The sequence below is a fragment of the Adiantum capillus-veneris genome, chromosome 28, assembly GCF_014529385.1.
Source record: "Adiantum capillus-veneris isolate H3 chromosome 28, ASM1452938v2, whole genome shotgun sequence".
NCBI classification, from domain to species: Eukaryota; Viridiplantae; Streptophyta; class Polypodiopsida; order Polypodiales; family Pteridaceae; genus Adiantum; species Adiantum capillus-veneris.
The window spans coordinates 24,256,941-24,329,029 of record NC_140958.1 but is presented as its reverse complement, the minus strand read 5'-3'; the positions used below and the strand labels follow the sequence as shown (position 1 = coordinate 24,329,029).

General features: G+C 42.5%; 1 pseudogene; it reads right to left on the bottom strand.

Moving 5' to 3' along the window:
- Window positions 1-70,072: 70,072 nt before the first annotated feature.
- The window catches only part of LOC147420183 (uncharacterized), a 12,511-nt pseudogene continuing 10,494 nt past the window's right edge, over window positions 70,073-72,089 (bottom strand).

The following is a 72,089-nucleotide window of genomic DNA, read 5'->3' as shown; positions in this document are numbered from 1 at the left end:
AGTTCTCAACCAACCCATTGCATTGTGGGTAGTAAGGAGAAGAATGCCTATGCTGAATTTTCAATTTCTCCATGAGAGCAGCAACAAGTTTTCCCCTAAACCCTGGTCCACGATCAGAAATGATAACCATAGGAGATCCAAACCTGCAACACACCTTCATACAAAAAAGAAGCCACTCTTCCTACTGTTACATCTTTTACTGCTCTTGCCTCCACCTATTTTGTCAAATAGTCCACAGCCACAAGGATATACCTTTTTCCATTGTTGGTTCTTGGCATTGGACCTACAACATCTACTGCCCATTTTGCAAATGCATCAAAAGACATAATAGCTTTTTGAGGCTTAGCCAAAAGCTTCCGATTTGCAGACACTTAGCATTCATGGCATGACTTGCACAAAAAATAAGCATCTCTCATCATAGAGGGCCAACAATAACTTGCTCTCAAATACGAAAGACAACCTAATCCTTGCCTTGATGGCATGTTTCTTCATGGTAGTGCTCCAAAATTAAGCCTATTTATTCTTTGTACGACACTTTTCTCAAAATGCTATCCTTGCCATAAAGCATGAGATCCTCACCTAGCAATGTATAGTTTCTTGCTTTTGCAACTATTCTCTTATGCCAAACCTTTGACATGCCCTCTGGACATTTCCCTTTACCAAGAAATACTTCTACATCTTGCAATGATTCCCTTCCTTCATACAAGGCTTCCTTGACCTTTAAAGGAGCTACCAAGGCATCCAGCTTGTCCCTAGCCAACTCATCAGCTTCTTTATTCTGCTCACGAGGAACATGCTTAAATTGTATCTTCTCAAACTCATGCAAAAGCTTCTTGATGCCATAGAACCACTTCTTCAAATTGTCTTTCTTAACATGCCACAAACCAAGCAACTGATTCATGACTAGCAATGCATCCCCTTTTGCAATGACCCTCTTCAATCGAAACTCAACACACTGCTTCAACCCAAGGCAAAGTGTGAGATACTTGGCCTCATTGTTACTTTCAGCTTCATCAAGATCGTAAGCTCTAGAAAAGATTACATCACCTTTTGGGTTCTTAATGACTACCCCACCACTTGCCTTTTGAAGCACTTTCATGTATGCACCATCAAACATCATTGTATATGCATCCGTAATATCTACTTCCTCTTCATGATCATCCTTGTCAACCCTTGGGTAAGGTGGAAGCTCCCCCCCCCCCCCTTATGTACCACTATGTCTGCCAAGTGAGCTTTAACAGAATGATCCACTTTAGATTCAAACTCATACTCTTAAAGCTCCAAAGTGCACTTTAAGATGCACTTGCTAGGCTTCAAATGTTGTACTACATCTGGCAAAAGATTCGATGTGGTAAGCACATAGAAATTTTGGGGCAACAGATAGGTTTTGAACCTTCGATAAGCAAGAACCAAGGCGAAGACCCACTGCTCCATTTCCGTGTAGGAAAAATCGCTTACATTCTTCATCTTGCTCTCAAAATAAACTGGCTTGAAGTTCCTTCCTTGCTTTTGTAAGAGAACTGACCCAAAAGCTACTGACCCCACACTAATAGATACATAGAAAATCGACTGCAAGTCGGGAGGACTCACTATTGGTAAAGCACACAATACCTCCTTGATACCATCAAAAGCCTGCTGCATGTCTTCACTCCACTCAAACCCTTGAACTCTTTGACTCAATTTTTGGAGAGGATACACATACTGACATAGCATCCAAAAAAAACGTGACAAGTACCTGAGCTTATGCACAAATGATGCCAAATCCTTTGTGTTGCTGGGCAGATCCATAAGCAATAAAGCCTTAACTTTCTCTGGGTAAGCTTCTATTCCATTTTGGGAAACCACATGTCCTAGCAAATGGACTCTGGCATGAGCAAACTTACAAGTTGCCCACCCTCTTGTTGAAGCCTTTCAAAACTCAACCTTCAGCTTCTCCAAATGTGTGACCCTTGAGCTATAACACCCAAAGTCATCCATGAAAACGCGAATGAACTTACCCAAGTAGGGACCAAACACTATTCATCCATCCTTGGAAGGTAGCATATGCATTAACCAACCCAAAAGGCATTCTTTTGTAGGAAAAACAACCCCAAGGAGTAATGAAGGTCGTCTTCAATCGATCTTCATTCGCTATCAAGATCTGAAAGTAGCCATAAAATCCATCCATGATTGAGTAACGTTCATGACCTGCAACTTGATTGAGAATTTCATCTAGGAAGTGTAGTGGATAATGATTCCTTTTTGTGGCAGCATTCAAAAGTTTGAAACCAACACATATCCTAATTCTTCCGTTCTTCTTGGGCACAATAACTACTAGAGAGACCCATTCAGATTCCTCCACTCGAAAGATGAAATCTGCTTCCAAAAGCTTCGTCACCTCTTCACAAAGTGCCTTCTCATGAATGACCCCCAACCTCATAAGCTTTTGAACCTTTGGCTTGACACCTTTTTTCAAATTGATTCTATGCTCGACTCCTTTAGCTCCTTGCAACTCTGTATATTCAGTGGGGGCGAATAGGTTTGGAAACTCTGTAAACATGTCTTCATACTCCTTCTTTTCTTTTTCTGTCAAGTCCTCTCCTAGCATGCTACTTGCATTCACTTTGGTAGGCTCTACAACTGCTTTTGGACTATCCTTCTCCTCCTTGACCTTCACATCATGAACCAATGATTCCTTTTCAACACTTATCTCAAAAAGATCAGGACATAATTGCATCAAGCCTTACTCTACACTTTCTTCTGATGCCGTAGACGGAGCATCACTATCGTATGAAGTAGTTTCTGTCAAATCTATATCTTGCATGTCCAATAGGGGATGCGTACGACTCTCGTGTGTCTTCATGTTGTAGACAATGGTCCTTCCTTTCTTTTTGTTGGGGATGGTGATCAAGCCCGTGCCCCAATCCCGCTTAGCACCAAGGGTTATAAGCCAAGGCCTCCCTAAAATGATCGGATAAGCATTCTCACCCGCTTGCATCACGTAGCAATGAACCAAGCACTCAATCCCCAAGACTTTTATCTTCATATCTTCAGCTATCCCAAGACACCTTGCCTTTTTGTGGTTGGCCATCCTCATATGGATTGAAGCATTCACTGACATCTTAACGCATGCTTCCTTCATGATAGCGTCGGTCATGACACACACCTGGGCACCACCATCCACATATGCTTGCACTTCCGTCTTCTTTCCCAGCATAGCTTCAACTATTGGCACCATATCCACTGGGTGACCAACCCTCAAAGATGACACCATGCTTTGATGCTTTTCCTTCTTGGAAGGAAGCCGCGTACTCACACACTTCGTCCATTGCCTCCTCAATTTAGCGTTCAAAGCCACCAACTGACCAAAAGGTATATTTGACTTTTGATTTCGTATGTCGTCGACAATATCATAGTCTTCAACACCTTGGCCAAGGAGGTAGTCCTTTGGAGCAATTTTCCTTCTTCGCCGCCTCTTGCTACTCTCTAGTTTGTCTTCTACCTTAGCCTTTCCTTTCTTTGCTCTTGTTTCCCTCTCTTCTTCTGTCTCTTTCTCCCTATCATGCCTAGCTCTCTTATTGGCCAAAACATCCACATCTTGATGCTCAAGGGTAATGATGTTAATAGCCCCACCTTCTCCATTTGTAGGCAACGGTTGTGGTTGTTGTTGTGGCGGTGGTGCTTCTAGTGCCCGCTCTTGATGATTTTCTTCTATTCTCCCTCAACCATGTCCATATAAGGGGTATATCCCTCCTCTCTCTCTCTCTCTCTCTCTCTCTCTCTCTCTCTCTCTCGCTCGATGGTTCTGGATAATCACGGGCGTAGTGACCCTCTTCATCACAATTGTAGCATCTACCTTGTAGCCTTCGTCCCCTACCTCTCCCAACTGGCCGTTCCTCTCTTTGGTTCCTATTCATTATGTTTATTCTTAATTCTTGCAATTGACCGGCAAGATCATGCAAAACCAGGGCCATAACGGGATCTGGACGTTGAACCACTCGCTCCACTCTATCATCCATTGCCACACGGACCATTGGTTGCACCACAACTGGCACAGTGTGTGTCATGCCTTGCTCCCACCTTCTCTTGATCTTCTTGCTCTTGGCCTCGGAAATTTCCACAACTCTCTCAAATGTAGCAGGCTCATCTTGATCGACCTTCTCCCTTACACTTGGATGGAGACAATCCATAAAGTGACGCACTTTAGAGAAATCCCCTGGAGGTACTTGGGATGCCGCCTCTAATTGAACCCAAAGTTCTTTGAAGTGTTGCAAAAACTCTTTAAAGTTAGCATGAACATCTTGCCGCAAACCTCTCAATTTTGTTGTCGCTTCTATTGCGGTTAGTTTCTTTCCAAACTTGTAAAAAATTGCCAGCTTCGCCTGCTCCCATGTTTGCTTTTTGTCTTCCTCTAAACCTTCAAACCACTCCCGAGCTTCTCCTTTGAGCGCAAGAGGAAATACATGAGGCTTTGCTTTGTCATTCACAATGTGCATACCAAGCGTATGCCACTCGAAGTCCGCAATCCAGTCCTTCACATCCTCCTTCCCTGCGAACACTGGCCGACTATAAGACATCTCTTCAGAGTTGCTTCTCCCTTGCGTGAGTAGCTCCACAAAACTTGAAGTCTTGCACCTCAACCCAACCACCACTTTTCTTCAATGAAGCTTGAACTTCACAGCAAAACCGCTTCACCTGAGTGCAAAGCCGACAAATTTCCGCTCCCCAGCGGGATCGCCAAAGGATGATGGAGCAAAAGACGCTGTGCGCACACTCACACACCCAGACAACTCAACAACACACAAGAAATTTACTTGAATTCCAACCCACACCCACCACCACTCAAGAGCTCAATAAAAATACTACCCACAAGCTCAGTTCAAACTCCAAACGCCTTGACCTACAAGCCCTTGCCCGCCCGCAGACACTACAAGGTGAGTCGAGTTGATCAACACTTGAAATCACACTTAATGGTGACCAAAATATACAAGAAAACCATCAAAAACTCAAAAACTCCAGTCACAAAAGGCCTCTCTCAAACCATTGCAAAAGCTTCACCAAACTCCACTCTGTTGGACTCTTTAGAGTAGCTCCAACCCTAATGGCACAGATACAAGGTCACATAGTCTTGCAAAAAGCCGCACCTTCTTCCCTCAATTCCTCCCACACACACATCCATGGAAACCTCATAACTTCCATAGACTCTCCCAAGTGCAAAATTGAAGAGAGAAAGCACTCATTCACTCCTCCACACACTCGAAAACAGGACGCGAACGTGACGGAACTACACTAGACCACCTGTAGGAACCTTGCTTCCTTCCCCACACAGAGAGGTGAAAGTGCCAAGACTTGGATTAAAAAGTACTCCCTCAGCTGGAACACTCATGGCACCGTGGCTGATGTGGAAAATTGAAGCCTTTTCACACCAGTTTTGGCCAGTTTTGACCCTCGACGGGTAATTTTCGTGGGAAAAACCCCAAACGGACTCCAAAACTCACCAAATTTTGTACGCTTGATCCTCGATACCCAAAGCACTTTTCCACATCCCCACATTCTATTTTTGACCACTTCTAAGGAGGTGCACACATCATCGCAGATTGGGTACCGTAAATAGGCAGTTACTGCATGTCCCAAACTTCTCGAGCGGGATGAGAGTACCCATACTTGTCGCTTGCATTATTTACATACTAAAGCTCAAACATGTTCTGTAGAGACAAAATAAGCCACCTAGAACCATATCCAAGGCCATGATACCCTATCCGGGCATGTACATGTGTACGACTGCTAGCACGCGAACCTGTCTATTCACAATGTGTACACGTTGCATCTTTTTTTGAACTTGAAACCACTTTGCAAAGCTCCAAAATGCATGTATTTACATCTTTTTGTACATATGACCATGCATATAAACGCTACTTTGTACATGCCAAAAGCAGTCTATCAGTGGTAATACTATCCGACGATGTCTTATTAAGTTTAAGAATTATCCTTTTGAAGATGCTAGATGGATGGAAGGCATACAATTAAAGGATAACCTAATCCTGGTCAATGCTTACAATGCTCCCCTAGAGTAAGCAAATGTACAAATGTTAAAAATGAACAAAGTTTTTGTCTTATAAAACTCTCCTTTTATTTATTGTGCACAAAAATGAAGTAGTATGCATGCTTAGATCAAGTTTGCGGAGACGACGTCTCCCAAGCACCAAGTAGAGCTTGCCACTCTACTATGCAAGATTGATAGGACTAATGTGCAGACATGCTTGCTGCAGCTTAGGCTCTCAAGCGCCAAATGGACTAGTCATCCATTCTGGAACGATGTCGTAGGGTAACATACGGATCCTCTACTCGCTAGGGAAAGGACTAATGAATATGCTTTTGTTGGGATTAAAGCCCAAGTGGCCTCTTATGCGGATATGGCTGGCCGTCCGCCTAACTCACTTTCCTCTAACTCTTTGTATATACTAACTTATACTTTGTGAATACTAAGGATTTGGGAGATAACCCTTCTAACAGTTCTCTGCGTACTGTACTGTGTAAGCTCACTGTGTGTGTGTGTGTGAGAGAGTTGACCCACGCTCCGCTCCGCGACTTCAATTGGTATCGGAGCCTTGGTTCAGTGCGGTTTTGCGCAATCGCGCGCGCGCGCACTTTTCTGGCAGATTCTGGATCCGGAGTTCGAAAATTCACACTCGGCGTTCCGGGAGCGTTTCCAATAGGCGACCTGGGGTTTTACCCCCCTTTCGAAGCCGTTTATGCCCTCAAAATTTCGTTCTGAGCACTACAGCAGAAGATAGATTTCAGCCGCAAAGAAATCCGTCTTGTGTAGATTGGCAAGCAGGAGGTGGTCGACATCAATATCGGCATCGACATACATCACTCATTAGTTTTCAGAGCATCATCTATAGACCAGGTACACATATATATCATCAGATATATATATTGCAGTCTGCATTGTTACTTCTTGTGCTTGCCAGGTTCCAGGGGAGGTGTGGCCATACGACGGCTTGACACCACTGGCATGTATTGCAGATTGATGTACTGTGATTGTGGGTCTGCTAGTTGTGAGTCACGCTAGCAGACAGACCGCCGCAGCGGTCATAGGACAGTGATTGGTCTATTATAGGATGTATGCTAGTTCTGGGCAGCTTGCTGAGCCATCTGAGAGGGTCGTGTGTGAGGTTTTTTGAAGTCAAGCACTGGGGGCTGGGTTACCCAGTGTGAGGTGGATTAGGTTGCTGGAGTTCCCCTCTACACGCATCCTCTTTGGCGACTTTTATCCCTTACGATGTATGACTTTGTGTAGACACTGGATTGCATCTTATGCGTCAGGCCGTTGAGGCATTGTTCAGGGTTCAGTCTTGAGACAGATACAGGTTCTGTCATCGCCCAGAGAGGAGACAGTGTATGCTTACAGGACAGCATATTACAGAGATTTTTTAGATTTGTCACTGGTCAGCTATTTTTTATTGTTTTTGAGCTATCTTTTGGTTTCCAAAGCTCAGTTTACAGGGGAGACTCTGTCAAAATTTTCAAAATACTGACAGTTCCTGAGGAGAGGTGTTCAGCTTGTTGATTACAGCTTGTTTACTGTGTACAAAGGCCAGTTTACAGGGGAAACTCTGCCGGATTTTTCTCAGGAGTAAGTAGTTTGGCAGATATGGCATCTTCTCAAAGTGAGACTCTTTACAACATAAAGAAGCTGGATGGCACAAACTTTCCATTCTGGAAGAAGCAGATTTGGCAGGTTTTGGTGCAGAAAAAACAAGTGAAGCCACTGAAGCTCAAGGGGGAGAGACCAGAAGGTATGGTTGAAGATGAGTGGGAAGAGCTTGACGAGTTAGCTTGTTCCACAATCATGCTGACACTGGCAGAAAATGTTTACTTCAACGTAGCAGAAGAGACTACAGCGTATGGCGTATGGCAAAAGCTATGTGGTATGTATGAGAAACAAAGTGCTGCTTCTCAGATTTACTGGCTCAAGAAATTGGTGGATTTGAAGATGAAGGAAGGGACAGCCATGTCAAATCATCTGAATGAATTTCACACAATTTTCAGCCAGTTAACAGCACAGGAGATAGTCTTTCCAGATTCAGTGAAGGCTATGTTTCTCTTAATCACTTTGCCAGACAGTTGGGATACTTTTCGTACAGCGTTAAGTAATTCTGTCGCGCCAGAAGGTCTTACAAGTGCCAATGTAGAAGGCAGCTTGCTCACAGAGGAAGTGAACAGGAAGAACATTGACAAAGGCAAAGGCAATAGTGCTTTGGTCGTTCGAGGGAGACAACAGTTTAAAGAGAAGAAGGGTAAGAAGGCACAAAACCGAAGTAAGTCTCGTGATTCAAAGTCAAAGGATGACATAGAATGCTACCATTGTGGCAAGAAGGGTCACATGAAGCGAGACTGTACGAAGTGGAAACAAGAAAAAGGAAAAACAAAGAGTTCTGAGCAAGATGAAAAGAAGAGTTCAGTGAAGATTGAAGAGGTGAATGTCACAGGATCTGGTTCAGACAGTGAGTCTGGTATAGCAGCTGGTGACATCTTCCTTACAAGCAATCTTGATTCTGTTTTCTTGACTGCAGAGGATGGACATGCTATGAGTGATTGGATTATCGACTCAGGGGCATCTTTACATGTTTCTCCGCACAAAGAGTGGTTTACATCATATGTGGCTACTAAAGATTATGTCAGACTTGGCAATGAGCAGGTTTGTGACATACTTGGAGTGGGAGATGTGTAGTTGAAGTTTCAGAATGGCTCTTCTTTATGGCTCAAGAATGTCAGACATGTTCCAGCAATCCGAAAGAGCTTGATTAGTACAGGGAAGTTGGATGATGCGGGTTATGTGACAGTTTTTGGGAACAGCGCTTGGAAGATCTCCAAAGGTTCGATGACTGTAGCACATGGCAGCAAGTCAGGAACTCTGTACACTTTACATGTTTCAGAGGTTAAAAACCATGTAATTAATGTGATTGAGCAGCCAAGTGTGTCACTGTGGCATCGTAGGTTGGGACATATGTCAAAAAGAGGAATGGAAATACTTTCTCATTATGGTTATTTGCCTGGCTTTTCATTTCAAGATTTCGAGTTTTGTGAGCATTGTGTTTATGGTAAGCAAACACAAGAACCGCACAGATCAAAGAGGAATCGTAGGGACGAACGGTTAGCTCTTGTACACAGTGACCTATGCGGACCAATGCCTAGTTTGTCACTAGGGGGAGCAGCGTACTTTTGTACATTCATAGATGACTATTCTCGCAAGGTATGGGTTTACTTCTTGAAGCACAAGGATGAGGTGCTCAAGGTCTTTAAGACATTCTTGCAACTGGTGGAGAATCAGAGTGGTCAGAAGCTGAAGTGCTTGAGAACTGACAATGGTGGAGAGTACGTTCCCAAAGCTTTTCAAGACTTTTGTGAAGCAAAAGGGATTAAGCGGGAACTTACTGCACCATATAATCCTTCACAGAATGGGGTTGCAGAACGTATGAATAGGACCATACAAGAGAAGGTCAGAAGCATGTTGTCAAATGCTGAGTTGCCTGATGGATTTTGGGCGGAAGCAGTGGCTACAGCAGTCCATTTGATCAACAGGTCTCCTAGTAGGGTTCTGGATAAGAGTGCAGTGGCCGAGATGCTATGGACAGGCAAGGCACCTTCGTATACGCATCTCAGAGTCTTTGGTTGTGAAGCTTATAGCCATATTCCTAAGGAGTTCAGAAATAAGTTAGAACCAAAGAGCAAGAAGTGTATATTTCTTGGCTACGGAGAATCAGCGAGATGGGTTACCGGCTTTGGGATCCTGAGTCCAGAAAGCTTATTCGTAGCAATGATGTGCATTTCAATGAAGCCAAGTTTCACGCTAAGCCAGAGAAGACAGAGGAGATCAGAAGAGTTGTCTTCAGGGAAGATGGACCTAGTGCTAGCACATCAAGACAGCATAGTCAGGCTCAGGAACAGCCTATAGTGGCTAGAGAGGCAGAATCAGTTGTGGTGAGACGTTCTGAGCGTGTCTCCAAACCACCTGATCGTTATGTGCCATCTCTAAATTATGTCATGCTCACAGATTGCGGAGAACCATCTTGTTACAAGGAAGCATTACAAGTGGTTGACTCGAAAAAATGGCAGTTGGCCATGCAGTCAGAGATGACAGCTCTGCATAAAAACCAGACATGGAAGTTGGTTAAATTACCACATGGCAAAAAGGCTCTACCCTGTAAATGGGTTTACAGGTATAAGATCACCGCTCATGATAGTCAGCCAAAGTACAAAGCAAGGCTTGTTGCCAAGGGCTTTAAGCAAGAACAAGGCATTGACTTTGATGAAGTCTTCTCTCCAGTGGTCAAGTTGACTACATTGAGATGCTTTCTTGCATTGGTTGCTATATTGGATTTGGTGTTGCACCAAATGGATGTCAAGACAACGTTCTTGCATGGTGATTTAGATGTGGAAATTTACATGCAGCAGCCAGAAGGGTTTGTTGAGAAAGGCATGGAACATTTGGTATGCCAGTTGTTAAAGAGTCTTTATGGCTTAAAACAATCACCGAGGGCATGGTACCATAAGTTCCACCAGTTTATGCTTTCTCAAGGCTACAAACGTAGTGAGTTCGATCACTGTCTATATACAAAGAAGGCTAAGGATGGCAGTTGGCTGATCCTTATTTTGTATGTGGATGACATGTTGATTGCTGGCAAACACTTGGAAGAAATTTCAGCTTTGAAGTCAAAGATGGCAAAATCATTTGACATGAAAGACATGGGTGAGGCAAGTCATATACTTGGTATGCGCATTGAGAGAGACAGATCAAAGAAGTTGATTTGGTTATCTCAAACAGAGTATATTGACAAGGTTTTGCAACGTTTCAATATGGAGAAGGGAAAGGCATTGAGTGTTCCATTGCCACCATATGTGAAACTTAGCAAACAAGATTGTCCTGTGTCTAAGGAAGAAAAGGCTGAAATGGATAAGATTCCATATGCGTCTGCAGTGGGTAGTTTGGTGTATGCAATGATTGCTACACGTCCGGATATTGCATTTGCAGTGGGAGTGGTTAGCAGATATATGTCAAATCCCGGCAAGAAACATTGGGAGGCAGTGAAAGGTATCATGAGATACTTAAAACATACAAAGAGTATGCGCATATGCTATGGTAGTCAGGATTTGAGTGTCAGAGGATACACTGACTCAGATTATGCAGGAGACTTGGATAAGAGGAGATCTACATCAGGCTATGTCTTTACATTGGCTGGAGGTGCCATATCATGGCGATCTCGATTACAAGATTGTGTTACGCAGTCTACTACAGAAGCTGAGTATGTTGCAGCAAATGAGGCATGCAAAGAAGCTATTTGGCTTGGTAGATTGGTTGCAGACTTGGGAATCAAAGTAGATATGCCAGAGTTATATTGTGATAGTCAAAGTGCTATACAATTGGCAAAGAATCCACTGTTCCATTCGAAGACTAAGCATATTGATGTCAAATATCACTTCATTAGGGAAGTACTTGAACACAAGCAGATACAACTGTTGAAGATCCACACCAAGGACAATCCTACTGATCTACTCACAAAGGGACTTCCAGGAGAGGGCTTTGTGCATTGTCGTGAGTTATTGGGCATTGGATAGATGGCAGCCATGTAAATCTTTGTACATTTATGTTCATAGATTTACAGTTACTTAAAGTGCCACATTGGACTTTAAGTGGGAGGTTGTTGGGATTAAAGCCCAAGTGGCCTCTTATGCGGATATGGCTGGCCGTCCGCCTAACTCACTTTCCTCTAACTCTTTGTATATACTAACTTATACTTTGTGAATACTAAGGATTTGGGAGATAACCCTTCTAACAGTTCTCTGCGTACTGTACTGTGTAAGCTCACTGTGTGTGTGTGTGTGTGTGTGTGTGAGAGTCGACCCACGCTCCGCTCCGCGACTTCAGCTTTATCTTGTCTACCCCATAGTCAAGGACAACTATGATTTCAAGAGAGAGATAATGTCATAATAATCAATATCTAATTCTCCTAAATGATTTTCTCATGTTAAACTGATCATTTAATATGTGGAAGTGCCAGGAGAGAAAAAGCTAGAATATTGGTTAAGCTAGCAGACCGGCCACAGTAGGGATCCAAAGGGGGGGCCATCTGCAAAAGAGCAATGTGCAACAATGGGCTTAAAAGACCTAAGGTTCAGCCCATCAAGACTTCCAAAATGCTAAGGTTCCAAAATTCAAAGGTTGTGTCCAAAGGTCAAAGCTTAGGAAATTTGGATGCTTTGTGTGTGTGTACAAATGTCTTCACAAGTCCCTACATAGGAGGGGGCGAGCCCAAGAAGTAGGGGATAATAGAGAAACACCCACACACACTCACAATCTTCATTTGTACACAAGGGGAAAGAGGGACACATGTCAGCTCCCTAGGCCAGATGTCCACAAGGTGTACTCAAATCCTATTGGATGGCCATGGAGGTGGACAAATGAGAATTGGGCTAGAGTAAATCTAGTTTAATTAATTTAAAAACACTTAATAAAAGAACCAATAGGAATTAAGCTCTCTAGAAGACTATTGGACAGTCTCCCAAGGGGACCAATGAGCATTCAGCAGCCCAATGGCTTGCCTGATTTTTATTGGCCAGGAGGCAAAGGGATCCAATGAGAGTTTACTTGCATTTATTAATTACCTAAAGCTCTCATAAAAGGGGAAAGGGAGACACATGTCAGAAGGCTATCACTTATGCTGCTTAATTTCGATTAACTAGGCCTGGGGGCCTGGGGAGGTCCAATAGGGTTGTAGCATGAGCAATTAGCAAGGGGGTCGACCAAGAGAGAGAGAGGGGGCTGAATTTTGCAAGGCATTATCACACACCCTCACACAATCTCATGTGTGAAGCAAAGAAGACTCTCTCTCCTTCTCAAGCTTTAATGGAAAGCTTACCACCTACTCCAAGCTTGTGAGAAGGGAGGCCTACACCAACAACTCTTGGCTCTGTGATGCAAATCCAACCAAGAGCCAAGCTTCAATGCATGCTCATCTCCTCTACCATGCTAATAACTAAGCTAAGCTATGCTAATATGAGTGATTATGTGAGGAGATGTACATCTTTCTTGTAAGAATACTCTCAATCTACTTTCATACCCCGTTGGCTCTCACCATCTTCAAAGGTGTGTGAGGTCTTGGGTCTGAGATCGTGAGGGAATTGATGTTGTGTTTGATAAGTGTTTTGCTTAGTGCATGAAGTTTCCATCTTCATTGCACTAGCTAGTATTGAAGGAACACAAAGAATCCTATTGTAAAATGTCTTTCTCCTTCTTCCTCTCAATCTACTTTCATACCCCATTGGCTCTCACCATCTTCGAAGGTGTGTGAGGTCTTGGGTTTGAGATCGTGAGGGAATTGATGTTGTGTTTGATAAGTGTTTTGCTTAGTGCATGAAGTTTCCATCTTCATTGCACTAGCTAGTATTGAAGGAACACAAAGAATCGTATTGTAAAATGTCTCTCTTGATGGGAGAAACCATAATACAAAGCCTTTTGGAGGGGGACCAGCTCCATGCAAATCCGGTCCTCAACTGTTGTCAATTGCTTAATTTCTCTCTCTTTTGAAGTATTGTTATGCTATCTAAGTAGGTGTTATGCTTTTGTTGCTCTCTCCACCCAAGCACTCTTGTTATTCTCATTAGGAATCTATTTTAATGAAATGCTCACTATGTTCATGCTATTTTCCGCTACACACAAGTTAATAGGCCATTAAATGTTACAAGGAAAACACAAGAATTTTCTAGCAATAGAGAATAAGCATGAATTAACCCATAAACCATCATGAACCCCAACTGGATCATATGGTATATAAGTCAACCACCTCAAACCATGCACATGTCCATCTCCACCCGGATTGAACGACATCTCAATCAATTGCGCCGGACCATGCATATAAGTGTTTCCTTCTGGATGAAAATCTACCTTAACATCCCCTACATCATAGGGCATCAAAAAATCCCATACAACAACATGTATCACTAGATACTGCCATATCCCTTGTGCAGCTAGCTCATCCAATTGTTGATCATCAATCACGGGTAGGAGGATTGGTAATTCACCTTCACCCCCTCTAGCATTGAAACTCCAAAGCATGCATATTTGGATACATTAAGCCTCTAGAAAAATCCTCTTCGAGATGCATCTGAAAACATTTCCCTAGTTTGTATAGGCCCAAAACCCAATAGAGCATCATCCAAAAACTGCATAAGGTCAACATCAACCACATCTGGATAAACGTGCGTATGAATGAAATCAAATGGCTCGGTACCCTTTGTATCTGTAAGTGAGAAGCCTTCCAAGCTTCATCCAATAAGCACATAAGCTCAAGGTCCACTGCTTCAGAAGATTCCTCTATCCCGCACATCTCAGACTGCAAACTAGGCTTTCCACATATGGTATGCATTCTAGCCACATATGCTGTAGACTGCTCATCAAGTTTCTCCCCCTCATCCAAATATCTTTGAACTTCTGTAGCACAAAGCTCAGCATGCACATTGAAAATTGCATCGACTATCTTGTCCATATCATCGGCACAATGCAACCAATCATATGCAACACCAAGAGATTACACTTTGTGTGCACCCCCTCTGAATAGGCATCATCAACTTCACGATCATTCTACCATAAAGTGAGCCCTGTGTCACAAACTCTTGATAAAGAAGGAGTCTGCACCCCCTCTAAATCATCACTTTGCATATCTGCAAAGTGAAGCACATACTCTTGCACATCCAAGCCCGTAAAATATGGTAAATCCAAACCCTATAAATTTTATATACACAAATCCTTTAGATGCTCATGTACATCCACACCCTGTGAACCCACATGTGTGTACAGACCCTCTGAATCCTCATGCTTTTCTCTACCTTGTGAGTCTTCAACTTCAGCCATTAACATGGAATCTGCAATTCCAAGCTTTGCATAGATAGCTTAGACAACCTCTTCATCACCCTTATGAGGTAATAGCCTATCATCCTCAAGCAAGCATTCATCAATAGCAGTTTCCAGCATAGCCCCAATCTGCTTACAAACCTCCGCATAGGTAGGCATATTAACACATTCCTCATCATATTCATACATGCTTGGATCCCAACGTTCTCGGATAACAGCAGCTTGAAACTCGCTCCAAATATGCATATGTTGTTGTTGAAGCCCCTGAACTCGTTCAATGAAATTTGGGATAACAAACCTGTCGAAGTTTAGAATCTTATTCTCTTTTGGCACCCCATGCAGCTCCAGCTGCTCGTCATAGCACTCTAGGTATCTTACTCAATCATAACCATCAAAAATCCCCTGCTAATAAAAAACTAAGCGTTTGGCATTTTCAAGTGCTAATTGTAGCAGCATCTCTTGTTTCCAGTTATCTGATGGTTCAAATTTCCTATTTTCCATTACTGGCTCCGATACTTTAAAAAATTATGTGTTATCCTGTCCTTGAAATCCACCCAATTCATTTTTTGCACACTAATACAATTCTCGATTCTCATTTTTGACATTGGTACCCAAACTTTGATTCACATTCTGCACTTGACTTGCATACTGTTGTTGCAAAATAGCAACGATTAACCCCATAATCTGCTGCATCTCTTTCTCTTGGCTTGTCGACATGGCTAGCTCCGTCTACCCCGATCAAGTTCACGTCGGGTTTCCCAAATTTGTCGGAGTGCGTGTTTCTCCAAGGTCGATCGAGAAAGCGCTGGGCTTCTGACTGTAGATGGAGAAAGAGTTGAAATATAAACCGAGGGAAACCAGTGCAGTTAAGGCCGATTTAGTGGTAATAAGAAAATATAAAGATGCTTAGAGAGAATTGCATGAGAATATCGCTTTGATCGAAACAAAGTTAATGGCTAAAATCCAACTTAGAAAAGATATTAACATTTAATTGAGGCTGACAATCAAAAGATGTTTCCATTAATCTGACATCTGGAACCCTTGATACATTTGGATTGCATACACCAACAAAGGTATGCCTATTGATTTGAAATCCCCTATTTAGATATCCCAAACCCCCATGGGAACAACCCACAATCTGCCAGATAAACTTCAACCTCCTAAGACCTGCTTGTACACTTCTTCTTTTTTGACTTTCCTTCGTTGTCCTCCCCAAAATCTTCACTCCCCAAAATTGTAAAAAAAAACTACCCTTTGGTCAATGGAACTTGACACTGGCACTCGACACTGGCTCTGGAGATACTGGCTCTTGAGACACTGGCACTAGTCACTTGAGCTTTACACTGGCACTCGACATTGGCTCTCAAGATATTGGCACTGGTCACTGGAACTTGACACTGTCACTCGACACTGGCTCACTTGACACTGGCACTAGTCACTAGAACTTGACACTAGCACTGGTCACTGGAACTTGACACTAGCTCTCAAGATACTGGCACTGGTCAGTGGAGCTTGACACTGGATCTCAAGATACTAGTGCTGGTCACTGGAACTTGACATTGGCACTCAAGACACTGATACTTGAGATACCGGCAGTGGACACTAACTCTCGAGATATTGGTACTCGACACTAGCTCTCAAGACACTGGTACTCAACACAAGCCTCGTTGAAACTGGTGAAACTGGTACTGGTACCACTGGTATTGGTACCACTAGTACTGGTATCACTAGTACTAGAACCACTGGTATTATTGTCCATAAGTTTGGGAAAACTTCAAATATGTATGCTGATTTGCATCTTTCACCCCATGCTCGCAAAGCGACAGAACACTGTAGTAGATAAAGACGAGGATTGATGATCCAATATTGAGTTTTAGACTACCAAAATTTATTTAGCATATTTACCTCTAGTTGTACAAGCTTAACATGCAAAGAGAGCAACCTTTTAAAGTCAAGAGTTTTGCTCTCTTGAAAGTATGTTATTCATGAGCATGCCACGTGGCACAACAAATGTGGTGAGTGTACACATGCAAGAGAGCAACCTTTTAAAGGCAAGAATTTTGCTCTTTTGAAAGTATGTTATTCATGAGCATGGCAAGTGGCACAACTTGTACTGGTTTTACTGGCTCTGTACACTGGCTCTTGAGACACTGGCACTGGTCACTGGCACTCGACACTGGCTCTCGAGATATTGGCTCTCCAGACATTGGCACTAGTCACTGGAACTTGACACTGGCACTCGACATTGGCTCTCAAGATATTGGCACTAGTCACTAGAACTTGACACTGGCACTCGACACTGGCTCACTTGACACTGGCACTAGTCACTGGAACTTGACACTAGCATTGGTCACTGGAACTTGACACTAGCTCTCAAGATACTGGCATTGGTCACTAGAACTTGAAACTGGCTCTCGAGATACTGGCGCTGGTCTTTGGAACTTGACATTGGCACTCAAGACACTGGTACTTGAGATACTGGCACTGGACACTGACTCTCAAGATACTGGTACTCAACACTGGCTCTTGAGACACTGGTACTCAACACAGGCCTCGCTAGAACTGGTACCACTCATACTGGAACCACTAGTAACATTGTCCATAAGTTTGACAAAACTTTGAATATGTATGCTGATTTGCATCTTTCACCCCGCCCGCAAAGCGGCACAACACCGTGGTATATAAAGATGAGGATTGATGATCCACTATTGAGTTTATAGACTACCAAAATTTATTTAGCATATTTACCTCTAGTTGTACAAGCTCAACATGCAAGAGAGCAACCTTTTAAAGGCAAGAGTTTTGCTCTTTTGAGAGTATGCTATTCATGAGCATGGCAAGTGGCACAAAAAATGTGGTGAGTGTACACAATGTGCAGGAAACATGTCACAAATTAGGAGGGCTTCTAGGTGGCTTGTAGTGGGTCTTGCCACCATGTACGGACCCAATCTCACCACCAGGAGGTGGCGATCAAAGGGAGTACTAATTGAAGGCATGGAACTATTGGAGGAGCCCAATCTATCACTACAACCAAGAAGATATTGAACTAAGGAGGCAAAGATCAAGAAGAAGAGAGCGTTGAATAACGAATGCTTCAAGAAGCAACACTTTAATTATTGATGGGTGTAGGTGAGGATGGATCTCAAGTATATTTGGGGGCCTTGACCTACTGCTTAGGTAAATCACGTGATTGAATCAAGTTCAAAGATCTAGAAACCTTGAGAGGGCGGCAAGTGCATTTGCAGTGTTGCACAATGGTGCAAATAAAGAGGCACAATAGTGGGAACTGCAACCCTAGAAACTACTAAATATGGATGAATATCACAATTGTTGAGGATTGATGAAGAGAACTCTGGAGAGTAGGGGGTTATATGAAAGATTTGCTACTCGCTAGCCATTAGGGAAAATTTGGACTCACAAAGGGGCCCTTTAAGGAGTTTGACTTTACCTCTCTCTACCAAAACGGGCGCATGGATAAATTTTTGTAAATAAACTCCAAAGTTGGCGGAGGTTTGACAGTTAGAATGTCCTCTTCAAGCTCTATCTACTGATATATAGCACGCCATGAGATTCCTCATATTTTAGAAGATTCTTTTTTTGATTCACCTATGATGTGACAACTCTGTCGGAATCTAAGTGAATCAAAAAAAGAATCTTCTAAAATATGAGGAATCTCATGGCGTGCTATATATCAGTAGATAGAGCTTGAAGAGGACATTCTAACTATCAAACCTCCGCCAACTTTAGAGTTTATTTGCTAAAATTTATCCATGCGCCCGTTTTGGTGTAGAGAGGTAAAGTCAAACTCCTTAAAGGGCCCCTTTGTGAGTCCAAATTTTGCCTAATGAACCTTGGAAGTTTTTGTACAACGTATGACTACTCATAATGTACGATCATCATATGATAGACATTTGTACAACCATACTTATACAAATATGGTCAAGCCTTTTTAAAAAGGTTTGTAGCATGTACCTTGAGTATTTAGTCTTTGTGCCCAATCCCTAGGTCATTTTACATAAGTTTGTTAGGCCCTTTAACCTTAGACCTAGGTATAGTTCTAAGACTTGCGGGACTAACACATGCACATAGCCACCCAACCATGCCCTATATAGCCCCTTGGCCATGCTATTTATAGGTCATTATTCATTAGTAAACAACCCCACCATAATTGGTGATTGAGGTTAAAAACCTGACCTAAACATGAAGGTACTAAACTTAGTCGCAACATGATTTGCCTCATTGCCTCATGCCAAGTGTAAACAACCATCCATTAAGGTTGCCTAACCTTGTCTAACCTTGTCACCCCTCTGCGAGCAGTTTCTTTTGCTTGAATCTAGATCGTAGCCATCTATGCTGAGAAATTTGGAGATGTCAATGGATGTTCCCTGCATGCCCTTGTGGCTTGGTTCATACCGACCTCCAATAGAAAATCAGGTAGACATGTTGCCAAGTTTCCCCAAGTTCATATGCAATAGCATATTCCCAACTTTGGAAACTTCTATGCAAGATTCCTGAAAGTGAAGCCTTGCTTTGCATAAGTTCATCGGAAAGATGATAGAGAATGAATCATGAGGGCTCTTAGCTAACATGGGCTCCTGTTGACATACAAATTTCAAGGTAAAAGAAAATTCACGTTGTTGATCTTTCATAGAGAATCGGCTTGATGAATCATACAGCTTATTGAGAATCATGAGATTTCCCAAGATTAAAAGAGATAGCTCCTAAATCTTAGTTATCAAATGTCATCTAACTGCCAAACTCTCCTTGACTAAAGCAATATTTGCTTGTCAAGTTGGCAATGTAGAAAATTTTGTAAGATGGAATAAGTTCAAAATTTTTTGGCTGCTCCCTATTCCTGGGGTTAAACCAACACCTAGAGGTGGGATGTCCTTGTTTTTCACATATTTCACAATACAACTTAGATTTGGGTGCCAACACTGAATAACCAATTCTCTTTAATTTACTCACCAATTCCCCTTCTTGTGTTGCTTTATCCTTTTTGGACTTCTTCTTTGTGCGTTTCTTCTTCTTCTTTGACTTTTCTTCAAAATCACTTGACTCAGTGTCATCATCTGAATCAACATCTTCATCAGTTTCATGGGCATCAGTGGAGTCTGAATGATCATCAGAATCCTCATTCTCTTTGGACCTGCTCTTCATTTTGGGTCTGCCAAGTCTTTTCTCGACTCTGACTGCTTCATCAACTAGTGCAGCAAAACCTGTACCTATATCCACACTTGCCACAACATTCTTTAAATATTTCCTCAAACCTGTCAAAAAATATCCTGCCAACATCTCATCAGTGGGTCTCTCATTGCCATGAAGTCTCTCAACCAAAACTCTGAACTTCTGAGCAAAATCTTCAACCACCATATCCCTTTGTCTGATCACCCTGAGTTTCTTCAAAATGTCTAGGAGTCTTCTCCTTTCTGAATCTCTGTAAAAAAGCTGCTTTCAAAGCATTATAGGTAGCAAAATGAGCTATACCATATTGGCTAAACCAACTCATGGCTTTGCCTTCTAATGTAGCTGCAAATTGCTCCATCTTTGTTTGGTCATTATGCAAGGCCTGATAACCACTAGCCTGCCACTTTGTTTCAAACTGGGCAGCATGACAGTCTGCATCTTCTTTCAACTTTCCTCTAAATTTGGCTGCTTTCACTGTAGGGTTTGGATGGGCCATGGGAGGATTTCTGGGTGGTCTCCTAGGTCTTTGCCTGGTAGCCCCCTGTAGTGGGTCAAATTGAAGCCTTCTTCTTGTCCCTGCAGGTCTTCCTGTCAAGGCAAGTGCTCCAATAAATTGCCTCACGTGCCTCCCATATGCTCTCACAGAACCCTCAGCCCCTTGGTTCAATAACTCCTGTTCACTGTCACCGAACTCCTCCTCTCCATCAGAGGCATCATCATAATGAAAAGGATCAATATCAAGGTTTCCTGCTCGCGCCCGTGTCCTCGTATAATAAACTCTACCTACTCTCCTCTCTTGTTGTGACATACATGATTCTCCACAGATTCACAACAACAGGATCGCCAAAGTGTTGGGGTTCTTCAACACAAACAAAACTAAAGTGTTGACAACATGTCACACACACTAAAGACAGAGTAAAACAAAGGCAAATACATTCAACTCATCAGCATTTCATTATTTACCAACTTCCGACATAGCAGATTGCAGAACAAACATGAAGCATAGAGCAAGAGACTACACAATTGATTCATCTTGGTCCATAGATAACTTCCATTTCAACCCAAAAATTACATTCTCGCGTGAACCAGCATGACCTTTAAATAGGAACTTCTGACAGTTATAACTGTTACATCCGATTGACCAAAATCCGACTTATCAAATTTCGACTAACTAAGATCCGACTGACTTAGAGTTGATTGATTAAACATAAGTACAAGTACTGATCTGGTGTAGGTTCAACAGTCTCAAATACCAGCTTCACACGTGGGCTTCCATAACACAAGTCACACTTGGGTGGAATAAACTAGAGATAACTATATCCTCATAGCCTAAAACATTACTAAAGTTACTACAATTATTAGACTATTCAGGAATTAAAGTAAGCAATTAAGTGGTCTAGTTTAGCCTAAGGTCATGATACCTACTTAAAGCCAACTAATAGACCAAACTCAAAGAGAAGAACAAGGTACTAGAAGTTTGAAAAATTATAGCATCTAAATTGGCAATGTCACAACTTCATAAATTTTATGCATTGTTTGAATTCAAATGACAAGATGCAAACATGTAAATGTGGAAGCATAGATAAAAGGAAGTAGTACACCAGATATAATGGAGAACATCCGTTGTAACATGTAAACATGCATTTCCGTTGTCCTTCAAAGGCATCCTTATGTAGTCACAACTGCACAATAGTTACCACCAAACATCCACCTTCCAGAGGCACATCAGTGGGAAAAGGTACCAACACTTATTGAACACAAATAAAAAACATAAGGAACCCTAGCCTAATTATTTGCACTCCCCCTAGAGAGTCAAGGGAATAGGATATCGTAGAGATTGAGGCAAAACCCTAAGGCTAAACCCCTATCCTCATTGTTGACAAAAACAAAGTCATCATCCATGAGACCATATGTGCCATCCGTGTCATCATGTAAATCTTCTTCTTCATCAGAGGCACCAATGTTTACTAAGAAGGTCACTAGATGCCTATAGTCATCTTGGTCAAAGGGGTAGGCTTGTGCAATGGGATAAACGCTCTCTACCAAGTATGGATTAGTCGTGGTCAAGAGACGTATCAGCCATTCTAACTTCTTGAAATTCCTCTCACATGCTAGCATACCTACCAAATCCCATTCACAGGCAAGCACCGAAAAGACCATGTGAAACACTTGTGAAAAGTAACGAGGGTACCTCTCACCCAAGGCAGGAGTAGATGACTCTAGCCTACTAGCCATATCTATACACACAGATAGATAATGGTTAGAGTGCAAATATTACAAGGGTTGTGTTCTTGTGCATAATGTGTTTTTATGATTTTGTGTTATGTATAGAACTTGTAAGTCTCCACATTATTGTTTGGTGGCTCTTGCTCTTTTACTTTTTTATCTTGTTTTTGTGAGTATAAGGCTTTATATATACATTTCCTAGGATTGGAGATTGAGAGGTCAGGGAGGAAGGTTGAGAGGGAAGCAAGTGAATGATGGATGTCAGCAAACACTCCCACCTTCCTTGGGTAGATCATACCTTTTGAAATGATGTCGTCACCTTTTGAAACCAATTGTTCCAAGTTGTTATGGGTGAAGGCTTTAACCAATAGTTTTCAATCGCGCTATGCATTTCATCTGGTTGCAAGGGTGGTAAGGTACTCTCCCATGATTTTATTTGCAACATTGTTGTAGGCGGTGAACTTACAACAGGAGGTGCAGACTCTTCCTTGTTTGTATGGATATGTACAAAGGTGGGTGGACTTTTATATGGGCTTGATCGTTCACATTTGGGCGTCCACACTTAGCCAATCTTACCCAAACATTATAGGTTTCAGTTTTAGAGTGCGCCTCTCATTGGTGGATCACTCTTAACCATTTCTATTGGACCGACAAGTCCGGTACATGACTCTACCAAATAATAATACGGCTTCTATTTTAGATAATAGGAATGTGTGTGAGGGTTAACATGCCCCCCTTCCTGATGTAGATTTCGTCCTCGGAAGCTATTGAGTTGAAGCTCGTTTGTCAAGGTGGAAGAGACTTTGAGATGAGTGTCCTTGGCCTTCTTCAGTCACTACAAAATCAAAAAAATTTGGCACTGTAATTGCATTCTTATATACAATTAAAAAGCATATGTAGTTGTAGCATACATTTTGATTGGTAACAAAATTTTAAACCATTTGTAAGCAATAAGCATTAAATTGCAATATAATCAAACACATAAATAGTTGTAAAGATAAAAAATTAAACAAGTATGGGGTCATTCTTTGCAATTTTTGATGCTAGTGTAACGAACCTATTGATGGCATGGGAGCATGACCTTGAATAATTTTGACTTTTAAAATGAAAGCCACACGATGCCAAAATATTTCACTGGAAAGGGATGCCTCGAATGAGATTGATTTCAAAGTAAAAAACCTCCAAGATTTGGGATTTAGCAAAAGGGAAGTTGGCTTTCAAAGAGCATTAAAAAAGAAAAAGTTTAATTTCCTTTTAAGCCACACACACACACACACTTTCAAAACAAAAAGACTGGAACAAATAGACACACACACACACACACACACACACACACACACACACACACACACACACACACACACACACACACACACACACACACACACACAGACACACATACAAAGCAAAGATTTATAAGTAGAGTTTAGAAAAAAATCAAATACAAAACTTATGAAAAATGATTAAGATGTTCTTGTTTAATGCTTGGTCCAAATGCGTCGTAAAATTTTTGCATTTGAAAAGTTTGCAAAAATGCTATGTACACAAAGGCATTTCAATAGTTCAATCAAGCAGGGTAACTCTGCTTGGAGAAAGCAAGAAGCCCAACATAATCAAGCAAGTCTTAATAAAGAAGAAAAATTTCACACATTCTAATGCTTGATTCAAAATTAGCTCTAATCACTTGGTTAAGGAAGTGTCTACGCAGACGTACCCAAATCCAAGGAGAGAGCTAATTAGACTTGAGATCATTTAGCCTATTTTTGAAGATTTATGAATCAATTTAGTGTGTGCACACACACACACATACACACTGAGAGAGAGAGAGAGAGAGAGAGAGAGAGAGAGAGAGAGAGAGAGAGAGAGAGAGAGAGAGAGAGAGAATTATTGTACATGGAGGTTAGATATGACCATGGGACCATGAAAAACATTATAGTGTCTCCTTCTAAGTGAAGGGGTTTCAGCTGGATACATAAAAGTTAAGGAATGAGGGTCCACTAGGCTGGGTAAACAAAAAGAAAAGAAAAGCTTACGGGGAGTCAGGTGAGTGGGGAGCCTCTTTAGGAGTTCAAAACTTCTTGATGATTGATTTATGACCTCTATAAATGATCCATTTATCCTACTTGTAAGCTTCGTGTACTTTCATGAGTTTGTGTTTTTTAAACTTGAGTTTAAACAGTTCCTCAATGATCCATACATTTGTTCCTTTGAGGAGGTGTGATTGGCATAACAGCTTAATCCATTCCTCCTTATCCTTGAACCTGAGAACATAGGGCTCGGGTGGCACATGCCTATGTGTATCATTGATCCAAGACATGGTTTTTGGCTTGACACTAACTGGTTCAATAATTTTGTTGAGCTTTATAAGTGCTTCTTTGAGGGTATCCTTGGTGGTACACCATGGCAAGGGTAGCCCATTGATTCAAACCTTGAGGGCGTTCTCTTCTTGTAGTCATTGGTCACAAAGCTCCATTGTCACACAAGTCTGCACCTTGGCAATGGTTCCTGAGTGAGCTTGAGACACTTTTTATTTGACTTGCTTGATCACAAGATCAAAAATGGAATCAAAGCATGCCTCTAGCTTGCTAAGGTGAGTTTTGAGGTCACAGTTTTCTTCCATGACTCGATCAAGAGCCAATTGAAGTTGAGTAATGCGATCGAGTTTACTGGGGGACTGCTAGCTTTGTGGTGAAAGTCGGTCGAGGTCTTAGAGGGGTCCTCAGGGAATTTGTTGTCCTTAAACTCTAATAGATATGTGAGTGTAAACTCTGCTTTGGGTATGCCTTGTAAATTGAATTTGCTCTGATATGCCTTGTTCACTTTAAGCGGAAGTCTCATTTATTTATATTGAGTCATAGGTTGGGCTTGTCGATTCCACATGTTTATTCATGGGCGATTGCCAATGATAGGCGCACAATAGGTTTCGTAGAGAGAGGGAGAGATAACATGTTGAACTATTGACCAAGTATGGGCGCACATATGTGGAAGGGACAACTCACATAAGTGGTATTGAGGCGGTCCGGGGCGGGCAACAAGAGAGGCGACCTCTAAACACCCCTCAAGGCTCCCGTGCTGCTCAATTGGGGCTGGGGCAACCACAAGCACAACACAACAACAAACCCACAGCCAAACCCAAACAAGATAGGGGCACCACCTAGTTATGGTATGCGAACTAAGACGCAAGAGAGATTTTGGCACAACCAAGAAGATGCACCACACAACACACACAAGCAACCTCACACCAAGACACACATGAAATGGACCAGAGAGAGCTAGAGCAAAGGGAAGAGAGAGAGGAAAGGATCTTGCGTAATACCTTATTTGTGACTTGCAAATGGAGATGGTTCGTTATGATGCTATCGTAGAACTTGTACAAAACTCACTCAATGCTTAGTGATTGATAATCATTGCCAAAACACACACACACTGTCTTAGGGTGCGGGAGACCTCTCACCACAATACCCTCTTACAATGGACACAAAACTGACAATGAAAAACACACTAAAACACTTTCTAAAATCAAGATCAACCGATAAAAACTCAAAATACACAAGTCACCTTGAATTCACCAAACCGTATTGCACAAATGGAAGGACGAAGATTTGAACGTCGAATCACGCCTTTGATGCACCAAACCTCAATTTATTGATGATGAAGGAGCATGTACAATAGTGGTTTTGAGATTTGTGGAACTCACGCTCTCTCACTTGCAATGTGTAGCTTGAAGGCTTCTCTCACACCAAGAGTGAAGCTCACAAGTGGTTGCTACACCTAAGTCTCTCCTCACGCATAGAGTGTTGGGGTGCTATGTGAGATGTTGGAGATTGTTTTACAAGAAGGAGAGGGGCCTATTTATAGGTTGGAGACCCCTCATTAAGATTATTGGAAATCCTAATTTACAAGCTAACAAATCAGGATTATGATTTTTTTGAATATCAAAACATTGTGGGCCTTCTTTGTCTGCTTGAGTCATGGGTGTGGGCTCAAAAGAGAGCATTATTGATGGTAGATAAGGTGAAAGTAAGTAAGGGGAGAGAGAGAGAGAGAGAGAGAGTGAGAGAGTTACTCTGTACATGTCTTGAGGTGAGGTGTCTTTTATGGTTAGGTCAATGCTATTTTGTGTTAGTATGTTAGTGGTTAGTGTTAGTAATCACTAGAAAGTTAATGATATATTTACAATGGGTAGAATGGGGTGGATGGTTGGAGTAAGATGGTTGAATGAAGTGAGCAAATCCTTGTGATGGTGAAGCTTGAAGAAGTTTTGGACTTACTTGTGTAGGTTCTCAAAATGACTATCGATCTTCTTCTTCGTCTTCTCTTCTTTACGCCACCGCCGCCAAGGTTGATCATCGTGATGAAAATGGTAATTCCGTTGATGAGATCTTTTGATTTGCAGAGGTTAAGCATGGTACACATGCCGAATTTATGTATATATATAAGGAGTAAGATGGAATTGTACTTTGGAGATAATAGAGAGAGGCATAGAGATGGTGTATGTACATGGAGAGATCATATGAGAGCTATGGGAGTAAGTGGGGAGGTTAATGGTGAAGAAGGTGAGAGAAACCATTGAAGGTGCAGGTTTGAGTGAGGGATTGAGAGAAATGTGTGTGTGTGTGTGTAGAAGTGTGGAAAGAGGTGAGAGAAGACTATGGGCTACTTGTAAGAAAAGTGGGCAGACTGGGGTCCACTCAAAAAATCATATCTCACCGCTGGTAGCTCCAAAAATCATGAAAAAAATTGAGGTGATTATTCAAAGCGTGGGCTACATTTTCTCTTTTGACCACCACTCCAAATTCGGAGTGGAGATGGATATTAAAAATCCCACCAAAAGACCTGTTTTTTCTTCACAAAAAGTCTTCAGTGGCCCCCTCCTTTGTTGAATTTGTACAATGCATCCAAGAGTGAGCCCCTCGTTTGTCATATCATAATACAAAGCATCCAAGTTGCCCTTGACACATACATGGAGGAGGATTATTGGTGAATAAAGAAATATATACATGGTGGGACTAGTGTATGGACTATTCATGGACTTTAGGTCAATGAGCACATGGTGTTAGAATAATGAGTAAAAATAATAATAAAAATATGGAGGAGTTATGGATATGGAAAGATATTAGAATCATATGATATGGTCCCTCTTTGAATTATTTTGGGTGAAAGAGGAAAAGGTATGCAAGTAAATAATATAATAAACGTGACCAATGAGTAGAAATCAATTTTTGTTTTCACGAGGGTGAGGGTGAAAATGTGGGAGTGATTTGTATAAAGGAAAAATATAAGGTTAGAGTATGTACATATTGACAAAAAATATACTTATGGTGTAAGAGGATGAAAGAAGGCATACACAGGTTTAATAAAACACACACCTAAGTATAAATATTTAAATAAAATACCAGAATAATTATAAAAATCTCTATATTTAGGCCATATATATAATGCAATATTTACACACAAATGGGCCATAATATATTTTATTTTTTTTATTTTTTTTATTTTTTTTATTTTTTTGACTCAACTAGCCCAGTGACTAGCTAGCTGAGGATTTTAAGAAGATATGGGAAAAGCCCCCTAACTCACACACGCCTATTTACAGTGAAATGGTAGGGATAGCCATAATGTTTGGGTGAATTTAGTAGGGTGAGGTAGCTTACTATGGCAATTATGGAAAGCCGAAAAACGGCTATCAGTATGTAACCCTAACTTTTCTTCATTCTTGATTGTATGGTTTTCTCTTGCTCTCCTCCTCTCATGTGCTCTTGCTCTATGTGTGTGTGTGTGTGTGTGTGTGAGAGTGAGAGAGAGAGAGAGAGAGAGAGAGAGAGAGAGAGAGAGAGAGAGAGAGAGAGAGAGAGCACCAATACAACAATGGTGAGATGGTTGAGCAGCGGTGATGAGCTCCCTCTTTATGGTGGCACGAGTTTTTTGCATCGATAGCTATACGAAGGTGAGTGACACACATGTCTGCATCTGTGAGCTTACATGCACACATGGTGTATTTTTGTAGCCTCAAGGGCTCATGCACAACACACAGCAAGTCCCCTGCAATATAAAATTTTTGGCGTTGTTGTTAAGGAGACACTGCGGGTCAAGCTTGAAACGTAGCTGTGCTACTATTTCTTTGTAATATTTTTGTGTTTTTGCACAAATTTGTGTGCGGTAGGCCAGATTTGTTAGTTTGAATGTTGTATTTTTGTACATCTGTTGTTGTAGTAGTACAAATTTTTTGTTGGAACTAAGAAAAAACTATTTTGTTAGTGCATCTTTTGCATTCTCTGCGATTTCTATAATTTTTGTAATTTTTGCAAGACCTAAAATGAAAAGAAAAGACATCCTCATGTAAGTTGAGTGTGCAAAAGGAAAGGATGAAAAAAAAACATACTCATGTAAGTTTAGTGTGCAAAAGGAAAGGATGAGAAATTGAGTTTGCAAAAGGGTAGGAGTGGGGCCTGCCTCGGTCCCGGTCTTGATTTATATATATAGGAAGTAGGATTCTCCATAGATTTCTTTCAAGTGAAGGAATAGTTTGAGTCAAGACATGCATTCTTTAGGCCCACGGTCCGGGCAAAGCGTGTTTTGCCGCTTAAAAGAGACCTTTAGTAGAGCCACTCGCTTGAACATGCGGCTGTAAATGAAGGGGGTGGGGAAGTAGGTTCACCTTTCATGTCTAATGTAAACCCCATACTCCTTGAGAGTGTCCATGTGACTATTCCATCCACTGCACTTCCTAGCCCTTCAGAGCTATTCCCCTCTGAAGTTATATTACTTGATGGTAGGATTCCTACCTAAGTGCAAGAGGTTGAGTGCTATATCCTTGTAGCTAGGAAAATGAAATTGAAAGCTTACACAAGGCAAAACAACACAGAGAACTAATGGAAAATGCCTCTATGAAATAATCATGCTAGGCAAGCAATCGAGTACTCCCGAAGACTCGAACCAAAGGGAGCAAAAATATATGGACAAGTCTTAGGATTTACATCTCAAGGCTGTTGTCTTTCAAAAGATAGACTTCGTCAAGCAAAAGCAACAAATTTGTGTAGGATTACTTGAAGAAATGACCGTGTATGTCAACTCTCAACAGCCTAGTTCTATCACCAAAGTAATCCACAACACTATGGCTGCTTTGCGCATCAATTTCCAACAAGAGGCTGAAAGGAATGCCAAGCCCATGGAAAACAAAGATCAAAATGAAGCAAAGGGGAAGAACAATGCCCAAAACTCTTCCCAAAGCAATTCCAACAACAACAAAAACAACAATCGGTCCAAGGAGAAGGGAGTTTACAAAGGTAAAAATGAACTCTCTCATGAAGAGCTAGAAGCTTTTCGTAAGGACCACAAATGGTTTAAGTGTGGGGACCAAGGACATGGCTATCGTTCTTGCCCGAAAAGAAATGCCTGCAATGAGACTCCTAGAGCTTCCACAATCGAAGCTCCAAAAGAGGATGCTCATTGCAAAGGATCACCTCTCTCCTATTCTTGGGGAAAGGTAAGGGAGCATGATGCCTTTATCTTGTTTGACTGTGGCTCTACTCACAATCTCATATCAATAGAGTTGGCCACCAAGTTAGGCATTTAAGCTCATGAGATGGGAGATGTGGTTGTAGCCGATGGAGCCTTCAAGGGGCAAGAAGCCGTACTTACTCCCTTGATTGGAAAATTGAGGCTTCATGTCCAAGGCTATGTTGACAAAGAAGATTTCTTCATCTCTCCTCTCAAACATGAAGATGTCATCCTAGGGGCACCACGATTTGACCATATGGCTGTTAATGTGAAGTTCCCTAAAAGAAGGTTGTATTTCAAGTACAGGGAAAAGAATATGTACATAGATGCTAATGAGCCTGGTCGTACCATATCCCTTGTAAATTCTTCTGCTTTTGATAAATCCATGAAAAGCTTAGTTTCTGCGTACATGATTTTTGTCAAATAATCTATGAAAGGTCCTAATGTTTTATCAAATGAAGATGGTAGGAATCAAGAAGAGTTAAACTTGTCTAATTTTCTAAATGGATTTCAAGATGTTTTTATCGATGATATCCCTATGGACTTACCTCCAAAATGAGGGGATGATGACCATCAAATTGAGCTCCTACCAGGAGCTCACTGCCTAATAAGCCTCCTTATTGAGTTCCCCAAGCTCAACAAGAGGAGATCATGAGGCACAAGAATTGATAGACAAAGCCTAGTCTAAAGAAGCAACAAGGAAACTTGTCAAGTTCCTCTCCATGTTGTGCTCATAAGGTGCCTAAAGCCTATTGGTTCGCCTCTAAAGGGGTCAAATGAGCTTTTAGCTTATTAATTAATTGTTTATGCGTTTATTCAAGAACTCTCTCTCAAAGGGGTAACAAGGGCACTTGTCCTACTACTAACATGGTTGCTTGATATGACTAAATCATATGAGTGGCTAAGCTTGTAGGGGTCCAATCAAATTGAAGCTTGAGCTACAAGGAGGTGTCGACCAAGGAAGCTAGGGGTGTTCTTGAGGGGTATACTCTCTCTCTCTCTCTCTCTCTCTCTCTCTCTCTCTCACACACACACACACACACACACACACACACGCACACGCACACGCACACGCACACGCACACGCACACGCACACGCACACGCACACGCACACGCACACGCACACGCACACGCACACGCACACGCACACGCACACGCACACGCACACGCACACGCGCACACGCGCACACACACACACACGCACACACACACACACACACTCTCACAAGCTCATTCTCACGTGGTGAAATTGCAAGAACTCCATCTCCTTCTCTAAGCTTGTTGAGAAGTTGAGAGCCTACACCAACACTCTTGGCTATGGAATGCAAATCCAATCAAGATCCATGCTTCAATGCTTAAGGACCAAAGCAAACTAAGCACCATTGTTGCTCCCTTCTCGGATATAGATGATTGTTTTGTGGAGCACGATTATCCTTAAGAGTTTCTTGACTAGCCCTGGTGAGGTCAACTAAAGTAATCTCAAATAGCTTTTTCTCTTTGAGGACGCATTATTTGGTCATCGGCTCATGCCCAATCGCTTGCGATTTTGGCTCAACAAACACTCTTTTTCCTACAATCATTAAATTGTCTTCCAATTGGATTGCATTGGTGGTGAGTGCTTCTTCCCAAGTAGTGATACCTCTAGTGAATGAATCTATCAAGAAATTCATTATTGTTGAAACGCTTGTTTGGATTACAACAAGAATTCAAATTCTTTAAGCGACAAATAATGTCTCTCACTGACTCACCTTCCTCCCGTTGGGCTTTCTGGAGCTGAGAGGCTACACCCCAAAGCACTCCCTCTAGTATGTACTTTTTTTTCAAGAACAATCTCCTAAGAGTGGGATAGTGCGTGCACTCTTCATTCCTTAAGGTTCTATACCAGTCTCGTGCCTTCCCACTTAGAGTCAGGCTTAAAGCCTTTCAATTATGTAGTTCATTGTGCTCTTCTAGAGAATCACATACGTGTTCAAATACCTCAATATGCTTTCTAACATCTCCATCTCCATTAAATTTTGGTGTGAGCTTAGCTACTTGTACTGCTTTGCTTATAGGCTCTCTGTCAGGTATGCTAAACATTTTTTCAATAATAGATCGATTTATAGCTTGAGAAAATGTTGCCAAGTCACCCAAGTGAGCAGGTATAGCGAGTAGAGGAAATCCCAAGACTGCATGTGGATTAGGGATTGGCATACAGGTGACCCTTGTGTCCCAGGCTTGGTACATCACTGCACCATGCAATGGCTCAAGGTTCATATGTGTGGCCCTAGGCATAACGGATGCAAGATGTGACATGTTAATGCTAGCTACTAGAATAAGGGCTTGGACAGGGTGATTGTGGAACATAAGCTATCAAAACAATTGGGGGTGTAGGAGCTACATGAGCATGAGAGGCAACACATACATATGATTGATACACACTTGTAGGTAATGTTGTAGGCACTGTGCTACTAGGTAATAGGGCTTTACTAACAAATGAGGTCCAGGGTGTATTTTTTGCCATGCTCATATGTGGGGTAGGCATGGTGACTGTAGTGTCATCGAGAGAAAAATGATCTATATTTGGAAAGGTAAAACTATCGCTTATGGGCTCAGACTGTACTAAAACTCCCAATGAAACAACATGTGAAGGATCCACCGGATTCAGTGAGGGAGTCTCCATTTGTGATAATGTTGGTTTTTTGGCCTTTCTTGTATCCAATAATCTCATGAGACCCACTAAAGGCATGTTAATCCCTTTGTTTTTCCTCTCCAACTTGATAATCCTATGGATCACATCACAAACTCTCTGTTGTTGCTCCTCTATGCTAGTAGCACCTGATGTAGATTGTAGAGCATCTAACCAATCCACGTGGTATGTGACCCATGTATAGGTTGGTTAAAGTCATTGTTTGTAGTTCATCCTCCCAATTTTCATTTAGAATGCCCCATTCAGGATTAAGGTGCTAGGGGTGTCCTTCGAAGTAGATGTAATGTGATAAACTCATTGGAGACCATCTTCAAACTCCGCCATTTGGTAAGCACTTTGTCCTTTGTATCGCTTTCAAGGAATTGCTTCATGATGGAAACTCGTAGAGGTTTCCATGTCTTTGGGGCTTTGCAGTTTCCACAAAGGCTAGCCCACCATTGACGAGAAGTTTTCTAGAAGACTGGTGCATTGCTACATGGCATAGCTTGGAGGACTCTGTAAAGCTCTTGTCTCCCCAAAGACCGCATCAAATTGCTGGTGGATGAAGGCCAATACTTTGTCTGTAGAACCAAAGGTTCCATCATAGGTAAGAAAAGAGGTACTCTTTCCTCCCTCTTTGAATTTTGGGACCTTCTTCAAGAAGGGTAGGATTTGTGATGTCCTCTCCTCTTGTATTCTCTAGGAGAATAGTTGTTTCTTTTGCTGAAAGAGGAGGAAGGTGAAGAACAAGGAGAAGAGGGTGACCTCTTTCTTGCCTTTTTCTTACTTTGTTTCCTCTCTTCCCTTTTGGAGTGACAAGGAGAAGTACTATGGGTTGGCCGTTTCATCTTGGGAGGAGTTGGCGATTTTCTAGACCGCTGTCTTTGTGGAGCCACATCTTTAGAGGAACTTAATGTCTCACTTCTTTCTCGTTCTTTGGATTCCTCTTCTCTTATGGGAGAGGGTCTTCTTTTGGGAGTCTCATCAAGAGGCCTCCTAATCTCTCTCTCCTCTTGGAGAGGAAAAGAAATCCCATAAGCACGAAGTTGTTGAGTAACTTTGGCTTGCAAAGCAGGGTTGCACATAGCTTGTGCAACCTAGAGACAAGATAATTAACAAGCATGGGGGCATCATCATTAGCACCTTAATGTGAAAAATCAAAGTTGTGAATATTCATTTTACTCTCTTTACTATTTTCAGCCATGCTAATTAAACTTAAGTGTAAAATACTTTGTGCTTTGGTACCCTCAAAAACTTTAGTCTCTACTCTTCTTTACCTTTGAAAATTAGTTCTCAAGCATCCACACCCATGGTTTAGAGACTTTTGATTGCAAAGACTAGTGGAGAGGGTCTAACATTGCTCATTTGATTATAGCTCTTGTTGAGCTTGCTAGTAGCTCAATAATGGTTAAGCCAAAGGAAATCCCCGACAGACTCTAGTATTAAGACTACAGTTTCCAATGGTGTACTTGGAACTAAGTCCTTTTCAACCAAGATAATAGATCCCCGTTCCACTTACCCTATTGGAATGAATAGGTTCAACCTTTCATGGACAACTTTAGGACCTCTCTTCTTAAGCAAGAAAAGAGAAATTAATAGCTCTGATTAACTCTGATACCAATGTAATGGAAATGGCCTATGAACTTTGAAAATAGCGGAATTAAGAGAACTAGAGTGGGCATTTTTATGAGACTACTTTGAGAACATAGAGGGTGAACTTAATTAGCAATAGCAACATAACATATATAATTAATTAACTTGGCATGGACAATACTTTTGCAACAGAGACAATTAGAGAACTTGACAGCAGTTGAGGACCGGATTTATGTGGAGCCCGTCCCCCCTCCAATAGGATTTTGTATTATAGATTCTCCCATAAAGAGAGACTTGATACAATACAATCTTTGGTTTCCTTGAGACCTAGGTGATGCAATGAAGATGGAAAACTTCATGCATCACAAGCATAAAATAACCTTTGTAAAAGCATTAACCATCCCCGACCTCATTCCCAAGGCCTCAAATACCTTCGAAGCTGGAGAGATCTAGCGGGGGATGAGGATAGGGAAGAAGAAGAAGAAACATCCATATAAGAAAGAAAATGTTCGTCACTTATCATCACTCTTCTTGCTTAGCATAGCATAATACCATAGTAATGAAGATGGAAAGCTTAAGCATTGAAGCATGGCTCTTGGTTGGATTTGCATTCCATAGCCAAGAGTGTTGGTGTAGGCTCTCAACTTCTCAACAAGCTTAGAGAAGGAGATGGAGTTCTTGAAATTTTACCAAGTGAGAATGAGCTTGTGACTGTGTGTGTGTGTGTGTGTGTGTGTGTGTGTGTGTGTGAGAGAGAGAGAGAGAGAGAGAGAGAGAGAGAGAGAGAGAGAGAGAGAGAGAGAGAGAGAGAGAGAGAGAGTACCCCCCAAGCACACCCCCCGAGCTTCCTTGGTCGACCCCTCCTTGTAGCTCAAGCTTCAATTTGATCGACCCCTACAAGCTTAGCCAATCACATGCTTTAGCCATATCAAGCAACCATGCTAGTATTAGGACAAGTGTCCTTCTTACCCCTTTGAGAGAGAGGACTTGAATATATGCAAAAATAATTAATTAATAAACTAAAATCTCATTGGACCCCTTTAGAGGCCAACCAATAGGCTTTAGGCACCTTATGAGGGCAACATGGAGAGGAACCTGACAAGTGTCCTTGTTGCTTTTTTAGACTAGGCTTGCCTTGTGTAAGGGTGTGGTGTTCTCTCTCATGCTCCTACAATTATGGCTCACACCCCCCATGAGTAGGGATCTTGGTTGACTTTTGGAACACCTTAAGGTGCTTGAACCTTAAGCTCCTCAAGCACCTTAGTCATGGAGCACCTTAAGCACCATAGTCATAAAGCACCTCAAGCTTGGGCCGGTGGGCTCCCACCTCGAGCATAGCCCTAGCTTGCCTAAGGTCTAAGGACTTTTAAGACTAACCTTTGGAGGTCTTTAATAAAAATAGCCCTAAGGTCTTTAAGCTCCATTCTAGCATCGCTCTTTGACATACCATCTCTCATTTTGGACCGTTTGACTTTGGCCCCGTGTTGAGATAGATCCATAAGAACATGTCTATATTCTAACCCTTGTTCCCGTTTATTCTCTCACATTTAATGATTAGTTTAATATGAGAAAATCATTTGGGTTGGTTAGATTAGATTTTAATGACATGCAATGTTCTTTGCGAGCAATGTGTCCAGAGGTGAGGGGTAGGCCTGGGGTCTGGGGGCAGGGTTTGCTCTTGGGATGGGGCATCCAACTACCCCTTCCCTCTCTTTTGGTGCTTGGAAATGGACGTGCGGCTTAATTTTGTCAATGGCAAAGAACTTCCATCCCACCCTCCTTCTTGGGAAGAAACAAAGGTCAAGGAGTGTGGTTGTTGGTTGACAAAGAGCATGTTTGTGGTAGGAGACTAGTCTCTGGTGGTTCCGTATGATTGGTTGCTTGGCTGTTGTTGATGGGTTGCTTCTTTGTCAGCTTCTCAGGGGGCCCTCTTAGGGTTCTTAACTCATCTTTGGTGACTATGGTTTTGATGGTCGTGGATCTACCCATGATGGTGTTGTTGGTTGGGGGACTAGCCCCAAGGGAGATTTGGCTCGTCGGTGGCAGAGTCGGTTCATTTTGTGGCAGTCCTTGGCTCAAGTTCCCTATTGTATCTTGTTGCATGGCTCACCATAATAGCTTGGGGCTTTGGTTCTAAGTCTCTATGGTGGATGGTGATTGTGTATCCTTTTGAGGTGATGGAGGTGCTTGACTTCACGTTGTTTCAACTTTTTTATTTTGTATGGGTATGGGCTCCCTGTAAAGCCATGCTGCCAGATGTAAGTGATGGGGTTTGTTATGGTTGGATGATGGTGTCCGGTTGGCCTAGTCTCTTTGATGCCATGGCTAATGTTTTGTTTGTGTATCCTAGTGATAAAGAAAAACCTAGGCTTAGCTCCCAATCCGAGAGATAAACCTAAAATGTTTTGGGGATTACACTAAATTGATTTCTTTGTTAACCATCCTCCTAAATATGAGAAATTTTAGAAATAAATTGAAAAATTTTCACTAAATTTCTCTAGGCTCTGTAGATTTTTTTGCCTTCAATTTTAGAATTTAGAGGTAAACCTAAAAATTTATAGTTGGGATTTCACTAAACTTGGGTTATTTTTAAGGATACACAATCCTCTTTACCACAACGTGGGAACCGTTTTATGAGATTACACTAAATCGCTCTCTTTATTAATCATGCTCCTAGATATGAGAACTTTAGAGGTAATTTAAAGGGTTTTATGCTAAATTTATTTCTGGAATTTTAGGTTTTCTTACCTTCAAATATGGAATTTAGAGGTAAACCTAAAAAATTGTAGTTGGGAATGCACTAAAATTGGGTTTTTTTGAGCACTGACCGATACACAATCCTCTACACAACAAACTTTGAAAACCTACAAATGAGAAGTTTTGGAGGTGAACTACCTCTATTCAAAGGTTTTTGCACTAAATTTATCTAGGCTTTGTAGGCTTTTGTGACTTAAAATTTAGAATCTAGAGATAGGTGGGTTTAGACTAAGAGTAGATCACACCTGACATGGTGGCATCCCCCTTGCAAGTTTGTCTCCTTTGTTTTTCAGCATTTTGTAGCTTTGATGTAAATGTGTGGTTCAATCAAGCAAAGTGCTGATATGGACGCTCAAGTGCAATTAAAACTTGGATGATTGGGCTAGGACTGCCCATGTCGTGATATCAACAAGCGATAAGTAAAGCCTATAACTTTTATTCACATACTGTGGTGATAGGCCTTGATAAGAGGCGGTAAGCATCCAGCTTGTAATCTTTTTTTTTTCAAAACTCACAATTGTGAGTGAATTATATTGATCAACCCAAAAAATTACAAGGTCTTGTCATGCTCGTGGTGAGCCATGACATCATCCAAGGACCATAATTACATCGGCTATCAAGGCAGCCACCCCTACCAACCCGCCCCCTTATCCTTGATACACAAGGTCCATTATCACGTTCTTCTAAGATATTTTAATTACCGATGGCCAAGATTTTCCCCTGTCCTAGGCATTCCATCTGCTAACAACAAGGCACAAGTAGTCCTAGACCAATCCTCCGAGTGTTGCTTGTGCCCGAGCATCCATATTAGCACTTTGCTTTCTTGTATAATTTTTGCGAAGCTTGCCACCTCAAAACCTCCTTCAAACACACGGCGGTTCCTTGTCTGCCATCCATTATGTAACAAGAAGAACATGACAATTTCAGTGCTGATGAGGAGGGCATGACTACCTGAATTCTTACCTCCAAGGAATAGATTAGTCTTGAAAAAACCAACTTTCCATGTTCTTTGGACCCACTTGCATATTTTCCTTGTGAGGCCTTTGATAGTTGGGCATTCCATGAATAGGTGGGCCAGATTTTCACTAGCCAACCTGCACCCCAAGCATCGATCTGACCCAATCCCTCTCTCCTGAATCTTCACACCCTTCGGTAGAGCACCCCAAATTACCTTCCATAAAAATACCTTCATGTGCTGTGGAACCTTCGGCTTCCAAATGTTCTCCATTACTTGCTCCCACCTTTCCTCCGGCCATTGTTTTTTCTAGGTCTTGTTAAGGGGGCTAGACCGATTCTTCGTATGCATCATTGTATGATAAATTCCTTTAGGACGGGGTTTCCATAAGAGAGTGCTTCTGGGCCATTTCCAGGCATTCCAGTCAAATTCCAAATCACAGATTGGCATCACTATATTGTCAAGCTCTTTCATCACTTTGTGGACAAGCAAGACCTCCAAGCTATTAAGTTGGTATTGGGTAACTAGAAGGTCAATGGTTTTCCAACTCTTGTTGCAACTGTCCCATAAGTGCCCAAGTCGATTCAAACCCTTATTATCAGCTTCCTGGCAGTAGGGAATCTGTGGTGGATCTACTAGTTTGGAAAGCCAAGGGGACCAATGCAAAATGGATTTTTTGAAGTATCTGGTTTCTTCCCCTCACTTTAAGACTTCTGCTGCTCTATTGTATTTTCTTACCAATTCTCTTGAGTTGCCCCCCATTCTTAGGGTAGACCATGTTAGGGCTAACAGTTTGTCATGAACCTCCACCCCTCTCCACTTTCCACCTTTCAAGCCAGCTTTAGCTGCTTCTATCATATCTCTAATCATGACAGGCCAAACTTTATCCTGTTTAGCCAAGGAAACAACAAATTTGGTGCAACAAGCTTTTGCATGGGACACAGGGTTGAGAATTCCGAGGCCCCCTTGATTCATTGGCTGAGCAACTGATTCCCAACAGGCCCATTGCCATGGCCTGGAGGATTTCGTGTTGTTTTTCCATAAAAACCTTTTTACTATTTTAAGAACTCTTTCCAATGACACTTAGCCATCTTGAGAAGCGGGCTAGTGAAGGCAATATAAGAAATCATAAAGGCATTTATCACTTTTATCTGACTTGGGAATGGGAGAAGAGCATACTCCCACCAACTCATTTTTGTTTTGATTTTTTCAAGCACCCACTCAAATATTTGCTTGTGAGTTACCTCCAGGAATTTACATTCAAATATTCACCACTGAAAAGAGGCAACAAAGTGTCATAAATGTCTTGTGAGCTTACATTATTAATAGCAAGGGTTGAATAGAATCTTCCACAAACACAACATCCCGTGAGACCAAGATACACTTTAGTTGCAGGTGATACAACCTGAAACCTTTGCTTTAAGCACTATAACCAATAAAAATGCATTTGACTACCTTATCATCCAATTTTTTGCGATGCGTTTGTGGCATTTGTGGCACCAAAGCATAAGCCAAACAACCAAAAATGCGCATGTGCTCAAAAGAAGGCTTTTTATCATGCCATGCTTCATAAGGAGTCATAGATTGTAAAGCTTTTGTATGACACTTTTAAGTACATAAGTGGCACACATAATAGCCTCAAGCCAAAACAAATGTTGTAAAGCTTGCCTTTTGACCATACATCATGCCATTTTTGTAAGCGACCTCTTTTTTCTCTCAGTAATACAATTTTTTTGAGGTGTATACAACATTGTACATTGTTGTTTTATCCTAGGGCTAGCCAGAAATGCACTAAACTCATGAGACATATACTCCCCCCCCCCCCCCTGTTTGGAACAGAGGGTACCCATAGTACATTTTGAGACATTTTTAGCCATAGCCAGAAATTTCTTGAAGCACAAAAATACTCCGCACTTATCCTTAAGCGGATACACCCATGCATGCCTAGAGTAATCATTAATGAAAGTCATGAAGTAAAGGTTATTGCCCAAGGAAGGAGTTTGCATGGGCCCGCAAACATCACTATGCATAAGTTGCAACCTGCAGCTAGCCCTAACTAAACCATTATTTGGAAACTTCAAACGCTGCATCTTACCCAAAATACAACCTTCACAAACATGCTTCACAGGTGCTTCAAGAGGTGGCAAAGAAGCAATCATATCATATTTTTGCAAAATCAGCAAACCGACAAAATTCAGATGCCCAAAACGTGCATGCCAAAGTTTTGCATCTGAAATAGCCTTAGAATCCACAACTACATTTGCAAAATTTGACCCACACTTATTATACAAAGGGAGCTTATACAACCCATGACATAAAATTCTTGATGCAAAAATCTCATCACCAAAACTGAGATCATGAACTGTACATCTGTCATCCACAATTTCACAACAAGACCAAGTCTAGCAAGTGCAAATACAGATAAAAGATTCTTCTTGATCCTAGGTACATACAATGCATCAACAAGTGTGAAAGAATTGCCATTCGTAGCAGTAAGCACAATCTTTTCAATTCCTTGAATCGGATAAGAGGCATTGTTGGCATAAGTGACAGTATTCCCATGAGGGACACACTCAAGAGAGGGAAATAAATCACAATGTGAGGTAATGTGCTTTGTAGCATCACTGTCAAAATACCACATGTAGTAACTGACATGCATGCATCATGGACAACAGGATCATAATTACACTCTACACTAAAAGCCCACTATGCATCTACATCAACATCAGAATCTCCTTTCACAGAAGGCTCTACAATAGCTACACTTGTATTGGATCCTATAGTTGATCCAACCTCTTTCTTCTTAGCCTATTTTGCCTTCCATTTTAGACACTGCTTGATCAAGTGATCATTAGCTTTAAAATAATGGCAACACAACTTTTTTTTGCCCTTATCACCAGAATTCTAGACGAAGTGTTGCTAGCCGAAGCATTAGGAACATAAGATTTTCCACTTGCAGAAGAACCATGAGAAGTGGTTACATTATTGTGACCACCTTTTTTTTGAGCAGCAATAAAAGCTTGTTCAACTGCACGCTGTTTAGCCGTGTTTTGTTTGGAAAGTGACTCTTGCAATCAACAACAATGTGCATAATGCATCAAACTTGAAAAATTCAGGATTTCCTTGGGTCATAAGTCTCCAAGTACTAGCAAAATTCTGGTTAGAATTTTGCAAAGCATCAAGAACAATCTGCACAAGGGAGCTGTCAATATGACTTCACCTACAATAATAATTTCTCGTTGACATCCTTGACACCAGCAAGGAAAGTGTCCATCTCATCTTTCTCATGCATAATCTTTGACTCCAGCCCTTTACGCAGCAGCAATGCAATTTTAGCCTCATTGCGACTTGCATAAAGACCAGCCAGAATATCCCAAGCCTATTTTGTATATTTTTTTGAACGAATATGAGGAGTAATAGTACGCTTCACAGACAATGCAATCAACGCATGAACTGTAGGCAAAATAACTGTGGCAGCAGCAATTTTACCACCAAAACGTGCAGCATCGCCTACATCCTCGGAATCAGGATGTACATCAATGCCCTACAATAGCCTGCATATTATTGCTTGTAGTGGAAACGGAGGCCGAAATGAGCCTGAAATTATTGTTTTTCAAGCTGTTGATGCTCGCCAAAGTTCACACAAATCAAAGAAAGTGAGCAGGCATGTGTTGGAGCTACTCGCGACTAATCCCAGAAGGATGCAACCTACTCTGATACCAATTGTTGGAATTAGGGTTGCAGGAAAACACACACAGCTTGGAGAAGATGAAGGAAGCTTAAGGCAAACAATAGAGAGTGTATTACTACTTAGTGTGCAATGGAAAGATAAGATAGCCCTAGAGTGATGGACATATATACAATGCAAGGGGAAAAAAACCTCCTAGTGAGGGAAAAAATGCCTCGACGGTCCTAAGTGTGTTCACACATATCACTACCACATGTATATGGCAACATATTTAGCTAATGCAAAGGGAGGGTTCTCTATAGTTGTAATCTCCTTGATTGCACTTATAGTAGTGTAGGTTGGCGACTAGAATTCAATGGGTGCAAAGAGAGGCATCTCCTAAAAAGCAATCAATTCACATGACAAATTTTCCCAAAAGAGTGATAGAAAGTTAAGCCCTCCAATGTTTCTTCACTGCTTGCCATCTAATAAGCAATGTTTGATTGATTGCATGATTTGTGAGAGGGCCAAGCGGAGGAAGCTCTTGGTTGTACTCAACAGATGGGGAGAGAAGTCTTGTCTTTATGCACAATCATATATGCTTGCAATGTGAAGGCGTGTAGCACTATGCAAGATGCTCACATGGACAAAAAGCTCAACATGAGATTGTTAATTAATTGACATTGAAAAAAGATACAACGCTTTACTATTAGAAGCCAACATGGGCCAAAACAATTTCATTGAGATTTCCATCTATGGAAGATATGTTTGGAACTACTTTGATTCAGATTTTCCAAAGGTGTTGTACGCACATTAGAAATTGAGACAAGGTTTGTGTCCGAGATGATCTCTCTTGGAAGCACTTATTGTAGGAGATGATCTCTCTTGGAAGAACTTAGTGGCTAGACAAATGCCTTTGGGCTTTCTTTAACAAATTTAAAGCAAGCACAACCATTCACATCATATCACCTATGATTTCATCTTGCACGATGTTGACATGGCTAAACAAAGTCATTATGAGATTGCTCAGAAATAAGAGATCTTGAGGAGCTTATATTGCTCTAGCTTTTTTAGTAGATGCAAGGCAAGGGATTCATTCAAATGTGGTTTGGTATTCTTGCATTCAAGCATGTAAAATTAAGCTAAACATCAATGACATTTGCAACAAAATTCATGATGAGGTTGCTAGTCAGGGATGTTGAAAAAAGATATTGCATTTGGCAATGCTTTGGCTGACATATGTCCAGTGTAGTGTACTTTTGACATGTGAGATTTTAAGTCTATAACTAGTGAAACACACAAATGTTTGTATTGTGTTCGTGTGCGTGTGTGTTTGTTTTAGATACTAACTATGGATACCCCTCCTAACTAATTTTCCATAGCATCCTAACTTTTTACTTCTGTTTTGATTACACTGATTGTAAATATAGATGAAGCTCACTAGATTCTATTGTAATAGGATTTCTTCCACTTAATTTTGATTTTAAAATATACTACACATGGAAACTAATGTAGAGGTCACTTTTGAGAAGCCATAAGTAAAAAAATAATTAGTAAAATGATAACTAGTTGAATTCTTTGTACAAAAAGTAGTGAAGTGAGCGGGACTATTTTGTAATCAAAATGAGGTTCCAGTTTGTGCATTGTGTTCTTTCCTTTTGCTCTATCTCTGGAGTATATCTCTCTCAAAGCATTTTAATTGGCAACTTTCTCATTGCTTTGAGAGTGTTGTTCATTCCACCACCATTAGCCACAAATTTCAATTTTGTTCATTTTATTGTAATGTCTTATTTTATTTCATAGGAGTAGGGTAAGTATGCCAAAATACCAAAAAACTAAGCTGCAAAAACCAAAGAAAAATTGGGTAAAAGCCAAATTTTGGGCAAAAAGACCATAAACTCTAAAATTTTCAAGAAGTGATAGAAAACCAAGTAAACCAAAACCAAATCACAAAAGATCAAGGGAATAGTGTCCATACACCCTCCTGTGGAGCATATCTGATAAGTTTGGCAACAAACTGGTAAAAATGATGGATTGTGATACATCACCCCTAAGGAAAAAAAATTAAGATTTTTTAGACTTTGAATCCCTAATATTAGCAAACACTAATTGCCACAATTTGAGTGCAAAAAAGGATTAAAACCATATCAAAACAAAGAAATTGGGAAAATTTCTCAAACTCAAACTTATTAAGCCAAAATGCAAAGGAATCCTGAGGTTTTGAACTCCAAATCAACAAAGATTTTGGGAAACACTTACAATTGACCCCATCTGAAGGTGGTACAAATATTTTTGAGCTAGATCATGCCAATGATGGATCATGATCAATCACTCCTAGAGTTACTTTTGGCAAAAACCAGACTCATCACACATAGCTAGCACAAAAAAACATACCTAGAAAGGTTGGGTCATAGAAAATGCCTAGAAACCAAAGGAAAACTACCAAAATTAGAAAGAGCACAAAAACTACCTGATAGAACCAAAGAGATCAAGTCAACATTGATCATGATCCTTTGTTTTTAGCAACGTTGGTGCAGCCAAAGTTGGTCGAAGCTAGCAGGTGGTCTATGCTAGGCAAAGGGTGTAGTTGAGTGCAGTGCAGAAGGCTAGGGCAGGTGCCAAGGCCCTAGGCAGCCAAAGGATAGCGGGAAAGTATGCCTGATACGGTTTTTTTAAGGCCAAAAGTGCTGCGAGATGGTCCAGATGGGATGGAAGGTCAAGGTGTCCAAAATGCCAAATCAATGTCCTAGAATGTAGTGTTCAACGTGCTCTAGAAGCCGATCCAGACGGCTCATCAAATGGAGCCCAAGTGGGCAAGATACTGAAGTTTAAAGTTGGAGTGCGTAGCAGATCCCCGACGGACAGGGCAGCTGGGGACAGGTGGCCCGGGCTGATGTCAATGCATAAATGTGTAGAGCTCAAATTATGGAGCATGCTTGCCTTTTTAGATTGCGAATCGGAGCTCTGATTAGCAAGATATGGTCAGTTGAAGATTTTTCAGGGGCCGGGTTTGAGCCCACTTGCCCGCCTTGAGGAATGTGCAATCTGGCGTTTCCTAGGCCTCGACAAAGTTCAAGCAGATAGGTTGTGCTGTGTGGAGTCAGCAGGAAGTCGCGGCTCGTGATTCTGAGCCCCGAGCATCGAGTTACAATGCGGAGAAAAAAGGAGCGTTTGTCGGTTGAGTGCATGCAGATGCATTTCCCATTTTTTGGCGGCCTCGGACGGTGAACTCAGAGAAGTCAAAGGGCCGCTAGGTTTGCATGGCACAAGCCCGATACAGTGAAGATCCGGCATGGCTTTGCGACGCAACCATTGGGTAAAAGAGCAAAGTATAGCAAGGCATCCCATGCAAGCAAGGAAAGCCTTTTTTAGTTAAGATGAGGGGGGAATTTTTAAGGAGTTTAGAGGCATTCAAAAGGTGACCACCCATAGGGCTCCCACATGGCATTGTGGTGGTCACACATGTGCTGAGAGAGGCGGGGAGTTGGGTGTATATGGGCTGGGCCGTGAGCCCCCATTAGCACACAAGAAGGCGTGGAGAGCTTGGAGCTCCGTGAGTTGTTGGCTTTGGAGCCGGGCGCCGCTGGCGTTGCATGGGCGGTCGGTGGCACATCGCGGCGGTTTTGGGTGGAGTGAGCGGCGGTGGCTCTACGCCGGTGGTGCTTGCTGGGACTAGTGGCGACAATCGGTGGTTGGTAATGCTGATGACGTGGCACCCTGGGAGCATTTGATCCTGCGGCCCTTGGGGCCCCGAGCTTTTGAAGTAAAGAAGAAGGGAAATAGCAACCTCACTATTGCCCCCTCCTTGCATGGAAGAGGGTGATCCTGCAGGCAGTGAGGAGAAGGCCCGAGCCAAAAAGTGGGTACAAAGGGAGGGTCCCACAACGTGGCTGGTAGGAAGGGCCGTCCTAGCAAAATTGGCCAAGCAAAAACGAAGGCCACATAAAGGTCAAAGCCAAAAGGAGAAGGCCGTCCAAGCAAAGAGCAGAAGCAAAATGCAAAGGTTGAAGTTGAACCAAATAGGAGCAAATGGAAAGAAGAACACAAGAAAGAGGTGATAGAAGAGTCAGAGAGAGAGAGAGAGAGAGAGAGAGAGAGAGAGAGAGAGAGAGAGAGAGAGAGAGAGAGAGAGAGAGAGAGAGAGAGAGAGAGAGAGAGAGAGAGAGAGAGAGAGAGTCAAAGTCAAGCATATAGGGCAGTGTAAAGTTAAGCCCACAAAGGGGTGAAAAAATGAAAGATAAAAAATAAAAAATGAGAAAGCTAGGGGGCAATAGCGACATCGCTAATCCCCCCCCCCCCCCAATTGCAAAAGAGAGAAGAAGAGAGCAGATAGAGCAAGGCGGTGTCCCTTTCCCAAAAAATGCCAATTCAATGTGCCAGGTGGACCAATTAAAGTGAAAATTCCCAAATAAAAGGCACCCCCTATAAAAGTCAAAATTGGATCAAATTAAGGGCTTTTTTCCTAGCCTTTTGGGTGCCATTTGAAGCCTGCAAAGTGGAGTTCTCTAGCAAGCTAGCCCCTTTGTAAGGTGTTTTCTGAGAGGATAGGGGTGTTGTGAATACCCTAAGCTATAGAGAGGCCGTTGTGTTTGTGCCGGGCGTGTTCCCCCATTCCCCCTCTCCATCTTCTGGTGCCCCCATTGAGGAGCACGATGATTGCTCGCAGTTAATCCAAAAGAAGTGGTTTTTCATGTTGGAAGTCATGGCAGCTAGAAGCTATGGACCGATTTTGACAGGAGAAGAGAGCCCTGACGAGTGGATGTCAGATTTTGAGTTGTATATGCTATCGTTGCGTATGCCGAATGAGGATAGCAAAATGCAGACTTTTCCTTTGGTGATGCGTGGTAGGGCTAAAGCATGGTACGATGCATTGGAAGGTGAGCCAAAGCAAGCATGACCGGCTCTACTACGGGCAAGGTTTCTTTATGACTTTCGCAAGGAGGCTTCCCCAGTCAAGATGGATGCAAAGCTGAAGGCGCTTAAGCAAGATGTAAGTGAAGAATCAATCTGTTTTTGGGTCATTTTGAAGAGTGTTGGGCAGAGCTAGCATCAGCCATGCAATTGGCTAATGGGGGTTACTTCAAGCTGGATAAATTCATGGTGTGTCTGCACCCCAAAGTGAGACAAAAAGTTGATTTCAAGAGCCCAGAGAATTACAATGGTGCGGTAGCGATTGCCTGATCAAAAAGCAGAAAGATAAAGAAGAAGATAGAGCAGGGCGTGTCAAGCTATGAGACGATGGCTCATGTTCAACCGCAAAGTCCGAGAGAGGCTTCACACGAAGATAATCATGGAAACCGAGGTGTAGCTATTGTGCGGAAAAATTGGGTGCACACGGTGCAAGATTTATCTGAGCAGATGCAGGAGTTGCGGCTCAGTGTCATGGATAGAAGACAGCCAAGAGGAGCAAGGGGCAAGGCAAGGCCACTGCCTGGTAGGTGTTACAATTGCGGAGAAGAAGGGCACTATGCACCCGATTGTCCTCAACCACAGAGAGAGAGAGGAGGCATTTACCCACTGTTTTGTAGAGGTCGAGGGTAAGGGCAATACAATGGTCCAAGAGAGCAAGTGGTGGAGAATCCTGTGCAACCAACTTCGCAAAATGGAGGTGAGGTTCCAAGAGTAAACATCATTGGGGTGGATAAGCAGGATGTCAAAATTTTGGCCAATAAGAGAGCAAGAGCTGAGAGGGAGACAGAGACAGAACAGGAGACTAGAGCTCGCAAAGGCAAAGAGAAAGTGTACAAAGGTAGAGAGCAGCCCGAGCCTAGCAAAAGAAGGAAGCGTTGCAAAATCAAGCAAGTGGATTTCCAGCTAGGACGTGGATATCCCGAGTACAATCTGGTAAGTGATGTTCAAAGTCAAAAGGAGAATATTACTTTTGGTCAGCTGTTAGCTTTAAATCCAAAGTTAAGAAGGCAGTGGTCTACAAGTGTTAGCACCCGGCTGCCAAGAGCTAAGGGGAATGTGCAAGCAGTGCAAAACATGGCTTTGAGGGTAGGTAGTCCCACTGATGTTCTTCCGTTGGTGGATGCAATTATAGAGAAGAGGATGCAGGTACAAGCCTACATAGACAGTAGAGCGCAGTTTTGTGTCATGACGGAAGCAGCCATGAAAGAGATGGGAGTCAAGGTGATAGTCAGGTCAAATGTGCGCATGAGGATGAATAACCATACCAAATCCAGGGGTCTGGGTGTGGCTCATGATGTGAAGGTCAAGGTGATGGGCATAGAGTGCCTGATAGACTTCTTTGTGATGAAGGCAGGGGATAATGCTTATCCACTCATTTTGGGTAGGCCATGGCTTTTGGCGATACAAGCAAAGCAGGATTGGGAGAGCAAAGTATTTACTTTGCCTAACAAAGAGAAAGGCAGGTAGGTTGTGCTTGATTTGAAGACCCTCGTCCTATGCCAGTTAAAGATGAGGGCGACACCATGAGCTATGAGTACGAGACAGAGAGGGGCTATGATGAAGGCTATACTAGCACAGAGGAAGAGGAGAGCGAGGACGACATGCTGAAGATAGATGCACACTTATTCGGGGTCACCATAGATGACTCCCCATCTAAAGAAGAAGGTATGCAGCCTCAAGCTCATGGTTTAAGTATAGAGGAGGTTTCAAGCATGTTGAGTGAAGATTTAACCAAGGGTGAAAAGGAAGTCTATGTTCAATTGTGTGAGTCCTATCCAAACCTATTCGCGATGGAGTATAAGCATTTGTGAGGTGCAAAAGGGGTGGAGCACAAGATTGTTCTTAAGGAGGGACATAAGCCTAAAGCACAGAAGTTGGGAAGGCTAGGGGGAATCCAAAAGGAGGCCCTTTGGCAAGAGATCAATAAGTTGTTGGATCCAGGCATCATATATCCCGTGAAAGAGTTAGAGTGGTTCTTGCCAGTGGTCATAACCCCTAAGAAGAATGGGAAATGGAGAGTGTGTGTCGACTACAAGCCATTGAATGTCGCTCACCAAGAGGAATCACTACCCCTTGCCGTTTCAAGACGAGATCCTAAACCAAGTGGCTGGGCATGAAAGATACTCTATTATGGATGGATTTTCAGGGTACTTTTAGATAGGGATTGCGCTTGAAGACCAGCTGAAGAACACATTCATATCTCCATGGGGTTGTTTCACTTATTTTGCAGGATGCCATTCGGATTGGTAAATGCATATGCTACCTTCCAAGGTTGGATGAACAGGGTATTTGGTCCATACCTGGGCCGTTTTATTAGGGTCTTCATGGATGATATTGGTTGCTACAATACAAGAATACATCACCTATCGAAGCTCCATTTATGCTTTCAAAGGCTCGATGAAGAAGGAGGTTAGTTGAATCCCAAGAAGTGCAAGCTAGCACAGCCTCGAGCATAGCTGTTGGGTCATGTGGTGTCGCAAAACGGTATACAGGTTGATCCCGAGAAGGTGAAGGCGTTGGTGTTGATGGAGCCTCCATCAGATGTGTAAGTTTGGCTTCATTTGTTCATAAGTTGAAGTATCTATCACGTTTCTTTTGGATGTTGTCGCAATATGTGCATCCTCTTCAAAAGAGGGCTCAACATGTGCATGGTTATGAGTGGGATGGGGAAGCTCAGGAGGCTTTTGATAGAGTCAAGGAGATTTTGTGTCAATTGCCAGCAGTATGTCCTCCCAATCGAGAGGACGAATTTTATGTGTCTATGATAGTGGGCACGGTTGCTATTGGGGCGGTTCTATTGCAAAAGGTAGGCAGAAGCTAAAAGGTGATATACTTCGAGAGCAGCGTGATTAGCCCAAGAGAGGCTACCTACACCGAGGCGGAGCAATGGGTGATGGCTTTGATCTTTGCTTGCAGGAAGTTCAAAGTCCATTTGATTGTGCGTAAGTTTTTTGTGTTGACGGCTAATAATCTGTTGCCAGAGGTAGTGCTACATTTGAAGCCAGGAAGGGCTTGGTGTTGTCAGAATTTCATTCTGAGGTCATCTTGGCCACCGTTCGGCTTCGACAAAGGTCTGCGCAGGCCATTTTCGACTACGTGGTCTCGACGGGTGCAGATCCGACTCTGCGAATTTGGGGTTTTCGGCCTACGACTGCAGGTGCTGAGGATATCGACACTCCCAGAGTGTTGATTTGTGGCTGTCTACACATCGAAGGACGGCTCACAATTCTTGGAGGCGTGTCACATACGACACGGTCGCATCTACACACAGACTGTAGGCGACATCCACTAGTTCATCAGGTATCTTGTGTTTGCTGCTTGTTATTCCAGATTTCATCTTGACATTGCAGGTACTTCCACATGGGATGTATTGTCAGAGATGATGTCTGTCTGTTGAGGGTTTGCTGGCTGTGAGTCACGCAGCAAACAACCGCCGCAGCGGTTACAACATACAGTGGGAAATTTGTGGATGTATGACTTTGTGGGAAGTCTATGTACTGTCAGATTTACTGCAGCCTTTGTTGATGGTCGAGTGAGGTTTTATTGAGCTGGGGGATTCTCGAATGTTGAGATCCTTTCGGTGATACAGGTCTTGGAGCGATCCCTCGAGCACCCTTAGATAGGCAGCTAGGATGTATTGACTGTGAGTTAGACAGTTGGGTTTGCATCTTTGCTTTACTGCCGTTGAGGCATTGTCATAGTCTATGCTTACAGGACAGTGACAGGACAGTCAGAGACAGTACAGGTGCAGGACAGGTTTACCCACAGCTTACAGTGTTAGAGAGACAGTGGTTTTTTGAGCTGTTTTTGGTCTGTTTTTAGTACACCAGAGCCATTTTACAAAGGAGACTCTGCCAAAATTTCTGCAGAATCTGAAGCTTTCTTGGTTCATTTGACAGGTTGATATTGGTTCAGAGGTCATTTTACAGGGGAAACTCTGCCGAATGTTTCCCAGAAAAGTAAACCAGTGTGAAGCGTAGCTATGGCTGGATCACAGGACACTGCTCTTTACAATATCAAGAAGCTGGATGGAACCAATTTCCCAGTGTGGAAGAAGCAGATTTGGCACGTGTTGGTACAAAAGAACCAGATAAAACCTATAAAGCTCAAGGGGATAAAACCAGAAGATATGGACGAAGATGAATGGAGCAAAATGGATAAATTGGCACTTTCTACCATTATGCTGACTTTGGCAGAAAGCGTTTACTTCAATGTAGCAGACGAGATGTCGGCTCATCAAGCATGGTTAAAGCTGAGTGATCTTTATGAGAAGCAGAGTGCAACTTCACAGGTATATTGGCTTAAGAAGCTTGTTGACTTGAAGATGAAAGAAGGGACACCTATGTCCAATCATTTGAATGAATTCAACACAATCTATAGTCAGTTGTCAGCTCAAGGTGTCAAGTTTGATGAACCTGTTAGAGCTATGTTCCTGTTGATCACATTGCCGGAAAGTTGGGACACTTTTCGCATAGCTTTGAGTAATTCTGCACCTCCAGATGGTTTGAACATAGCAGGTGTAGAAGGAATTCTGCTTACTGAAGAAACCAATAGAAAGACAATGGACAAAGGCAAAGGAACGGCCTTAGTTGTCAGGGGAAGGACCAAAGAAAAGTACAAAGGTGGAAAGAGGAATCAGTCTCGTAGCAAGTCCCGCAGTGCTAAAGGCAAGAGTGACATAGAATGCTACCATTGTGGCAAGAAGGGTCACATGAAAAGAGACTGCAGAGAATGGAAAGCAGAAAAAGGCAAAGAGAAAGCTGAAGACCATGGTGAGAAGAACAAGTCCTCAGTGAAGATTCAAGAAATAAATGTGACAAACACTGTTGCAGAGGATGACAGTCTAGTGTCAGGAGACATCTACTTCTTGAAGAATACAATGGACTCAGCTCTTCTTACATCATCTGATGGAAATGCACTGAGTGACTGGATTATAGACTCAGGGGCATCACTTCATGTGTCTCCAAACAAGGAGTGGTTTACCTCTTATGTGACCACTAAAGATCATGTTCGGCTAGGCAATGGGCAGACATGTGAGATCTTAGGTGTTGGAGATGTTCAATTGAAGTTTCAGAATGGCTCTTCTTTCACGCTGAAGAATGTGAGACATGTTCCCGCAATTACAAAGAGCTTGATCAGCACAGGTTTACTTGATGATGCTGGCTACGTCACCATTTTTGGACAGAACATGTGGAAGATATCCAAGGGTTCTATGACAGTAGCACATGGAGTAAAGTCTGGAGGACTTTACATGATTTATGTATCAAATGTCTCTAAAAATGTAATCAATGTAACCGAGCAGCCGAACGTTTCTTTGTGGCATAGCCGGTTAGGACATATGTCCAAGAAGGGAATGGAAATCTTGTCTCGTTCTGGTTATTTGCCTGGCTTTTCATTTAATGATTTTGAATTCTGTGAACATTGTCTGTATGGTAAGCAAACACAGCAGCCACATAAGCATAGAAGCAGTACAAGAGATACACAGTTGGCACTTTTTCATAGTGATTTGTGTGGACCTATGCCTAACCTATCTCTAGGGGGAGCTTCTTACTTTATGACATTCATAGATGATTACTCGAGGAAAGTATGGGTTTACTTTCTCAAGCACAAGGATGAAGCGTTTAGTGTTTTCAAAACGTTTGTGACACTTGTGGAGAATCAGAGTGGCAAGAAGCTTAAATGCTTACGCACTAACAATGGTGGAGAGTATGTTTCAAAGGCCTTTCAGGACTTTTGTGAGTCAAAAGGTATAAAACGCGAACTTACTGCACCTTACAATCCTCCTCAAAATGGTGTTGCTGAGAGGATGAATAGGACCATACAAGAGAAGGTCAGAAGTATGTTGTCTAATGCACAACTGCCAAATGGGTTTTGGGCTGAAGCTGTATCAACAGCTGTTCATCTTGTAAATAGATCTCCTAGCAAGGTTTTGCAGAAGGATTCAGTGCCAGAGATGGTATGGTCAGGGAAAATGCCCTCATACAAGCATCTCAGAGTCTTTGGCTGTGAGGCATATACTCACGTTCCAAAGGAATTTAGGAACAAACTTGAGCCAAAGAGTAGAAAGTGCATCTTTCTAGGCTATGGTAATTCTGGTGAGATGGGGTACAGACTTTGGGATCCCGAATCCAGAAAGGTTGTCCGCAGCAATGATGTTCACTTTAATGAATCCAAATATCATTCTAAACCAGAGAGGGTTGAGGAGATTAGAAGAGTTGTCTTCCAAGAAGATGGACCTGCACGTGCAAGACAAAATGTCAGGGCTCAAGAGGAGCAAGGACAGGATAGAGTGGAACCACAGGTTGTGGCTGAGCCTGAGCCACCTATTGTGCGTAGATCTGGATGTGTCACGCGACCTCCTGATAGGTTTGTTCCATCTATGAACTATGTCATGTTGACTGATTGCAATGAGCCTTCATATTACAAGGAAGCAGTGCAAATGAAGCACTCCGGGAATTGGCAATTGGCCATGCAGTTAGAGATGACAGCTCTGCATAAAAACAAGACATGGAAGCTAGTTAAATTACCACAGGGCAAAAAGGCTCTACCTTGTAAATGGGTTTACAGGTATAAGATCACCGCTCATGATAGTCAGCCAAAGTACAAAGCAAGGCTTGTTGCCAAGGGCTTTAAGCAAGAACAAGGCATTGACTTTGATGAAGTCTTCTCTCCGGTGGTCAAGATGACTACATTGAGATGCTTTCTTGCATTGGTTGCCATATTAGATTTGGTGTTGCACCAAATGGATGTCAAGACAACGTTCTTGGATGGTGATTTACATGTGGAAATTTACATGCAGCAGCCATAAGGGGTTGTTGAGAAAGGCAAGGAAGATTGGGTATGCCAGTTGTTAAAGAGTCTTTATGGCTTAAAACAATCACCGAGGGCATGGTACCATAAATTCCACAAGTTTATGCTTTCTCAAGGCTACAAACGTAGTGAGTTCGATCACTGTCTATATACAAAGAAGGCTAAGGATGGTAGTTGGCTGATCCTTATTTTGTATGTGGATGACATGTTGATTGCTGGCAAGCACTTGGAAGAAATTTCAGCTTTGAAGTCAAAGATGGCAAAATCGTTTGACATGAAAGACATGGGTGAGGCAAGTCATATACTTGGTATGCGCATTGAGAGAGACAGATCAAAGAAGTTGATTTGGTTATCTCAAACAAAGTATATTGACAAGGTTTTGCAACGTTTCAATATGGAGAAGGGAAAGGCACTGAGTGTTCCATTGCCACCATATGTGAAACTTAGCAAACAAGATTGTCCTGTGTCTGAGGAAGAACAGGCTGAAATGGATAAGATTCCATATGCATCTGCAGTGGGTAGTTTGATGTACGCAATGATTGCTACTCTCCCAGACATTGCATTTGCAGTGGGAGTAGTAAGTCGATACATGTCAAACCCAAGCAAGAAACATTGGGAGGCAGTGAAAGGAATATTGAGATACCTGAAAGCTACAAAGAGTATGCGTATATGCTATGGGAGTCAGGAGCTAAGTGTAAAGGGTTTTACAGACTCAGATTATGCAGGTGACTTAGACAACCAAAGGTCTATGTCAGGGTATGTCTTTACATTGGCTGGTGGAGCAGTATCATGGCGTTCTAGATTACAAGATTGTGTTACTCAGTCTACTACAGAGGCTGAATATGTTGCAACATCAGAGGCATGCAAAGAATCAATTTGGCTTAATCGACTAGTAACAGATTTGGGAATCAAAGAAGAGATGCCTGTGTTATATTGTGATAGTCAAAGTGCTATACAATTGGCTCGCAATCCAGTTTATCACTCAAAGACAAAGCATGTGGATGTGAAGTATCATTTCATCAGGGAAATGCTCGAGGATAAGCAACTTCAGCTTGTCACAGTTCACACCACAGAAAATCCTACTGATCTACTTACAAAAGGACTTCCCTCAGAGAGCTTTGCGCATTTTTGCAAGCAGTTAGGTGTAGGGTAGTACATCACTTCTCTACATCTCTTGTATATTAGCTTGTATAGTAGCTTCTCTCACACTTAAAGTACCACATTGGACTTTAAGTGGGAGGTTGTTGGGGTATAAAGCCCAATGTGGTCGCCTAGGTGAGTAGGCGGGCCGCTAGGTATGTACACATATTCTTTTGTAAAAACCTAATAAGAACTCACTATGCTCTACACATTACAGTAGAGCGAGTTCACCATATCGTCGTGCTCTTCTTCTCGCACTCTCTCTCGCGTCGCACTTCCGCTCGTACTCCTTTAACCATCATCGCAAAAAGTGCTTTTGAAAAATGGGGTCTGGATGCAATAGGCCGTCTCCCAAAGTCTACAAGTTGTAAGAAATACGTGGTGGTAGCCATTGACTACCTTACAAGATGGGTCAAGGCCAAATAAATGCTAATGTGGTGGCTCAATTTGTGTTTGATAACATCTGTTTCCATTTTGGTGTTCCATGGTGTTAACCCTTACGGCTTACGGACACCCTATCACCTACGACAAACGTTGTAACCTACGATGGACGTTGTATTATTTACTTGGTAGAGTCAGGTACAGGGCTTGTCGGTCCAATAGGAAAAGGGTAAGAGTGATCGCCGATGAGAGGCGTACTCTAACTGGAACATTCAAGGGATTAGTTGGCTAAGCATGGGCGCCCAAGTGTGAATGGGGTGAGCTCATATAAAAGTCAACTAAACCTAAAATTAACTCATTCTCTCATTTTTGCAATAGAAGAGTGCTCTTGCTCCATCTCCATCTTCTTCTTCTTCATCTCCTTGTGTGTGTGTGTGTGTATGCGAGAGAGAGAGAGAGAGAGAGAGAGAGAGAGAGAGATCGAGCATTGCAACGGCATGACGGCGGTGAAGCGGTTGAGCGCGGAGTAGCGGCGTCTCCTTCTTCTTCGCGGCGAGGAATCCTCCACGAAGCAAGCGTAGAGCGGTGAGTGACACACCATCGTCATCTTTGAGCTTACTAGTTTAAGCTTGTTGTGTGCTTGGAGCCATTTGTGGCTCGCACGCGGTGTATCAGCAAGTTCCTTGCATTGACACGTGCGACATACGCGCATATTTTTGGCGCCGTTGCCGGGGATTGCCATACACTAAGCTTGAATGGCACTTTGTGCTTCTTTTGTGGTGCAATTTCAATTGTAGGAAAGGTAAGGAAGGAGGGTGTGTGTGTTGAGAAGAGGGATTTGGTGTTATACTATGTGTTTTTTTTGTTAATGGAGTTTTCAAAGGTACTGTGTTTATTCTCTGTGTATTAAGGTTGTTAGTTTTCTTTGTTAATATAGTTTTCAAAGTACTGTGTTTATTCTGTGTGTACTAAGGTTGTCAGTTTTTTGTGTATAGTAAGTAGGAAGTAGATATGTGAGAGTTAATAGAGTGTGTTAGTGTGTAACAGTAGGTGTATTAGTTAAGAGTAGGTAGATAGAGTGTGTGTGTGCTCTCGCGTAGGCCGCGGCGACCTTATCCTTATAAAAATAAAAAAATAAAAAATAAAAATAAAATTTTTAAAGGTAGGACCGGGATCGGGAATATCTCCCAGACCCAAGCCCAAGCTCACGCTCAGGCCTAGGTCTCAGTCGCCTTAAAAAAAAAACGAATTTTAACTTCACACGTAGCTAAAAATCGATTTTTTGAGGACCAACGGAACGTCAGATGCCCGAAAATTGTGCTGTAAAGCACACAGCGACACACTTTAATAAAAAAAAGCAAACATTAAAAAACATTAAAAACATAAAAAACACGAGTGAAAACGGACGCTTAAAAAAGGTAAGCGGTTAACCTTCAAGGTTATTCGCCGATGTTTGTAGGGTGCCAAAGGCACATGTATCTGCGCTCTGGTCGTGTGCTAGAGACGGAGCAACTAGAGAGAATTTTGACTTACGTGAGTTCTCAATATCCACCTACTTTAGGTTCTGGACCCTCGGCGGGGACCCAAGGTAGTACAAACCAAGACCCGAACATAGCGGCTAGTGACTCTTCCTCTGACTACGACGTCATGGAGGGTTTCCCAATGCCTAATCCCGATAGCTCGATCCAAGACATGCATGCCATGGGTCCTCGGTCCGGGCCGAGCGTGCTTAGCCGCCTGAAGGAAACCTTTAGTAGAGCCACTCGCTCCGAACATGGAGCTAATGATGTAAATGAGGGGGGTGGGGAAGTAAATTCTCCATTCGTGACCAACGTAGGCCCTATGTCCTTAGAAAATGTGCACATGAATACTTCATTCACTGCACCTCCTGACTCTTCAGAGTTATTTTCCTCCGAGGTCATATTACCCGATGGTAGAAGCCTTGCCGAAGTGGAAGAGGTTGAGCGATATATCCTTGCAGCGAAGGAAAAGGAACTCGAGAGCTTACGCAAGGCGGGGAGCAACGAAGAGAGTTAAAAGCGAAAGCTCCTATGTCAATATCCTTGCTAAGAGAGCAATCAAGTGCTCCTGATTTAGCAACCGCTAAGGGCCAACCCCTAGAAAGCAACATTGTATCTAGCTCAAAGGACACCCTAGCACCTCAATCCTAGATGGAGTGTTCTTAAATGAGAACTGGGAGTACTAATTACAAACAGAGACTCTGACCGAACTATACACAGGTCACACCTATCATGTGGGTTGGTTAGATGGCCTACAATCCACAATGGGTGCTACTAGTGTAGAGGATCAACAACAAAGAGTTTGTGAGGTCATCCATAGGGTCATTGAGTTAGAGAGACAGAACAAGGGGATCAACATGCCTTCAACGGGTCTCATGAGATACTTGGATACACGAAAGGCTAAACAACAAACCTTATCACAAATGGAGACTCCCTCAGTAAGTCCGATGGATCCCCCATATGTTGTTTCTCCAGGGGTCTCAGTGCAATCTGAGCCCACAGATGATAGCTTCACCTTTCCAAGTCTAGCTCATCTTTCTCTTGATGACACCATGGCTACCATGCCTACCCCAATGATGGGCATGCCAAGAAACACGCCATGGACCTCATTTGTTACTAAAGCACCACTACATGGTAGCTCAATGCCTGCAACAGTACCTCCAAGTGTGTACCAATCTATGCACCTATGGGTCATCACACTCATGTAGTCCCTACCCCTCCCATTGTTTCAACTACCTATGCTCCACACCACAATACACAAGTTCTTATTTCCATGGGACTATACCGGCTAGCATTAGCATGTCACATCCGGTCTGCTATACCTAGGGCCACCCATATGAACTATGGACCACCACATGGCACAACATTGTACCCAACGTAGAACCCAAGGGCTTCCTATGCGCCAAGCCCAATGCCAATACCTACTCCACATGTAGTCTCTGGAGCGCCTTCACCCACGGTGCCTGCTCATTTAGGTGACTTGGCAACATTTACTCAAGATATCGGTCGATCTATTGCTGAGAATATGCGTAACGCTCCTGATAGAGAGCCTAGAAGTAAGGCAGTACAAATAGCAACGCTCACACAAAAATTTAGTGGAGACGGGGATGTGAGAAAGCATATCGAAGTGTTTGAACAAATATGCGATTCTCTAGGAGAACACAATGACCTACATAAGAGCAATGCTTTAAGCCTAACCTTAAGTGGAAAGGTTGGGGATTGGTATAGAACCCTAAGGGTGGAAGAAAAAATGATTTACCCTACTCTTAGGAGACTGTTCTTGAAAGAATACATACGAGAGGGAGTGCTTTGGGGTGTAGCCTCTCAGCTCCAGAAAGCCCAACGAGAGGAAGGAGAGTCGGTGAGAGACTTTATAAGTCACTTGAAGCATTTGAATTCTCGTTGTAATTCAAATGAGCGCTTCAACAATAACCAATTGCTTGATAGATGTTAAGTATGGAGCCTGATTTACCCTTGTAATTTTCTGTGGTAAAAGCGCACATTTGTAAGGCCCCCATTATGAGGAGAAGCCATCGTTCGTGAAGGAAAATCACTCACCGGAAACCAAAATTTTCACGGACAAGAATCAGGGGCAACTTTAAAGGCCTCGGGGGCGGAGGCCCCCGAGACTTTTTTTTTTGCCGGAATATTCTTTTTCGCCGGAATAATATGGCAGGACGGCGGCCGGAAAGTGGTCGGAAAACAACCGGTCGGTTGGCCGGTGGCCGGTAGTCAATGGCCGATGGCCGGTGGTCGGAAGTCAATGGCCTGTGGCCGGTGGCCGAATTCAAAAGCGGACTTGTCTTATCAAGGGCGGCCACACATGGGCGGATTGGAGGGTCCGATTTGGACTTATTCGCACAAGGGCGGCTACACATGGCTGTCTCTCATAAGAGAGGGCAGCCCTTTTGGCCTATAAAAGGAGGCCATTTCTACACACATTTCATAGTGTGAAGCTGATGCAACAAGGTGAGTGTGAGGTGGTGAGAGTGAAGCAAGGCGGGAGCTCCATTAAGGGTATAATCCCTTTGTAAACTACTTCTTGTTTTGAAGTACTAAAGCCATTGAGTGGCTGCTTTCCTGTGGACGTAGCCCACATTGGGTGAACCACGTATATCGTGTGTACTCTCTCTCTCTCTCTCTACTCTATAATCTCGTGTATATAAATCTGTCTCTCTCCATTAAGTAATCTACTCAATTATCTATTTAGCTACGTCTTATTTCCTAACAATAGATTTATTAGGGGATTACGACGTGAGGATATCTACAATAGCCTAGTCATTAGAGGTATCACCACTTGGGAAGCAGTCACCACCAATGCGATCCAATTGGAGGATAATTTAATGATTCAAGGAGAAAGAGTGTCTGTTGAGTCTAAATCTATTAGCTCACAAGCATCAGGGCATCAACCAATGACCCTAAAGCCTATTGCTAAGGAGCCAAAGATATCTGAGATGACTTTAGCAGATCTCACAAGGCTATTCAAGAGATTCTTAGAGACAATCCTGCTCCGCAGAACAATCATATGTATCCAAGAAGGGAGAAACAATGGTGCTCAGTATGCTATGGACCGCATAATACCAGTGAATGCCCTACTTTTAGAGTAAAATTCAATGGGAACTGCAATGCCTATGGGAGGTATGGTCATCAAGCTAAGGGTTGCATAGTATTTAAGCGCACGATGGCCAATAGACCAACCTTAGCATGGACAGACACACCTCAAGTGCCTACATTGATGCCGGCCCCACCTCTTGAACAAACAGCACAACACATGGTCCCTAGGGCCCAAAATGTTGTTCAAACAACACCCTTACCACCTCCAGTGCTAGGACCGCAACCACCACATCCGAGAATCACTTCTGTGAATCAAGTGGGTTGTGAGTCATCTATTTCTTGTTTGGAAGGCTGTGAGGAAGATATAGATCCTAATATTGCCTATGGGATGGATGTGCTTGAAGAAAGTCCACAATACTACATGGAGGACTGTTGGGGACAAGTCAAACTTGTATATCAAGTAGCTGCTCTTGCGGCAAGAGGCCAAAATATCAATTACACTGCTAAGAGACCACCTCTTCAATGCTATGAGTGTGGAGGTCCACATCGTGTAGCCGAGTGTCCTATTAGGCTACAAAAGAATGCCACACTAATGCAAACCAATCAAGCGAGCACATCTACAATGCCGATACTCATGTGTAATCGATGTGGCATAGATCATTTGATTGCCCAATGTCCAAATAATCCAAATGCACCAAAGATCACGCCATTAAACTTGATTGAAGTTACCGAGGAGCCATCACCAAGTACACCCGTGGTACCAGTAATCATACTCACATGATCGATGCTCCAAAAACAAAACTATATCCTTGAGGAAAGAGACACGGCATCAATTGCCCAATCTCAGAAAAAGAAGAAAAAACGAAGAAAGAGATCGCAAAAAGCAGCGAAGTCAGACCCCAGTTCAAAGACCAACATAGGGACCGGTGACGACCCCGTATATATGAATGACACTGAAGAGGATTCTCATTCAGGAGAAACCATGGAGACCAAAATGACCACTAAGATAGAAACCAACAAGGAAGATCTTCATGAGCCACAATGGGCAGGATCCAAGAAGAAGATAGGAACTTATCCAAACCCTACAGAGGAGATTGAGCGAGTCAAGCAATTAAGGAGTTTGGTAGAAGATACCTAAAGGGATCTAGAACCAGCACCTAGGCAGATCCATATTACAGATACCGTGTTCCCTACGCAACAACAACCTCACCAAGACCATACACCCTTAGCCATACCTAGTGTCATCCAAGAAGAAAGTGACTTAAAGTCATGGGAAAGTGGGTGTACTCACTTCTTGATGGAAAGAATGTTTACAGAGGGACCACTTGATCCTATCAAAGAAATGGAGATCCCATCTTTCCCACGTCAAGGGACTGAAGTCCAAAAGGTGCCGTTAAACATTGCCAAATTGATGGATTTCATGTCTTCAGAAGTTAGAACCACCATCATGTCCAAACTATATAAAGACCCTGAGCTAGTCTCAGCTCTTCGAGCCTTCCTCAATGGAGAACTGAAGTTTGGGCTACCACAATTTGCACAGATGGATGGAGCTGGGGAGATGCCAATAGAGGAGGAATACATAGATCCACATCCCAACCTAGATGAGAACCTTGTTATAGAAATACCTGTTAACAAGCTGGGACAATACTTTGAGGGTGATGAATCCAATGCGACCATACCAATCATTACTAAGGGATTAACTGTGAATGGAATCCTTGGTGGTGGCGTTGGGGTTAGCATTGTGACTAAAAATTGCTGGGAAACTATGGGAAGACCTCACCTTGTGACCACAACCATAGTAGTGAAGATGGCTAATGGGTCCATTTTTAAATCTATTGGGATGCTAGAAGATCTCAAGATCAAGGTCTTTGGACATAAAATAAGGATTACCTTCATTGTTATGGATTTCTCCAGACACACTATGGCATCGGAGATGATCTTTGGACGTCCTTTCATGAGGGAAGCAAAGATGGTGCATGACTGGTCTAAAAACCATGTCTACTTGCAGTTCCAAGATTCTGTCATTGGAGTGGATCTTGTGATTGGTCGAGCACATCATCTAGGAAAAAAATTTATAATTGATCATAGATCTGACACCACAGTTCACTCGGCCCCATTGTAGTATTGTTACACGTGTAAAGCGGACACTAATGTTGGGGAAGATTCTCCTTATATGGATGTACTACCTGGGATGACTGAGTCAAACAATGTGGATTGGGTCCACCTAGCAGCAACCATAGACACTTGGGGAAACAGGGGAACAACCTGGGTAACACCTGAGGGGGATGAAATGCCCGTACCCTTAAATATGCTACAAGCAATGCTTTGATAGCTTCTGACAAGACTCATCCCAATATAATGAAGAAAACATACAAGTGGGTCCCTAAAGCTTCTTTAGCGACCATAGCTAGTTCTAAAAAACAAAAGCCTTGTAAGAAACGTCCCACTCGCTCCAAGAAATGTAAGAAAATATTGTGTTGCTACTATCAAGGAAATGATCAAATCTGGGTGCCAAAACGTAGATTGTGTTCTTACTTGTCACCGGGCCCATGTGAGCTCAATCCTGTGGCTCCAAAACAAATTGAAGATCGTGGAAAGGAAAAAATCATGGAATGGGACACACCCGCTCCAGAGCTAGTTTGGGTACCAAAGAAAGAACAATTTGTTCCACCTAGCTCAGGAAGGGGGGAGTCCCATGAAGCTTCTAGCTCCTCATGTAATGCATCCATAGAGGTAAAAGCTTCTCCACAACCTCCACCTATAATAGTGGACCTCCATAAAGCTACAAAGAAATCCACACCTCCCAGTGTTCAAGAATCACATGATGAACCACTTCAAGTCCGATCCTGGGAGAGTACCTTACCACCCTTGCAACTTGACGAGGCACCTAAGGTAATAGAAAACTACTGGCAAAAATCCTCACCTAGTACCAACTAGAACAATTGGTTTCAAAGGGTGACGATCACATTTCATAAGATATGATCTACCCAAGGAAGGGGGGTGTGTTTGCTGACAGTCATCAATCACTCACTCCCCTCTCAACCTTGTTTCCCTGACCTCTTAATCTCCAATCTTAGGGAATGTATATATATATATATATATATATCCTTATACTCATAAAAACAAAAAAATAAAGAGCAAGAGCAATTAGCAAACGAGTATGCACAATTAAAGTCAAAACATTGACTCAGACCTACACATTCACATCCAGTACACTGAAACAGAAACCTATGCCATAAAACACCTTTGATCCTCGTCACTCGAATAATGGAGGGTAGGTAAGATTAGTATGATAGGAGTGTTTCTGTTTTAGAGTTGAGTGATTACCAAAGTTCTTTTTTCCCACTGATGTGCCTCCTAGAGGTATTCTTTGTGTTTCCTAGTGTGTACAGGAACGTGTTGCTGTGGTTAGGATTTGGACCTTCATGGGATCTTTCTCTCATTCACACTTCAAATCAAGCGCGACCATCGACACAAACAGGTGTTTCTTGTCCATTAGCATTGCCCCTTATCTTTTTGCATCCATGTTTGTCTGCTTTGATTGTGATTGGTAGCATAATATTCAGCGCATTTGCTTAGTACCAAACAGTAAATTCAATGAATTTTTTGTCATAATCACTTGTCTAGATTTAAAAATCAAGCAGTCTGACTAAGCTAGTTTGACCAAGTTAGGTGTTAGAGATCTTCTCTTACTACCATGGGGAATGCCTTCCTAATAATCAATGGTTACTTAGGTTCTTAATCCGATTTAGGCAGCATTGTTTGAAATGTACTAGGGCTTTCTAGTGGGCTTGACCCTATTGACCTTTAGCTTAAGTATTATAAAGGGAGTTTACTTGTGTGATGAGCCTGAGGAGGTGTAACACAGTTATATGACCCCCCAAAAGTTACAAAATTAAATGCTGAAAACGAACAAACAAAAAATCAAAGTGCAACAATGTAAAATCTTAAACTGGAAGAGAAATCTTAGCTTGATTTGGTACTTCACTCACATGTATCGCCTATGGTACTAGAGCCCTAGAGGTTCCCAGTGTGGGCACTTTTCCTTGAAAAGCAAAAAACCCAAGGCATACAAAATAAGCACATACATCAAGATTGAATCACTGCGAAAAGACTTTGGGGGGTCAAAGAAAAGGTAATGAGTCAGGCGATGATTTCATGAGAAATTCCTTTTATCGTAGCTTAACTACAAGGTCTTCTAGGTATAGCTTCTAGTCAGCCCTCGAACATGAAATACTTGGCTCTTGCGATTAAACAACTTAATTGACCAGAGAAAATTAAGAAGCTTACCCATGGTATTAATAGTCGATCTCTAGTGTCTTTCGACCATTAAATTAGCGACCCCATACTTGTTTAATTTTCTACCTTTACAGCTGTTTATGCATTTGATTATATTGAAATTCAATGTTTATTGCTGACAAATGGTTTAACATTCTGTTACCAATCGAATTGTCTGCCTACAACTGCATATGCTTTTTAATTGCTTATGAGAATGCAATTACTGTGCCAATGTTGTTTGATTTTGCAGTGACTGAAGGAGGCTAAGGAAATTCATCTCAACAGCTCTTCCACATCGACGAACGCGCTTCAACTCAATAGCTTCCGAGGACGGAATCTACATCAAGAAGGGGGGCATGTTAACCCTCACGGCTCACGGACACCCTATCACCTACGAAGAACGTTGTAACCTACGATGGAAGTTGTATTATTTACTTGGTAGAGTCAGGTACATGACTCGTCGGTCCAATAGGAAAAGGGTAAGAGTGATCGACGTCGATGAGAGGCGCACTCTAACTGGAACATTCAAGGGATTAGTTGGCTAAGCATGGGCGCCCAAGTGTGAATGGGGTGAGCTCATATAAAAGTCAACTAAACCTAAAATTCACTCATTCTCTCATTTGTGCAATAGAAGAGTGCTCTTGCTCCATCTCCATCTTCTTCTTCTTCATCTCCTTGTGTGTGTGTGTATGCGAGAGAGAGAGAGAGAGAGAGAGAGAGAGAGAGAGAGAGAGAGAGAGAGAGAGAGAGAGAGAGAGAGAGAGAGAGAGAGAGAGAGAGCGATCGAGCATTGCGACGGCGTGACGGCGGTGAAGCGGTTGAGCGCGGCATAGCGGCGTCTCCTTCTTCTTCGCGGCGAGGAATCCTCCACGAAGCAAGCGTAGAGCAGTGAGTGACACACCATCGTCATCTTTGAGCTTACTAGTTTAAGCTTGTTGTGTGCTTGGAGCCATTTGTGGCTCGCACGCGGTGTATCGGCAAGTTCCTTGCATTGACACGTGCGACATACGCACACACATGGGTATTAGTTTTTGATAGGGGTCAGGGGTTTAGAAGAAAGCTCATGAGCGCATTAGTAGAGAAGTTGAAGATTCAACATCGGTTTTCCTCTCCCTATCACCCCCAATGCAATGGTCTAGTCGAAAGTGCTAATGGTGAAATTGTCAAGATGTTAACGAAGTATGTATACAAGCAGGAAGCTGAGTGGGAAGCAAATCTAGAGAAGTGTTTGTGGGCATATAGAACATCCTATAAAGTGGCTACAAACTTCACTCCATTCGAGCTATTCTATGGTAAGGAGGCCGTGTTTCCAGTACATGCACAACTAGTGGCGTGTCAATGCCACTCAACAAGGGGTTCTACAAGATCGGATAACCAGTTTGGAGGCTTTGCAGATGGACAGAGAGGCAGCGACAGACTACTATGTGAAGCAGAGGGAGAAGCGGGTTGCCAAGTTCAATCAGAACCTGTCGTACAAGAAGATAGAGGAAGGAGACCTGGTCATGAAGTACGAAAGCTACCTGGATTTCACATTCCAAAAGAAGTTTAAGAAGAAGTGGACAGGTCTATATAAAGTGAAGAAGGCCTTTTCAAATGGGACTGGTAAGAGCGAATGGCAAGCTTCTTAGGAACAGAGTGAATGGTGTGCGGCTTAAACTGTATTTCGAGAGGGATCTAGTGCCTGAAGTGCAACAAATTATAGTCAAGGGGGGTGGGAAACCCACCTAAAACATGTAGGGTGTGAAAGGAAGGAGATGAAGGTTTTGTACATAGCCTGTACATACAATTATGGTTTTGTTAGTGCTTTTAATCGTCAGTTTGGTGTGCCAATTTCAAAGTTTTGTACATATGCTTTTGGTCGAACATAAATGTTCGACGAGGGGACTAGGCAATGATGGTGCAGCCAAAGTTGGTCGAAGCTAGCAAGTGGTCTATGCTAGGCAAAAAGGGTGCAGTTGAGTGGAGTGCAGAAGGCTAGGGCAGGTGCCAAGGCCCTAGGCAGCCAAAGGATAGCGTGAAAGTATGCCTGATGCAATTTTTAGGCCAAAAGTGCTGCAAGATGGTCTAGATGGGATGGCAGGTCAAGGTGTCCGAAATGCCAAATCAGTGTCCTAGAATGTAGTGTTCAACGTCCTCTAGAAGCCGATCTAGACGGCTCGTCAAACGGAGCCCAGGTGGACAAGATACTAAAGTTTAAAGTTGGAGTGCGTAGCAGATCCCCGATGGACAGGGCAGCTGGGGATAGGTGGCGCGGGCTGATGTCAGTGCATACATGTGTAGAGCTTGAATTATGGAGCATGCCTCTCTTTTCAGATTGCGAATCGGAGCTCTGATTAGCAAGATATGGTCAGTTGAAGATTTTCCGGGGGCCGGGTCTGAGCCCACTTGCCCGCCTTGAGGAATGTGCAATCTGGTGTTTCCTAGGCCTCGACAAAGTTCAAACAGATAGGTCGTGCTGTGTGGAGTCCGCATGAAGTCGTGGCTCGTGATTCTGAGCCCCGAGCATCGAGTTACAATGCGGAGAAAAAAGGAGCGTTTGTCGGTTGAGTGCATGCAGATGCATTTCCCGTTTTTTGGCGGCCTCGGACGGCGAACTCAGAGAAGTCAAAGGGCAGCTAGGTTTGCATCGCACGGGCCCGATACAGTGAAGATCCGGCATGGCTTTGCGACGCGACCATTGGGTAAAAGAGCAAAGTATGGCAAGGCATCCCATGCAAGCAAGGAAAGCCTTTTTTAGTTAAGATGAGGGGGGAATTTTTAAGGAGTTTAGAGGCATTCAAAAGGTGACCGCCCATAGGGCTGCCACGGGGCATTGCGGTGGTCCCACATGCGCTGAGGGAGGCCGGGATTTGGGTGTATATGGGCTGGGCCGTGAGCCCCCATTAGCACACGAGAAGAGGTGGAGAGCTTGGAGCTCCGTGAGTTGTTGGCTATGGCGCCGGGCCCCGCAGACGCTGCATGGGCGGTTGGTGGCACATCGCGGCAGTTTTGGGTGGAGTGAGCGGCGGCTGCTCTGCACCGGTGGCGCTTGCTGGGACTAGTGGCGACAACCGGTGGTTGGTAATGTTGATGACGTGGCGTTGATCCTGTGGCCCTTGGGGCCCCAAGCTTTTGAAGTGAAGGAGGGCAATAGCGACCTTGCTATTGCCCCCTCCTTGCATGGAAGAGGGTGATCCCGTGAGCAATGAGGAGAAGGCCCGAGCCAAAAAGTGGGTGCAAAGGGAGGGTCCCACAGCGTGAGTGGTAGGAAGGGCCATCCCGGCAAAATTGGCCAAGCAAAAACGAAGGCCACATAAAGGTCAAAGCCAAAAGGAGAAGGCCTTCCAAGCAAAGAGCATAAGCAAAATGAAAAGGTTGAAGTTGGACCAAATAGGAGCAAATGGAAAGAAGAAAAGAAGAAAGAGGTGATAGAAGAGTCGGATAGAGAGAGAGAGAGAGAGAGTCAAAGTCAAGCATATAGGGGAGTGTAAAGTTAAGCCCACAAAGGGGTAAAAAAATGAAAGATAAAAAATAAAAAATAAAAAAATGAAAGATAAAAAATAAAAAATTAGAAAGCTAGGGGGCAATAGCGACATCGCTAATCCCCCCCCCCCCCCCCAAGTGCAAAAGAGAGAAGAAGAGAGCAGATAGAGCAAGGCGGTGCCCCTTTCCCAAAAAATGCCAATTCAAGGTGCTAGGTGGACCAATTAAAGTGCAAATTCTCAAATTAAAGGCCCCCCCTATAAAAGTCAAAATTGGATCATATTAAGGGCTTTTTTCCTGGCCTTTTGGGCGTCGTTTGAAGCCTGCAAAGTGGAGTTCTCTAGCAAGCTAGCCCCTTTGTAACTTTTGCTTGAAAATGGCCATGGTGATGGCAGTGCAAGCCTTTGTATATGTTTTTTGAAGTGCAATCAAGACACAGTTGCCTCCTGTGCTGTTGTTTCCCCTTCCCCCCTTCTCTTTCTCCTGCTTTCATGTTTCTCCTCGGTGCCGGGTGTGTGGAAGTGTGTGCCCCCCCCCCCCGGATCGACGGTGTTTTGAGTGAGAGAGTGAGATTGAGCGAGTGTGTGTGTGTGTAAGGGTGGAGATAGGCAATGGTAGCAGGTGTACCTTGTGTGGTGGTTTGTGGAGTGTGTGAGCAGTGGAAGTTGAGCAAACAATGGTCTGCTAGTGTAAAGTGTTTCTTTGAAGGTGTTTTCTGAGAGGATAGGGGTGTTGTGAATACACTGAGCTATAGAGAGGCCCTTGTGTTTGTGCCAAGTTTGTTCCCCCATTCCTCCTCTCCAACGTGAAAAAATGGGTACAACATTTAGACATTGTGTGTTGCCATGGATATAAAATTTCTAATCTTCTAAAAGTATTTTCCAACTTAGATTGGCCACTTAAGTCCAAGGAATGAAAAGAGGACAAGTGAACTTGATTAAATGCTAATGTACCAACATGTCAAGGCTTGGGACCAAAAGAGGAAAAGTTCATAAAAGAGCAAGGGTAATTGAGTAGTTATCTCAGTCATAAGTATAAGTCAAGGAAGGATAAATATATCCCGTGCAGTCAGGTATGAGCAAGTATATTCTATAAAGAATTTTGTCTTGTTTTGACTTTAAGATTTCTTTTAAATGTTCATAAGTTTTAAGTGTATGCGTATCATAAATGAGCTTGTAGTAGCTTAGTCTCTCACAGATCTAGTAGACCTTGCCAATCTACTATGAAAGACATGCTTGCAATAGCTAACCCTTTCAACTATGGAAGAATTCAGGTAAAAAGGGATCCTCTACCCAAAGCAACAGGACTAGCTATGAATTTATTTTCCCTACCCCATAGTCAAGGATGACTATGATTTCAAGATTCAATGACATTTTCTAGATCAATCACATTCAAAGTTAGATTGCCATTTTTATCCATTATCAATACCAGAGAATGATAAATATATTTCTCCATTATAGAATCCTTTCTAACATGATGTTTCTAGTACAGATTCTTGTAGTCTTCTTGTTTTTCTTCCAACAATATTTTGAATCTGTCAGTGTCTTATTGAGCAATTCCTTTCTCCTCCTCCGACACCCTATTTGCATCAGTTACTTTAACTATATTTTTTCGGAGGCCCTGCACTTCTTTGTTGTGGTGTTGTTGTTGAAGTTGTAATTCTAAGATTTGTTGCATCCACCCAACTTTTTGCTTTTTGATCTTTTCTGGCTTAGCTTGAGTTTCTTCAAGGTTTTTTTTCATATTTTCCACCTTTGAGCTGGAAATTGATGCCTAGGCTTCCATCATCTGGCCTTTGGAATTGACGATGGTGTTCCAGTCAGATTGGATTGCCATAGTGCATGCTTGTGTGATGGTATATGGATTGATGTGGTCTATTTCATACAGTATCACTGGGAAAGCATATGGTAATGCAATGCGATCTGGTTTCTTCATGACCAGTCTGTCCTTGAGAAGTTGCTATTGTAGACACTATAGCTTGTCCAGTTTCACTATGGGCATTTGGGTTTGGGTAGGCTCTGAGCCACTACTTTATGCCTGGTTGTCCTCAGGCATGGTGTTGGTTTGAGCTTGTTCAGTGTTGGTCTCTTTATCAATAGTCTTGTGTTTTTGGTTGCCCTCCTTCTTGTCTTTGCATTGTGTCTACTGGAGGCTTCTCAGTACCTACTGTCTTTTGTGATCTGGCCTTAAAACCTTTTAGAAGATCCATTGTGTCTGCTAGAGGCTTCTCAGTACCTACTGTCTTTTGTGCTTTGGCCTTAAATCCTTTCAGAAAATCCATTGTTTTCTACTTTTTGTTAGGTGACCCAGTTGCTCTCTGGGTTGTTAGTCGTTTTGCCCCAGTTTGCGTTCTCTCTTTTCCTTTGCCCTCATATTGCTGTTTCGCAGTGTCCTTTGTTTACTTAGCTCTGATCTTGGCTATTTTCCCTATTTCTGTTTTTGTTTCTTTAGAGGATGTCACTGTGATATTTGGTGCCATATCCTTAGTCATATTATCTCAGAGTGTCTGAACATTGACGTGTATTGGAGCCAAGTCTGCCCAATAGAGGAATTGACATACATACCAGGCTTTGAACAAATTTCTTGATTTGGCTTTATTTGTCTATTGCACCATGCTGGTATAAAGAAACTGAATAATACTGATACTGGTCTCTGGGTTCTAGATCTTGGCTAGCAGCATGGCAAACAATTTTTCAAAGAGATACGTTTGGTTTTTTTTTAGGCTAATGGTTTTTGCAATGAATCAATACATTGAAGTGCTTTCTAGTTGAGCTACTAGAATTCCCTATGCACCACCCTTGAGGTTCTTCTAGCCAAATTGCTGTCCTTCAAAAATTTGCTAACTTCATTAGTTGTGGCTAGTGTGGGTTTTGGTGCATCTAGGATTTTGAACACGTGAGCCAAATCACTCGTTGTCAGCTCCAGTGTTCTACCATTCACCACTGTTGTGCCCTTGTCAGCTTGATATGTAGCTAATATTTGTTGTGTGATTCTTGCATCAATGGGTAATGTTGTGGCCTCTACCACCACCTCTAGGCACCATAGTTTTAACAGATTCTACTCCCTCTCTTAAAACACGTATTTGGCAATCTTACTGTGCACTGCCACTCCTATGGCTTCTGCTATTGAGGCTTTTAAACTCTCTGCTTCTGTAGTCATGGTGTCTAATGCCGCTTGCATTTTTTGTGAAGTTTTTTGTCTGCCCATACATGAATCAAACAAGCAAGTTTGTCTATAAGAAGACTTACTTGTGGTAAAAGACTCGTACACAGAGCAATGAGGAGTTTTGGGTATCATTGCTGCAACTGTTGAGGGTGTAATTGTGTGGCGCGAAGAGGCTTTCTATTGCAAGCTTGAGGAAATCTTTGCAAGCGGTGATGCAAGCGGCACACGAGTTTGTGAGTAAAGTGAAAATGGGCGTACCCTTTGCATAGTTATACGCAAATGTTCCATGAATGCACCACTCCTTGGTTGTCTTGAAATGATGTGCACCGTTTGTGGCATGTCACACATGCATTGCTGCATTATAATCTTTATTACTAACAAGATCTTTCGTATGATTGTGGCATTTATTTTTTGTTGGTGATTGTTAGGTGATGTGACTAAATTGTCCCATTGGTTCTGAACTGGCTTATCGAATTTGGGACTAGTCTGAGGTTGATTCTACACAAGTTCTATAATTTTCTCCACTGGTTTGATATGAAAAAATTCAAGGGTTCATCATTTGATTCAGGTGGTACCTCTGGTACTAGTTCTACTGGAATTTTCTCTATTCTGGCATAGTATAGCTTAGTCTTGGCCCCATTTTATACTCCTAAAAACAACAACCCTGACAAATATATGAGTCTTATCATACCATTGAAGAACACCCAATCCACTAGCTTATAGGATCTTGACCAAGCTATTTTCAAATTTGGTTTCTGGAGTCCCAACTTGGACCGATAAAGTAGTACCAAATCACCTTATCTAAATTCTCTTGACCTTAGTCTTATTGTCATGCCAGTGATTCCTCCTTTGCTAGATTACTTCCTGTTCTAACATGACCCTCTAGCTGATTTCATCCAATTGTAAAATCTCATCGAGTCTCTGCTTCAAATTTTGATTAAAGTCCATTCCATATTCAACTGCCATTCTCAAATTGGGAATAGAAAATTCCATTGGTAATACTGCATGTGTGCCATAGAAAAAAACTTGTAGGCCAGTAGTAACCTTGTAGACAGTTATATAGGCCCATAAAGCTGTATGAGGCTTATTGTCCCACTTGTGTGGTTCTTCTGAACTATCTTGGTGAGGATAATCTTAATGGTTTTATTGCTTCTCTCTGCTTGTCCATTGCACCTAGGATAATACAATGTGGATTTATGGTGCTTTACTGAAAACATCTCAGTCAATATCTAAAGTTTCATCAATAAAGTGTGTTTCCTAATTTGAAACTATTTCTACTTGACATCCATATCTACATTTTTAAATGTTTTCATACAAAAATGTAGTTGTTCACTTAGCAGTGTTGTCCAGCAAGTCCTTTGCTTCAACCCTCTTGCTGACATAACAGGTGGCCATAACAATATACTTATTCTTTCTTAGAGTTACTTTCTTGAATGGCCCCATAAAATCCATACCCCATTTCATGAAAATTCCAGTGGATACACTCAAGTCAGTGAGATCATATCAGTTTCCTTTGGCCTCCCCATTCCTGGGCAAATATCACATGTTTTTCAGAAAGCTCTCACATCAGCCATCATAGTTTGCCACCATACTCATGCATGAAGGATGTTCTTATATGTGATATCAATTGAAAAGTGCCTTCCAACATCTCCATTATGAGCTTTGGTGATCACTTCCATCCTTCCTCTCATTGGCACACATCTGTGAAGCACACCATCAATGCCTAGTCTGTAAAGTGTTACACTAATGATAGTGAATTTCATTTTTTTAATGATTAGTGCGTTCCTCTTATTCTCGTACCAGTGTGCGCTTTGCTGCATGTGTTGGAGGCTGGGAACTTACCTGTGCACTATGTGCGAGCCACAAATGGCTGCAAGCTACAACTAGAAGATCCTAGAAAGCTCAAAGGAGCAGGGGTGTG